This window comes from Euprymna scolopes, chromosome 18 (genome assembly GCF_053919585.1).
Source record: "Euprymna scolopes isolate OS-2025 chromosome 18, ASM5391958v1, whole genome shotgun sequence".
Classification (NCBI taxonomy): domain Eukaryota; kingdom Metazoa; phylum Mollusca; class Cephalopoda; order Sepiida; family Sepiolidae; genus Euprymna; species Euprymna scolopes.
Genome location: NC_136499.1, coordinates 52,592,767 through 52,664,855, shown reverse-complemented (window position 1 = coordinate 52,664,855; position 72,089 = coordinate 52,592,767).

Genomic DNA, 72,089 nt, shown 5'->3' with positions numbered 1-72,089 from the left:
CAGTGGGGGAAGACGTGGCTGGTTACCTTTAATGCATCTAAAACCAAACTCCTATATTTACATCATCAACGCTTTGATCCCCACGTGGCATCAATTGAAATGGATGGCGCTCGTCTAGGAGAAGCCCCATGTTTTGACAAGGATCTGGGTTTGCACTCCACTCCTGATCTGAAATGGAACACGTACATCAAGTCTGTTGCCAAGGTCGCTGGAAAGATAGCGGGATCTTTTTACCGCTCCAGAAGATATCCCACTACTGATGCAATTCTATATCTGTATAAAAGCCAAGTACGTCCAAGGATGGAATACTGCCGCCATATCTGGGCAGGAGCTGCTAAAAACAGCCTATCCTGACTTGACAGAGTACAAAATAGACTTCGTGGCTTAGTGGGGGTGCCCTTTTCTCCTCCCTTCAAGCTCTCTCCCACAGAAAAGACTTTGCCAGCCTATCTTTGTTTTATCGTTTTTTCCATGGCAGGTGCTTGTCTGAACTCCAATCTCTGGTCCCCCCTCGCCAATATTTTACAAAAAACACCCGTCTAGCTGAATCCACTGTAAAACACTTTCCCCGCTCTTTATCTATGCCTAAATAAAAACCTAGATTCCACGGACAAAGCTTCTTTCTTAGAACTGCACGCTTGTGGAACTCTGTTTCGTCTGCCTGCTTCCCTCCTGACTACAACTTGGATGTGTTCAAGTCCAACGTAAACAAATTCCTGATGAACCGCCCCCTTAAGTAGACACTTTAAATCTCCACACTAACGTACTATACTTATAATAACCCTTATCCCTGAGTGACTTCCGGGCCTTGATAAATCGTTACTACCTTGTAAAAAAAAGCAGAAAAATAGTAACTATAGGCGTTATAGACAAAGATACGAAACAACGAGCCTCATACTATGTGAATGCTGCAGTCATATTCTCCTAAGAACAAGATCAGGAGAGAATGGGTGAAGAAGGCAGTAGAAGTTCTACAAACCACTGAATTTCGAACAAATGGATAAATTATACATGCAAAACTCAAAAACAGTACTGGAAAACAAAAATAAAAAAAATCCTTTTATACAATCTAATAGACTCATTCAAGCAATGCGGTTGGACGTGATATTAGAATATTGTACCAAATTACTGAATTTGCTATCTCAGCCGAGCACAGAGACAATATCACTGAAGAACATAAACGAAATACACGAGAAAAAACTTGCCAGAAAACAGATTTAATATTGGACATGAAGAAGAGAACATGGATGGAAGACTGAAAGAAATGAAGATCCGAATATGGTAATTTTCAAAAAGAACTAAAACTTCATGGACAGTTTTTTAATGATGAAACGTACCCACATGAACAAAAAACGTTATCCGTCCATACGAAAATTAAAACAGAAATAAAACAAAAACGATAGCACAACTCCACCTTCAAACAATAAAACGTAAACCGCAAAAATGTAAGTTAATTCCTTGTTTTAAACAAAATGCAGAATCGGCATCAACAGGCGCCACATCGTATGGTCTTTGAGGATCATCAGGGATTGAAAGACTGAGAAGAGAAAGCATGAAAATAAACATCAATTGATAAGCGCTGAGAGCACTGGTACCTTTGAAGGGCTTGTTGAAAAAGGCATATGCAGGTAAATGTCAGCGAAAAATACATTATTTATCGAGTGTTGCCTTAACGCAAAGTTATTTACAAAGCTGGCTGAAAGCGATGGAATTTACTGGAGGTCTGGGTGTACTTGTATTCAACTAGAACATATGGAACACCACTGGTTATTGTCAGTGAGTAATCTCTGATAATGACATGTGTAAGAACTCCTAGTGACTATTACTACTACTTATAATAATAATAATAATAATAATAATAATAATAACAATAATAATAATAATAATAATAATAATAATAATAATAATAATAATGATAATAATAATAATATTGACTACCGCACCGCTGGGCATGATAACAATAAAAAGTGAAAGCAACTAAGCGTACGGAACTACGGAACCATGTGAACGCTAAACGAACATGATATCTGTAAATACTATAACGTTCTAAAAACGAAAGCTCATCAAATGGAATGATACCAAATATTGCTAAATTAGACTCCGAATAAACGAAGACACTTAAAAAAAGATAAATTACAAAAAAGAATTCCAATAAAAGGTGCAGAGACTTGGATATTATAAATAGTATGATAGGTTCGACAAAAAGAAGAGCTGGAACATTTTCCTAGAAAACTAAGGGGACTGCTGATCATACACAATGCAATGGAACTGTATGAATACATATATATATATATATATATATATAACTGTATCTCATTTAACACTGAGACAAATATACTAATAGTATTTAATAACTAACAAGAAACTTAATATACTATATAATAAGAAAAGTGTCATTAAAAATATAAAAAAATAATTCGTCTCCAACCATCCTGCGCACACATTTGTAAAAAAAAAACAACAACAACAAAAAAACTAGAAATATTCTAAGTCTCAATGGAAATTAGCAATGAAAAACGAAATAAATGCTTTGACAGAAAATAATACCTATTCGGTCGTACCGCTCTCAAAGGATAAACATGTCATTTCTACAAAAACGACTAAAGTGTGACCGAACAAGAACATTTGGGCTCCATTCCATACCACATGCAAGCCTATACAAAAAAGACCGCTCGGCAAATTGAAAGGTTATCCAGGAAAACTGGGAAAAAAAATAACTCAGCCATGTTCTATCATGCTTGCCTAAATAATGACTTGCTGCTAATATATATATATATATATAGGCGATCTAAATAAATACAATACATTTTTCTGTATTTAATATCGCTAGGAAATAAAATAAAATAAAACAAATTGAATTAGTTAAGATTGTAAATGGAACAAGTAATGTAAAAATAAAGCATCTAAGGAGATTTTTATCTTGGATATGAAAGATATATTGATTACATCTGGTAAGCTTTTCCACGAAGAGGAAAGACAATCAAAGACTATTATCTTTGTTTATATGCAGCATATGTTATATGCTGACAAAAACAATTGTACATGCCTATATCCTTTAATTCAGGATATTTATGCTTAAACATCATCACGTAATATAGCAGCATATAAGATAATCTTGATAGATTAGTATTATTCGATTGTTATAAAAAAATATTCATAGAGAATCGTTTAATAATAAGTGCATGTATCAAAACAAAATATGTCCGATAGGATTTTTTGCTGACATTTAATTTTTGGATAAACAAAATACAGACGAATTGCTTCAGGTTATTTTGATTATTTGAGTATGTTGGTAGATAGAAATGAGATAGAAAAAGAGTTTAGACGTGCAAGTAAATTAAATTTGAAAGTCAGAATTTGAGAAAGGCCGTCGCTGAAGTCAGGTACAGAGTTTCACCAATCGACCGTAATGATCGGAGTACACAGAGGATTGAAACAACGCAAGAAGATTAGACAGCTATCAAATGTAAGAAAAGTAAGACAGAATGCAGCTTTGCCATGAGGAAACATCCGGAATAAAGTTGCTTAATATACCAACAGGTTTGTTTGGAATGAGTTTTCTTTAAGCTTTTCTGAGACGGGCAATACAAGATAAAAAAAAGACCAGGTATATTCCATCCATCCATAACCCCTGAGCCTCTGGAGGGGCATAGGCCATCTACAACTTTTGTAGATGCTTTTGTAGCGACTGAGTTCTTTTTTACGGGGTAAGGGTGCTGGCCCCACGCCCAACCTTCCCAGAAGGTACATAAAGCGCCTAGCCTTCCCAAATGGTCACCCATCTGGTACCGACCAGTCTCAACGTTGCTTAACTTCGGTGATCTGGCGAGAACCAGTTGGTCAACGTGATTGTGCCGTAAATATTTCTATATTGGTCGATGTTAATTCGCAAAGAACTTTTATCCGTCTTTTTGTTGTAAATATGAAATTCCGTTGAAATTTTCCTATGAATATATCGACACGTGCAAATACGAGAACACACTCATGAATAGATACACGTTATATACTATCCTTAGAAACGTAAATGCATGAAAAATGTACATATAAACTGTTACATAATTCGTTATATAAAAGGTGAGCATGCTACACTACAATCAATAGCTGTTCAGATGAAGGGAAATCAACAAAGAGATTCAAGCTACGTCCAGCACTTAGTATAACTGATTGGTTTAAAATTTGGTGTTAGAGGCATGTACACATTTAAATACAATTTAAAACCTTCGAAATGTATAAGAATCTTAATAATACTCTTTTTGTCTTATCGAATATGAATATGAGGGGTGTAATAGTTTAAACAAAATGTTTAATTACAAAAGATTTTATCAACTTCTTTAGATTTCTCCCAAATGTTATCATTCAAATTGGATTATTTTTTCCAATTCCATGACTTTACTTAATTAAAGGAATATTTGCTTCTGGGTAGATAAAGAAGTAACAAATAAAAGAAATGCACGAGCATTGATTAAATGCGGACTTTCCCCTAATTAGAATCGTGTTAAAGTAATCTATACCCACGCTAATACATACACACAGACACACACACACACACACACACACACACACACACACATATATATATATATATATATATATATATATATATATATGGGGCGGGGTGTATGTGTGTGTGTATTTTGTTATCTGTGTTCACAGGGAATGTCATCGTCATGCAAGTGTTCAGGATCTAAATTCTGTTATGTCCATGCCATATCATCTAGGGGCTATTTCCAGGCATTGCCCGGAAGTTATTTCACGTCATTCATAAAATTGAAAACTATCTATATATTTTTACATCTCAAGTGTGAATTGCTGTGTCAGACAACAACTCGATGAATTGATAGTGAAAGTAAAACTTGGGATAGGAGAACCCGATGCAACTATATACAACTATATACAACTATATGCAACTATATACACCTATATAAAACTATATGTAATTATATATAACTATATACACCTATATGCAACAATATACAACTATATGCAACTATATACAACCATATACTACTATATGCAACTATATTCAACTATATACAACAATATGCAACTATATGCAATTATATGCAATTATGTAGAACTATATACAACTATATGCAACTATATGCTAGTATATACCACTATATGCAGCTATATGCAACTATATGCGACTATATGAAACTATATGCAACTATATACAACTATATGCAACTATGTGCAATTATATGCAATTATATACAACTATATACAACTATATGCAACTATATGCAATTATATACAACTATAAACAACTATATGCAACTATATGCAATTATATACAACTATATACAACTATATAAAATTATATACAACTATATACAACTATATGCAACTACATGCAATTATATGCAACTATATACAACTATATACAATTATATTCCACTATATACAACTATATGCAACTATATACAACTATATGCAACTATATTCAACTATATACAACTATATGCAAATGTATACAACTATATACAACTATATACAACTATCTGCAACTATATGCAACCATATGCAACTATATACAACTACATGCAACTATATACAATTATATGCAACTATATGCAACTATATACAGCAATATACAACTACATGCAACTATATGCAACTATATACAACTATATTAAACTATATACAACTATATACAACTATATGCAACTATATACAACAATATGAACTTATGTACAACAATATTCAATTATATGCAACTATATACAAGTATATGCAACTATATGCAACCATATACAACTATATACAACAATATGCAACTATACACAACTATATGCAACTATACACAACTATATACAACTATATACAGCTATATACAGCTATATTCGACTATATACAACTATATACAACAATATGCAACTATATACAACAATATGCAACTATTTGCAACTATATACAACTATATACAATTATATACAAGTATATACAACTATATGCAATTATATGCAACATATGCAACTATATACAACAATATGCAACTATATGTAACGATTTGCAACTATATGCAACTATATACAACTATATGTAACTATATATATAACTATATGCAATTATATACAACTATTTACAACTATATGCAACTATATACACCTATATACAACTTTATACAACTATATACAACTATATAGCTCTAAGCAATAGAATGCCTCTATTAAATGATACATTTATCCGCCCTTTAAACGAACGTAGTTTCTCTCTTCCTCTTTCTTTCGCTCTGTCTCTGTCTCTGTTTCCCTCTATCTATCTATTAATATATATAGATATATTTATATATATATATACATGTGTGTGTGTTGTAATTTCTACTTAAGCATTTCAGGTTAGGCAGTAATTATTTCGACATGAAACACCCGATTAGGTGTCCGCTGATTAATTAAAATGTGTATCAAACTAAAAAAGAGTCCTTCTGTCGATAAATATTGTCTGGCAATTGTTCGTTATTGTTAATTATTTATCTTTATGCCTAGAAGAACAAAGCTACTAAACATAATTTGTCCCTGTTCCTGGCGTCCTGGGTAAAATTGGGAAAACAATTTAAACGCGTTAGTAATATTTCGGCATTAATTTATCGCCACAATATAAGCCTTTCTTTTGCTAGTTCGCTCAACACATGGATCCCTCCCTGGTGGTCAGATACTTTCTGTAGTGGGTATCACAAAAATTGTCTTCATCTTCTCTTGGGGGTTGTTTTTGTAAGATACTCCAGTGTGCTGTCTATTGTATCTCAGGTTTTTCTCCATGCACATGGCACAGATGTCGTCAGAGGAAGTGCCAGGGTAAATTTCCAAGAAGTGGTTGCATCGCTCCAGGCGTCGAGCACGGGTTCATGTTGTTCTCTGTGAACGGTTGTAGAAAGGTAGTTTCCTACTAGTTCCAAACGGTTTGAATGTATCTTGTAAAGTGCAGAGGTTTTCCAGCAGTTCCATGTCGAGAAACGTACTGCACATATGATTTGTAGCAAGCCCACATAAAAAATTTGATGAATAGATGTCAGGGTCATGAACGGTGTCATTTGGTCGTTGTTGTCGCAACCGCCCATGTTTTTGTTGTAGTTGAAGACAAGGTGTCGAATGCTTAGTCCATTGAAAGTACCACCCTAATTGTTCCTGTTGACAGTTCACCGAATGAAGATCGATACACTTCCTTCTTCAGTGATATGACCTGGAATCTTCACTGGTCGTTTCCCATCCTCATCAAAATCCAGATCTGGAGCTAAAAAATTGCGCCCCATCCGTCATCAACCACCCTAGAATCCCACTATACCTGGTTGAGTGACGCGGCCCCTACTTTGGACACTCAATTTAGATCTAGGCCCACTTGCATTATCAGAATTATCACCACTTTCTCTTTCATCTATATATTCATTATCACTAGCGTTACTTGATTCAAAAACATATTTCGGATCAAATCCGCGTTTGTCTGAATCAGAATTTGTCACTTTATCCAACACTTATTGCACTGGGAAACTCCTTGGTCTGGCTCTGTTACCTGCTGAAGTACTCTGTATGTCACTAGCTCACTTCCTGGCTACTTTAGTCTACAAAACAACTCACAACTCCCCCAAAACAAAGACAGTCATTGTAAAATGTTAGGCTTGCGCTAAATCAAGGCTAAGCATAGATTAAGTAGCTAATTTTAGCTCACTGACAACACAAAAACACGTTGTCGGAAAATGCCAGTTTAGCGGTAACTTGGTTTATAGCATTTTCGAAAATTACCGGTATATCGGTAACTCGGTCTGGTAGGGTTAACAAAATATTGTAAATGCACTGAGCCTTCACCTTGGAATTTTAATTAAGTGGATTATTTATGAATCGATGTTTTTTATCTTTTGTAAGAAACAATATGGAAAGCACAGGTACTTGAATTTTCGCGAATTGTCCCGTTTCATGGAATTGAAATAGAATATGAATGGCATTGCAAAAATATATAATTATCTGGAAATTAGCTTTGAATTAAAACAATCTAATTTATTCAACTCTATTTGCCTGTATTTCTCTATTTTTCAAACTGCACCTCATTTAAAACTAAGTTTGAAGAGTTGCACGAGGCTGGTCAAATAGTCACATTTTCTATGGGACAACGTTTAGCTGTAAATAATCTAATCGCAGACCCAAGTAGATTAACCTGTTTTTGTACACATGCTACACTTTACATTTTTACGTTTAAGTCGGTTTATATTACTTATTTCTTCTCTGTCTGACGATAGCGGCAACAGTAACGAATAAGGGCGCTGAATGTTTGGTTTCAACTCATATATTCTGATAGCAATAAAGTCATATTTTTTTGTTAATTTTGAAAATCACTACCATATATTGAGTAGAATAACAATATATAATAGGTCCTATAATAATAAATACGAAATATACATGAATTGAAATATCATATTTAAACGTATTATTTGCGAAAGAACGTAAGGCAAGCGTGAGCAAAGTCAGACGTTCTTGTATTTTACAATCCTACATATTTATATAAGAACCAAGTACGTCAAAGGATTGAGTACTGTTGTCACATCTGGGCAGGAGCTGCTAGAAAGGACTTATCCTGCCCTGCATTGATAGAGTAAAATAGACTTCGTAGCCTCGTAGGGGGTGTTCTTTTCTTTTCCCTGCAACCTCTTTCTCATAGAAGAGATGTTGCGAGTTTGTTTCTTCTTTATCGTTATTTTCATGGCAAGTCCTCAGCTGAGCTCCAATCTATGATACCCTGTCGCCAGACTTTCACAAGAAAAACCCGTCTAGCAGAAAACACTATGACTAATTTCCCCCACTCTTTATCTGTGCATAAGATTCCATGAACAAAGCTTCTTTCTTAGAACTGCACACCTGTAGAATTATCTTCTGTTTTCCTGCTTTCAAGCTGACTACAATATTGTTGTCTTCAAATCTAACGCAAACAAGTTTTTGATGAAACGTCCATATAAGTTAAGAAATTTACCGAATTTCCATGATTAACGATTACTACATCGTCCAAGTTCTACTGTATATTCTTAACTCGTATCCTTGAGTGGCTTCTTAGCCTTGATAAGTGGTGATGCCTATGTAAATATAAATATATACATATATATATTTATATATATATATATATATATATATATATATAAAATTTGAAAGCCTGTATAAAGGATGAATAACTTGTTCTTCGAATAGAATCTGATTGCAGGAATTTATATTCCACCAAAAAACAATTCGGCGTTATCGGGTCTTTAAACATGACTAATATTATATTTTAATTAATGCATAATTCTTATTTATTATAAACAGAAATACCGTATTTATTAAACGTAACGTTAAACTTTTTAAAAAAGGATAAAGTAAAAAAAAAAAACGGGAAGAAACTGATACATGCGCATGCGAATATTATATATTTTTTCTAAACAGTTTACTTCTTATAAGTAAAAGAAATACTTGAGCCCTAATCGAAACCAAAACCCAGAGAGTGAATCAAGTACGATAAAAAGTGTACTCGGACCAACTCATACTTAATATAAGGAGGTTGTCATATTTGACGCCGGTTCATGCGCAGTTGGGAAATAGTTAAAAATAAAAAATCCCATCGGCCTGTACTTATTTTTTTTTAAATTTGACTTTATCGCATCCTTTTTCGTCAGATGAAAACGAATTAAAAAGTTATACACATGTCTGAATACCCTGTATACCAAAATTCTGTAGATCAATCTGTAAATGAAAGATTCGTTGGCTATATAGGTTGGGAGAAGTGTCCTCACATACACATTCTCACTTTTTAGGTTTATAGATAATGACAATGAAAATTGATATACAATGCTAATAAACATAATAACAATATATTTATTCAAATTGTGATCTTGCGATCAAAATATATTATATGATATATATTGTAAGAATTTCAAGGCTAATACGCAATCGTTCGAAGGAAGAAATTTTAAACGTAAATAACATGAAAATGTGCATATTGAGTTTTTGATTATATTCAGTGAAAATATGAAAATGTTAATTACAAAAAAATGAATTTTAAATAAAGAAGTTGTATATATAATGCGTCACAGAAAACACATTGTTAATAATCTATAGAAATTGCAATATTTACAAATATTAAATATTTGATGTCTTATAAATATATTTTTACAAATTTATATGTTGTGTAATTAAATATCTATAAAAATAAAACTTCGACGAACATTCCTCTGTAGGCTTGGTGCATATTAGAATAAATGCCTCTCTTGTTGAGGATGATCCTATTTTGATAATCATGTATAATTTTTTTTCACTCCAAATCTGAAATAGAACCTTGCATGAATGTTTTGTTAAAGTCGCGAGAAAAACAAAATTATTGTTATATTGTCCCAGAAAGGCTCTTACAACTGATGCAATACTCTACCTATATATAAGTCATATGCGCCCCAAGATGGAGTATTAATGCCGCATTATATTTGTTATTTGGTCGCCAAATAGTCAAAGTTATAAAAGTTAACTTTTGCGGTCTCTAGCAATCTATTCCGCCAAATTTGTCTCTAAATATTCGAAATTTTATATAAAGGGGATAAAGACATGAAGCAATTATTTTAATCTGTTTTGCAGCGAGAATTTGGCTAGGAAGGTGGCAGTTTGAAAGAGCTGGTCTTTACAGACTGTAATAAACTCCTCCGCAAATTTTGGGTCTAAACACTTGAAATATCAGATGTAGACTACCTGGACATGAGTCAAAATTTGTAATATATATATATATATATATATATATATATATATATATATGCACATAAACTTATGAACAGTATATAGGGCTCGAGCAAAGCCGAGCTGAACTGCTTGTACATATATTTACATAAACGCCTTTACATGGGAATTCCGTGATTGGTACTTGGAGGTTTAAAGGATATTCTCAATGGCAATATATTAGCATTCACAAAATCGAAGGGAAATATCTCAATATGAAAATTTACTGTCCAAATATTTTTATAGATCAGAATACTAATAAGACTTGTTTGAGCAACGGGTCATAAGTAACCAGATTGTTTTCAAATGATAGGATCACTCTTGAAGTACAACGATAGATAGGTTTAAAGAGCGAGTAAGTATATAATTTATACACAAATTCTATTGTTTGAGCATATATAGTTACAATAGATTTTCTTATCTTAAGGCATATTCTGACGACCAATACTTTTAATTTTTCACTGCCACAGCAATCTAACCTTAGCTGTAAAAATATATTAATATTTTTTCCATGATTTTAGATGACGTAAAATAGCTTCAATACAATGCCGTAAAAATAATTGTATGCTATAATCAGAGAACAGTGTATAGCAACGATTTTACCTGTTAATATAAATAAGAAAATATATGATTAGTCACTTTTCGAAACAATATTGTTAGAAGATGGTTTCTTTGGATGAGTGCCGAAAAGTGAAACGTCTCTAGCCAAACCGGTAAAAACTGTTTCTACAATGTTTCAAAATCAGACAGATAGTTGACCCGGGTTCGGTTTAGCCTGGCAAAAGTGTTGCTTTATTTCCGAACCACTCAATTGAACATATCGCATCTTGTTTATCAGACAAAAACTGTTGATATATTAACACATCAAGAAACCGGTAGACGGCTAAGAGATTTTTAATGGCGAATCTAATTCAATATAATATTTACGCGCAAGCCAAACGATTTGGACAACAGCCATGGAAGCCAGAAACCTTTTAAATATATGTTAGATGATCTGGCAGTCACGTCTTTCTTACTGAACTCGAATATTTTGCGTACAAATGTTAAAAGACTTCATATGTATAAAAATAAAACTAATACACATTTGCACCTATATATGTATAGCTTTTTTCTTTGCGTAAGAAATTAAATAGGATGGGTACTGGCGTTTTTTTTTTTTTAAACATTCGTAATGTATTGAATTTCATCATTAAGATATTTTATTAAAATTAATATTACGAAAGTATAGATTTATGCGTAAACTTTAAGTATTTACTTCAAAAGTGCTCACTACGTAGGTAGAGCTAGTTAGTAAGTTATAAAATGTACATGGCGATTAAGCTACACTGAATATTCGCATAAGCCTGAAGAGTCCTAGAGTGGATGAAACGCGGAATATCCAGTGTAGCTTAATCGCCATATACATTTTATACCTATACCTATATATATATATATATATATATATATATATATATATATATATATATATATATACATGTATATATATATATATATATATATATATATATATATATATTACAACATTGATAAAATTCGACGTCAACATTTTTATTCATTTTACAAATAATAGTTTTGCCAAACAAAATATTTGCAACATTTATATATCTGTTTTATATATATCTGTTTTATTAATTTTACAGCATCTGATATTTGTATTTCCATACTCGATAGTTCATGAGCAGACAGAAAATTAACTTTTAAAAGTTTTTTATATGTAAAATCACACATCAATGAGGCAGAAAAATCGAGAATAGAACCGAAACAAGTTATTCGAATTCATTTTAAATCTGGTAGTGTTATAATCGCTATTAATTAAAAACGAACATTGGTTCTCTCTCTCTCTCTCTCTCTCTCTCTCTCTCTCTCTCTCTCTCTCTCTCACACACACACATATTACTTTGTAACGGCTGTTGTAACCTAATATCCGGTTTACGATTTCCGGTTGCGCATGCGTACATAAACATAAACCCAGAACAATATAAGCAAATAAATACAAAATCGCTTGATCGGTTTCGTTCGAACAAACGTGCGTCCTTAGAAAAGTGAATATCTTAAATTTAGTGAATAAAAAACTTTTAGATATGGGAAGCAAACGCAAAACGTGATTACAAAGAATACGTATAATAATCGACCTGTTTGATGTATACGATATATATTATACACAATAATCAACGCGACAATAAAACGTATTGTTTTACTGTGTACCTATTCAGCGTACCAATTTATTTCGCGTTTAAATTATCAAAATAAACAATTTTTAATACTTTCTGCCATTTTTGCATCGTCTATTTCCGTATGACGTTTAAGTTATTTTAACGCAATTTTCTTACGAATAAATCTACTTTAACCCGTTGACAACCATAAGAACATTTTATAACGGCGATTTACCCACTGCCTTCCTTTTTTAAATTTATTCCCCATTTGTTAATACACCTCTGTTATAAACATTCATACATTTTCTTCTACACTAATAATTTTTTTATTTATTGCGGACTATTATTCTCATCTTTAGTAGTTGTTTCACGACGTTTCGGTTAACTATTCATCTGGCCTTCTTCAGGTGGTAACCGCGACGGATAGGAACTTCGAATCTCCTAAGTGCGTGCTCAGTAATCACTGTCATCCGTAGTTGTTGTCGTCCTACCACGTTTTGGCCAAGAAAGCCGCTGGCCGGCTTTGGGTAGGATTGAAACCGCTATCTTTAGATAGAAGGCCAGAGGAATAGTTGGGCGAAAAGTCGTGAAACAACTAATAAAGATAAGAATAATAGTCCGCAATAAATAAAAATTAATATAAATACTACTCATTTCAATAATCAATTCTAATTAAAATAATATATAATCATTTTCCTCCAAACAACCTATTTAAACTTTTGACGTATGGCGTGGGTCATTGTCTTATTGGGTTAGGGTTACATCACTTGGAAGATTATTATTTAATATCTTTGTCAAAGAGATTTGATAAACCTAATCCAGGATGTTTATATAAATTGGTGAATCCATTCTGCCCTCACATTTGTACAACATTCCAGTGCCTGAAAAGCCATCCAATCCCAATCCATTACGTTTCCTCCAGCAAATGTGACCATTATAACCACACAATCAGGACAAAATGGCTCTTCAAAACTCTACAACGAACACAACCCACTCCAGGGGTGCCAAAAATCTGATGAAAAAAATTATTACAATTTTGTAATAAACGTCATCGCTGCATATTCACATAAAAGTTCAATTGTTCTTTGCAATGTTTAGGAAATCGAAGCTGTTAGATATACTTTTTTCAGTTTCAACAATTTTGGCCTAATTATCAGGTTCCAATTTTCCTGTGTTTTTTTTTTTTTGTTTTTTTTCAAATCACAGTCGTTTTTGTTTTCTTGATGGCCTGAGATAATGATGGCATTATATCTTTTTATATCCTACTTTTAATAACCTTGTTTTCACTGTTCGTGCAGATATGTTTTTGTTTGTATATCCCTTAGTTCAGAAGAACTTTAGCGATACCCTTTTCAAAGATCTGTCTTTCCTGGCGGTTGCATACTATTTACGGTGTTTTCTGTTTTTGAATACTTCTGTTTTCTTGTATCATTTAATCGTGTTTTATGGAACAGCCCATTTTCCTGGCAATTTTTTCCCTAGACATATCCTTCAAAAGATAAAGCAACAATTTCTGCCCTGTTAATTTCTGAATGCAGCTTCTTTGAGGGACATTTACAAGTATATATCCTATTGTAGCATTGGTAAGAATAAACTATTACCCGAAAAAAAAGAAACAGCATTTAGTATGGCTGTAGTGGAGCTGGGAAGGGTGAAAGAAGGAACACGACGACATGGGGAGAATAAGAACATTTATATCCAGTAAGAGTTAGTCGTACAGAAAAGGTTATTAAGTCCGTGGGGAGTCCTCTCTGTACGACATCCGGGATAGCTCTTATTGAGCGGTCTAGACTTTCTGGTTATATGCCTTCTTAGGGGTTTATGTCTCCAAAACAATGACAATGACCCATTTTCTAATATCGGAAAGGATTTAGCATGAATCAACGCTAAGATGCTTGAGAGAGAGGCTTTAAAGCAAACAAAATTACAACCTTCTGTTAAATGATTCACCTTTGCATTTATTATTCGCTGTATGAAACTTTAACATTAAATAGCTAGATTTAAACTATTATCTAAATTTTTATATGCATCCCATTATTTTACGATGTCTGTATATGAGACACGGCTGTTGCTTAAGGCAGATAGCAATTAAACCATTCCCATAACTAAAAATAGATTCGATGTAAATTGTTATGATTCTTTTGGATTTTAACAACAACTTAGTTGTTCGGAAAACAAGGCTCATGATTGATTTACACAAGTTAATACTTTGTGCAAAACATGCCACACATGTTTGTTTCAACTGCGTAACTTAACCAGTTCAATGGTTGCCACGAGAGAAACCAGTTAATAGACAACAACATTTCACATAAGAGTATTAATTTTTATAGAGGCATGTCTTACTGAAGACTGAGGATGCGTTCCCCAACACTTTAATTACCCTATATATAATCGTAATTCCACGCCGAGGAGGGTGTTCTATTATGCTTTATTACATAAGCTTATCAATTGATCGATTATATCAAACAAATCATTTATACATAATTAGAGTTCATTTTCAATATACCGAAAATTATTACTTATTATGTTTCATTACGTTCGATTAGCATAAGATATGTCTCGACGCATTTAACGTTTCTGAATATGAATATTATACATGCCATAGGAATATAACAATATGAAAGAAATTATGGAAATATTATGAAGCCAAAGAAACTTTATATTATCTTAAGAATATATTTTGTAAACAGATTATAGTTTCCCCGAATTTTAAATAAATTTAGAGGAAGTGTGTATTCAAAAATGTAGGGTGTATTTTTAATAAATACATACGAAAATCTTACTGGTTTAAAATTTACTTTGAAATGGACAAGAAGTCAGATAAAAGAAAGAAAATATCCAGTTTTCTGAATGTCGTACTCTATAAATCTCTACTACAAATTTCAGCTGAGAAAATAGGTATTGATTTTGTTGTAGACACCGTCGATAATTCCCCATACATGTCGAACTACAATGCTCTACATGTCCAGATGTGACAACACTGATAAAATCTAAAGAAACGAGTAATCAAAAGATTAACTACCAAAACGCAAATACCTTTACATATAAAATCAAATTTTCAGATATGTATTTAATGTTGTTTTTTTTTACGTTTAGTAACAGATTATACTTTTGTTGTATTTTTTCTGCTTTTAAATTTGTGGTCACAGGTGTACGAGTAATGTTATTTATTTTTATATTCTGTGCGTGTGTGTGTGTTTTTGTTTTTTATTGCAAGCACGCACGATGTTAGAAATCCCAGACATGTTCTTTTACAAGAGTTTTTCGAAGATCTCTCCTTCAAGTACATCATTCACCTGCGATAAATTAGTGAATATCTTTTTTCTGAAAACGCTTTGCACTCTTGCACCGTATTAATTTGATAATATGTAACTTAAACTTAAACTTTTACTTTTTCAAGAATTTAGGATCCTGTATTTTTCTTAAGACACCACGATTATACTTTATACTTGGTGGAACGAAAAACAACACTTCAGTTTTATTTTTTAACTTTTATTGAAAAAACTAATTCAGGCCATTTGATTATGCATGTTCACATAAAATGGAAGGTCATCTAACTATGGTGAGGAATGCGCATTTAAAAGTAAATTATAAGACTGATTTGTCAAATCGAAATGATCCAATTAGTTCTTCGCAGATTACTCCAGCCCAAAATATGGCACTTCCACCTCCCTGTTGACAGAGTCGATGAGGGGGTAAGGATCCAAGAGGACTCCAAACTGTGGCCCGACCATCTGGTCCAGCAAGAGTTGCTCTAGCCTCCTCGAAAAAAAAAACAGTTTCAAAACTGGTTTTCATGTATATCTGAGCCCAAGTCAATAGTTTTTCCTTATAACTTTGGTTTAAAACAGGTCTTCGTATAGGCTTAATGCTTCTTGCAATTTCGTTTAAGACACTGCAGCATGACTTTCCTGACAAGTACGGTATTTCAGCCTTGTCAAATATAGCAGAACTATTTCTGCCCGGCTGCTTGATAAGTTGACGGCAAAATTTTCTGGCATCATAAACAGAAACTGACTTTCTTGTTGTTTTGTATTTTGTTTGTTTGATGTTTTGATTTTCAACGAATAAGACAATGTTCTTCGATATCATTTAAGCTCCTCGGGTAGATCTACGATAAATAAATCTTCTTTAAGCCCTACAACAACAAGTTAATTTCCACTAGTTGTCAATCGACTTTTTGTAGGTATTTTAGGAGATCTGCGAAAAAGTAATACATCCTTAAAATTACCAGAAAATAGAAGCATTAGGATACTTTTCAAAATATTTGTTCAGATTCAACAAAAATCAGATGAGACACTTTGTTATGTTCTCCAAGTGTACCAAAGTTTATATATATATCCGCGTTTCATAGCAATTACATTATTTAAAAATATTGACTTATAATAAAGCGATAGACAGCGTTTATATATATATATATATATATATATATATATATATATATATATATATATATATATATATATAGCTTAGTGCGGTAGAAGAAAAGAGTGAGCTCAATTCTATAAGGGGAGATTATCGGGACAGTATGAAGCTCAACATGTATTTATTTCCTTCCTAATGCATCCCACGCTAGACGCCGCATTCCCACTATGTTACCTAGCATCTTCTCTGCTCTTCTGATAAGAAGCATTAGGTTTCGAAATGCCTTGGCATAAAGAGTCCCTTCTATCCCCCAACTAATTGTTTGTATTCCCTTATTGAATAAATGAACCAATCTATAGTTACCAATATATAGTTTTTTTGTGAATTCATTTACCATTTCTATTGTTCTGCTATATATATATATATATATATATATATATATATATATATATATATATATACAAGACACATTTTATACTATAAATGTCAATATACTTATTTTACAATTTATTTTTGTTTTTATATATTGGTATATAGTTATATTTAATAATATGTAAAGTTGTAAACAACATTAAAGACTGGTGTTTTGCTTGAATTTAAAAAATTAAATCTGTTTTCTAAAAAACAAAATTTTTCTGATGATGTATATAATTAACCGTTATTGTTTTTTATTGGACTAAGGCGAATAAAAATTGCTATTTGAATTAAGAATTTTTTATGTATAGAGAACCATTGCTCTTGAAGGATCTTGGACAGTTGTTCAGTATCGACAACATACTGCGTAACTTTGAGACAATTCTCTGAATTATCTGTGATTTGGAACTATGCTTTGGATGTAGCACCGTGTTTATATAAGAGAAACATTGTTCACAGCAATAGGTTCATCAAAAATCTGAAAATAAGAGCAAAAGCAAATTTCTTCAAACAGATTAATTATTTTAGGTGGGATTTCCAACAGCTGTGAAGATTTTATGTTTGCCCCTGTTCTTGTAATTTCAGATTAAGGCCATTTAAATCTGTGCTCCTGTCAGTCAAAAAACACCAACTTCAACAACCAGTTTTCACCATTCAGTTCAGGAAAGCGTTTTTCCCCCCATATAGGAACTCTTTATTAGCATCAAGACAACTGAAAAAATCTAGTTAAAAATGTGTTTTTTAGAAGAACAGTTTCATATTCACATTCAATTTCTCATAGAAGAGACTTGAACTGCGTGTACACAGGTGAAGAATGATGAACAATAAAGTTGACTATTCCAACAGCAGTAGTAATTACAGAGGCTTAATTCACAGTTAATATACCTTAGTGTATAATACAATGAGAATTCAAAAGTGTGTGCTTAATATGATTTTTATGAATGTTGAAAAATTCCTTTTTTCTTTTCAATTACTGTAGCAGCAGTATCGGTTGTCAATTTCAAAGAATTTGTTTAAGTCGGCGAAATAACTAATAAATGTATTCAATATGTATTCTGCTATAAAGAGGAACATTAAATACCTGGGGTTGCTTAAATCAAGACATTTGTTTAGTTGCTGTATTTTACGTCAAATCATTTCTTTAACCGATCTTGTGGAAACAAGTATCTCTCTAATTCGACGGATTACAATCTACTTATTTGGTAAATCACAAAAATAAAGATTTATCACTGCTCAAAAACGTACCTTTGATATATTCTCGGTCTGTGAATGGTCTTCCTTTTAAAAACCGAACATTCAGCAATTTTATAGCTGCATTCAAATGTCTTTATTCTAGATGCCAGATGTTTGAATCAAAATAACAGTTCGTTTTTCGGAACAACAATAGTATTTTTTTTATTGCTTCACATTTCTATTTTGGCATTTATAACTTAGACTTGTGTTTTGTTTGAAACTACTTTTTGATACTAGATGTAATGCACACAATACTTTCACAACAGAAAGAGCACACAGTACATATTTTTCTGACACTTTAGTATATTTCGTCTAACTTTTCAAAGATAAAGTTCCATAATTAAAATAAATGATTTTATCGAGTAAAAATAAGCAAATGTCAATGCGTATATTTAAAGGAAATTAAACTAGATTTACATAAATTGCAATTTAGAATAATGCGAACAGACATCGGACTTCATTTCCAAAAAGAAAATGTATTATTTAGAAAAATTGTAAAATAAAAAATTAAAAAAATGTTGTGCATTTACAAAAGATTTTTCTCTTTACGATATGTGAGAGCATTTGAAACATATGTGTGCCATTAGAAATAGCTTAGCGTGTTTAGTGTGACACGCGTGTCATACGACCTCTGCATTAGGCTATCACAAATGAAATGATTTATAGGACAACCCATGCTATTCATTTTTAATGGGTTATATTCATACCTAATATTTATTATATACTGCTTTCCGAAGACCCACTTTAGAATAATTTTATCTTCTCTTCGCTACTCCATCAAAAACAGAGCCCATAAGTAGTATTGTTTTCTAATCGTGTATTTGTAGTCTAAACCCGTAATTAATATGCATGACTTCTCAACATTTGATGAGATTTGATCCATTTTTAAAACCTCAGCATTATCAACCCTTAATCGAAGAAATTACTATAATATTCAGTCAATTTAATATAGTCTCAAACAAGATAGCATTTTCATAGCAGATGCTCGTCTGAGCTCCAATCTATGATCTTGCCTTGCCAAGCTTTTTACGACAAAACCTCGTTTAGCTTAAATCATTATCAATAATTTTCCCCACTCTTCATTTGTGATTCAAACAAACGTGGATTCTATAAGCACGCCTGTTGACCTTTGTTCCACGTGCCTACTTTCCAACTGACTATAATATGGTCGTCTTCAAGTCCAACGTAAACTAGTTCTTGATCAGTCGTCTCCCTAGGTAATCCAATTTACCAAATTTCGACTACTAGTGATTAGTATGATATTATCCCTTTGATAACCGTACACTCATAAACCCTTTCCTCGAGTGACATCCAGCACATGATAAGTAGTGGCTTCTTTAAAAGCAAAAAAAACATACATATACATATTAAGATTAACGCAATTTTATATTAATTACTTTTTGTTCAGAATGTTATCTTTAGATGTCAATGCATAGTTACTTTCAAGGTAATGAACTCGTTTTTCTTCTTTTGTTAGGCGTGTACGTATTTGCTCAATGAATGTTATCCACCTTCACTCAAGCTGGCCGTTAATTTTAATTAACACTTATATTATATACTTAGTTAGTTTAAATTGAGGTGCTTTTTTCAGAATGTAAAAAAAAAAATAAGATTTTGTATAAATCAAATACTATATATATAAACTAACAGACACCTAACGAACATACTACGTTTTGTCCAAGTAAGCCACGGGCGCAGTTGTTAGAGACGCTGAATCTCTACGGTTCCAAGTAGGAATTGTCTGAAGATAGCGGTTTCAATCCTACTCAAAGCCGACCAGAGGCTTACTTGGCCAAAACGTGGTGAGACGACAACAACTACGGTAGGCAATAATTGCAGTGGATGCAGTCAGGAGATTCAGAGTTATTATCCCGCCGCGGTTACCATCTGGCAAAGGTCAGAGAAATAGTTGGGCAAGATGTCGTGAAACAACTAAGAACAAAATGAGGATAATAGTCCGCGATAAATAAATAAAATATATTAATTAGTCATCTCAATAATGAATCCCAATTAAATATTATGGACATAACAAACACATTAAAAATATGAGCAATACGCAAAACAGAGATGGTAACAACCCCCCCCAAAAAAAACAAAATCAACAATATCTTTGAAACCTAAATTCGTACACGATGAAATGTTCAATTTATTTTCTATACTATTTAAACTATCAGCTTTATTTATGCATTAAAACAATGTTGCTATCCGTATCTTAAGAAGTGAACGTTTGTTCCTTAATATTGTATCATACAGATCCTACATCAGCCCTACTGGGGGTGAATAAGACATGTAATTACTAGAAAATATACAAGAAAATTGTATATATTAAATAGAATTATTATTTATAATATTTAATGGCAAGTGTCGTACGTGATATTTAGTTTCAAGGTGCTTATATAATAATATTTTTACATGCGTATCGCGTGGTAACAATAATTTATGTAAAAAAAACTTTAAAGATTTTACAAATAATTGTTTATGAAACGTTAAATATATGACACACTATTATGAAGCTTCTTTTTTTACAAGGTGGTCACCACTTATCAAGGCCGGAAACCACTCAGGGATAATGGTTATTGTAAATACAGTACGTTAGTGTGGATATTTAAAATGTCTACTTAAGGGGGCGGTTCATCAGGAATTTGTTTACGTTGAACTGGAAGACATCCAAGTTGTAGTCAGGAGGGAAGCAGGAAGACGGAACAGAGTTCCACAGGCAGTTCTAAGAAAAAAGCTCTGTTCATGGAATCTACGTTTTGATTTAGGCATAGATAAAGAGTGTGGAAAGTTTTTGACAGTGGATTCAGCTAGATGGGGTTTTTTTTTGTAAAAGATTGGCGAGGGGGGACCAGAGATTGGAGATAAGACGAGCACCTGCCATGGAAATAACGATAAAACAAAGATAGGCTTGCAACGTCTCTTGTGTCGGAGAGAGGATGCAGGGAAGATAAAATGGCATCCCCCACTAAGCCACGAAGTCTATTTTGTACTCTATCAATGCAGGATAGACTGTTTTTAGCAGCCCCTGCTCAGATATGGCAGCGGTATTCCATCCTTGGACGTACTTGGCTTTTATATAGATGCACCTTTGTGTTTCATTGGGTGACTAATTAATATTTTTAGAATAATCTGATTTAGAATGCATTTAGTAAGAGTTTGCACAAATTTAGAATAACACTGTTTACAAAATTATAAGACTAATGGGTATCTCCGATTTAAATCGGTAATTGAAAGAGAGATAAAGTGCGATAAAATAACAAAAAAAAACTCTGGGATATTATTAGTTTAATTAATATGTTTACAATTTATTTGTTTCACAATCAATAGATATTTGTGTAATGCGTTTTTAAAAAAGCTACGAAAAATGTAAGATGAACTCGATGGGCAATGCATTTTGTCACAAGAACCGAAAAACTTGTTTTCCAACAATACCCGATAAGCGAATGACACGAAATAATAAAAAAAATATATAGAATGTGCTTTCCGATCTATTTTCTGTGAAGGAAACAAATTACATATTCTAACACTTCGCTGGATTAGCTTGTTCGATGCGAAAATAAATTACTGGTGTGTGCAGCTGCTCGAGTAAAAATGGAAAGCCAATACAGATATATGATTATAAACTTTTCTCGGAGTGAAAGTAATAGTTTCTCTATATTCTTAGATGACGTAGAGGAAGTTCGTAGCTTTGTTTCTTTTCTGGCATTGCTATCCCAAACAAAATATAACAATTAAAAAAAAAACACTTACTTGTATTAATTTATACGTATTCGGTAATGTTGATTAACATATGTTTAGCTAATTTTCTGACGTTTGTTGCTTTGGTTCTGCTTTTTCTGACTTTTACACATAACGTATTTCTTCGCAGCAATCACTTCATAAGAAGACAAAACGATTTGAAATAATTGCCCAAAACTATAAAACGATGATACTTCTAGGTTTAACCTAGTCAATGATCGGTGTAAGATTGATGGATAAAAAGTATATTTCTCGTTTCTTTGAAATATCGCTCATAAAATATACAGAGGAAAGTAGAAAGTAAGGAGGCGAAAGTTAGTAAAAAAAAACGATGCCGCTGTTAGTAATAGAATCCGCATAAGGATATGCAAATGACTAAGCAAGCTTTGCGAAGTGACGTCACACCAAAGATAAAAAGCCACGCGTAGACGGAGAAGCTATGTTCGAAGAAGTAGTGTTCGCGAGGTGACAAGAGAAGCTCGTGTTCAAGACGTAGCCGGTGTTTGGAAAAGCATGTTTTCGAGGCACGTAGATGACACACACACACTTTATATATATATATATATATATATATATATATATATATATATATATATATATATATATATATGTGTGTGTGTGTGTGTGTGTCTTATTTGTAGTATTCGAATTTTACTGGGTTTATATTATTGAAAATTCAGTAATCGTTCATTTACTAAAAAAGTTTTAAGCCAAAAAGGGATGACTTTAACTGTAAGATACAGAATTATCATATTTCATAATTGATCATCCATATATTGTTTTAACAAAATCTAAGTGTTGTGAAGACGCCCACCAATTAACATAGGTGAGTGAGAGATATATATAAAAGTATCAATCACCAATATCGGGGGAGTTATGCAACGACCGCCAAATAGGCAAAACGCCTATGTTACCTCCAGTAAGACATGCAACCGCCACCTGCCGGAATATGTCCAACTGAAGTATATCTGAAGACATGTAAATAGGTATATAAGTTTTCTGCCTACTATATTATTGTTATACCTTTGCTTTCCGTATTAGTTTTCATTATTTGTGCAGACACAACAGTGGGCAACGGGAATTCGAAAAAAGACTTACGCGGGATAAAATCCACTATTAAACACAACAATGGCGTCGAGAATTAGAAAAAAGACTTACGCAGGATAACATACACTATTAAACACAACAGTGGCCTCGAGAATTCGGAAAAAGACTTACGCGGGAAAATACACTACTAAACTCAACATTGGTGTACGAAAAATACTTACTCGAGAAAGATTGAAAAATAAACGTACTCGAGGAAAAAATCTACTGTTGAACACAACAGTAACATCGAAGACTTACTCGGGAATTCACTGTTAGACATAGCAACAGTATTCGAAAAATAATTTACGCGGAAAGTTATCACTATTGAAAAAAACAAAAAAAAAATAAAAACAAACGAAAGTAACTACAAAATTGTCGAACGACATATTCGAACATTGGATACTTGAAAGCAAAATAATAGTAACTATTTCAAAGTGATTACAAAAGTCAAAGAAAAAATGATGTTTTCGCTAGTATACCGTGAACTAATTTATGCAAATTGTTTAGAAGAAAAAAAGTGATATTTTTCAGCTGTTCCAAGAAAGAATTAAAAAATAATAATTCTTGTCCGAAATCAAAACTTAACTGATTAAGAGAAAAAAATAAAATACATTTTTTATCCCTCAATATAAAAAAGGAAAAAGAAAGATCAACGCAAAAAATAATATATCGATAGACGGTTGACACAAAAAAGAAGTGAACCTAAAAACGGTTGTTCGCAGTTTTGTAAAAAGTGAATTAGTAAAATAGACTGATTTTTCTAATCTTTGAAAAAAAACAAGATGGAGGAATTTGCTAAAATAATAATAATGTTTTAACAAAATCTAAGTGTTGTGAAGACGCCCACCAATTAACATAGGTGAGTGAGAGATATATATAAAAGTATCAATCACCAATATCGGGGGAGTTATGCAACGACCGCCAAATAGGCAAAACGCCTATGTTACCTCCAGTAAGACATGCAACCGCCACCTGCCGGAATATGTCCAACTGAAGTATATCTGAAGACATGTAAATAGGTATATAAGTTTTCTGCCTACTATATTATTGTTATACCTTTGCTTTCCGTATTATTTTTCATTATTTGTGCAGACACAACAGTGGGCAACGGGAATTCGAAAAAAGACTTACGCGGGATAAAATCCACTATTAAACACAACAATGGCGTCGAGAATTAGAAAAAAGACTTACGCAGGATAACATACACTATTAAACACAACAGTGGCCTCGAGAATTCGGAAAAAGACTTACGCGGGAAAATACACTACTAAACTCAACATTGGTGTACGAAAAATACTTACTCGAGAAAGATTGAAAAAAAAACGTACTCGAGGAAAAAATCTACTGTTGAACACAACAGTAACATCGAAGACTTACTCGGGAATTCACTGTTAGACATAGCAACAGTATTCGAAAAATAATTTACGCGGAAAGTTATCACTATTGAAAAAAACAAAAAAAAAATAAAAACAAACGAAAGTAACTACAAAATTGTCGAACGACATATTCGAACATTGGATACTTGAAAGCAAAATAATAGTAACTATTTCAAAGTGATTACAAAAGTCAAAGAAAAAATGGTGTTTTCGCTAGTATACCGTGAACTAATTCATGCAAATTGTTTAGAAGAAAAAAAGTGATATTTTTCAGCTGTTCCAAGAAAGAATTAAAAAATAATAATTCTTGTCCGAAATCAAAACTTAACTGATTAAGAGAAAAAAATAAAATACATTTTTTATCCCTCAATATAAAAAAGGAAAAAGAAAGATCAACGCAAAAAATAATATATCGATAGACGGTTGACACAAAAAAGAAGTGAACCTAAAAACGGTTGTTCGCAGTTTTGTAAAAAGTGAATTAGTAAAATAGACTGATTTTTCTAATCTTTGAAAAAAAACAAGATGGAGGAATTTGCTAAAATAATGACAGAGTTCATGCAGAATCAGAAGATCCTACAAAAAGAACAGCAAGCGCTACACGCAGAAAGAGACGAAAGACAAAATGAACGACTCATAAAATGCCTAGAAAGGCAGGAAGAAAGGTTCTCGCAGATGCAACTTGAACAGAAAGAACTGTTAAAAAGATTAACAGCTTATTCCATACAAGAAAGTAATACAACCTTCTCCAACACAATAATTGTTAACAGCATAGATGTGTTCACATACCTACCGGAAGAGGATAAAACTTTTGATGCATACTTCAAGAGGTATAAAGATATTTTCGAAACAGACTGCGAAAACTGGCCAAATGGAAAGAAAGTAAGTTTATTACTTCTAAAGCTTGGTATAAGTGAACATTGCAAATTTGTTGATTTCATATTGCCAAGGAGAACGAATCAGTTAGATTTCACTGAGACAGTAAAGCTTCTGAAGGAGTTATTCGGACCGAACATGTCTCTTTTCCACAACAATGGTCATGTATGAATCATAAGAAAACTGATGAGCAGGACTACATGACATATGCGTCAGTAGTAAACAAAAAGTGCGATAACTTAGAATTATCGGAACTCACAGTGGACCATTTCATAAACTTAATCCTTGCACAGGGTCTAGTATACACAAAAAATTATAGATATGAAGACCCGTTCTCTCCAAATTAGAGACAAAACAAGGCCTGACATTGCAGAAATTAGCAGAAGATTACCAAAGGGCAGTATCACTAAAAAATGATTCCAGGGATATAGAAGAAGCCGGAGTGGCGTACATTAGGAAGATTTTAAAAAAACTTTCAGAAACTAAGGACAAAGAAATTTTAGTACTAGTCAAAATTCAAAATAATACTCAACTTATAAATACTCAAATTATAGTAACTACATAAAACGAAATTTACGATAATAATCAAAGGAATTATAAAAATACAGTATCAGGTTATATTGCAGAAGATGTGATGAAAAACATTTGGAAAAGGAGTGCCCTTAAAAAATATCAGGTGCTACATTTGCGATAAAGTTTGACATAAGAGTGTTTGCTGCAGAACAAAAAATAGAATACACCAAATGATAACAAATGACAAAGGGAAAAATAATTTACGAAAATATGTATCAGTAAATATTTTCGACAAACAAGTGAAATTTCAGCTTGAGTCTGGATCGGATTGTCGTTAATAAACGTCAACGCTTGGAAAAAGCTGGGTAAACAGATTCTTCAAAAGTCAAGTAAAGGTGCACGAACAGTGACAGGAGACGAGATAAAATTCGAAGGAGAAGTCATCCTGCCCATTAGTTTAAATGGCACGATGAAGAAATTGAAAATCTTCGTAATTAAAAAAGAGTGAGGACATATTAGGAATTGACTAGATTGAAAAATTCAATCTTTGGGATAAACCAATAAACGCTTTTTGTAGAAAAATAACCGGTTGCACCCCAACATCAGAAATTATTTAAAACGATCTAAAAAAAGAAATTCCTAGAAATATTTACTACTGGACTGGGAAGATGCAATACATTTAAGGCTTCGTTCGAGCTAAAAAAGGAGGCAACACCGGTGTTTAAGAAAAAACGGAACGTACCGTTCATCGGTTTAGACAAAATAAATAGCGAGCTAGATAGATTCGATAAAGCAGGCATCTTATCGAAAATCGAAATTAATTCGAGTCCGTGCATACTTTTCTACGGGCCTAAACGATGAATTAAAAGACCACCACTACCCTTTACCAAGCCCTGAGGAGATATTTGCCAGACTAAATTGTGGCAACATTTTTTCAAAAATAGATCTGTCCGACGCCGATTTACACATTCCGATGGAATGAAGAATGCTCAAATATATTATGCATTAACACACACAAAGGGTTGTTCAAATACAACCGTCTACCCTTTGGGATCAAAGTTGCGCCGGCGATTTTCCAACAAACAATGGATACAATGCTTAACGGAATAGATTATGGTTGTGCATACCTCGATGAACACCAAGAGAATCTAAAAGAAGTATTCACAAAAATAAATGAATTGGGATTCAAGGTGAGATAAAACAAATGCGAATTTTGTTTAGACGAAATCAAATATTTAGGCCAAATAATAAATAAAGACGGTCGACACCCAGACCCGGAAAGATCGACAGCGATTAAAAACTTGCCGGCACCATATAACGTGCTGACTCTACAGAGTTTCTTGGGTCTCGCAAACTACTACCAAGTATTTATCAAAGGAAGGCACGATCTAAGAGCTCCGATTAACGAGTTATTAAAGAATGAAACACCATGGATATGGACAAAAGAATGTCAAGAGGCATTTGAGATGATTAAATAGACGCTGACGTCCGATCTATTTTTAACCTATTACGACCCAAAATTAGAAATAAGTGTTGCGAGCGACGCGGGCTCGTATGGTATAGGAGCATGTATACAGCATATCCTGCCAGATGGATCGAAGAAACCTATAGCTCGCACCTCAAGGTCATTACTTCCGACAGAAAAGGCTTACTCTCAAATAGAAAAACAGGGATTAAGCATTATTTTCGCGGTGACGAAATTCCACCGTTACCGGGAGACACTTTATACTGGAAACAGATCACAAGCTCCTTGTGACAATCTTCGGCTCAAAAAAGGGCTTGCCAGTATACACGGCAAATCGCTGACTGCGTTGGGGTACGATCTTGCTAAATTATGACTTTCAAATAAAACATCTGGGTTCGGAAAAATAGGTCATGCGGATAGCCTGTCAAGGCTTATAGCGAAAATGGAGGAAACTCTTGAAGAGTCAGTAATTGCAGATATACGTTCCAATTATCAGGAAAACATGGTGGCGAATATAATAAAACAATTAGCAGTCACGTTAACCGATATAAAAAGGGAGACTGAAAATTACGATATCATCACAGAAATAAAGAAAAAATAAGGGAAAATGATGAAAAAGCTCAAAGCATATTTTCCGTATTCAATGATGTTTTATTATATAGTGAAAGAGCTGTTATCCCGAAAATCTTGCAGAAAAAGATCTTACGTGATTTTTATACAGGACACCCGGGTATAAATAGGATGAAGGCACTTATGCGGAGTAACGTTTACTGGCGTAACATGGATGTGGATATTGCACTAACAGTAAACAAGTGTAAATGTTGTGCGTTAGCCGAAAAGGTACCACAGATAGTCCGTAAACCTTGGAAAAAAACTGACCATCCATGGTCACGCATTCATATAGACTTTGCTGGACCGACCGAAGGACAATACTACCTAATCGTAGTAGATAGTTTTTTCCAGATGGTCTGAAGTAAAGCTTTTCAAAAACCTGACGACAAATAACGCAATAAGTTTTCTGCATGACATTATAGCCACGGATAACGGAACACAATTTACATCAAGTGATTTCAAGGACTTTTGTGACACTAGTTCAGTAAAATATATAACTACACCACCGTTCCATCCTAGATCAAATGGATTAGCGGAAAGGTTCGTAGACACGATAAAGTGTGCACTTAGAAAATCAATAGGGACCCCGACAGATAAAGCATTACAACAATTCCTGCAAATATACAGGATAACTAAAAACCCAAATACAATTATCTCCAGCAGAATTAATGTTTGCTAGAAAAATAAAATCACCATTCGATAAACTAATACCAAAGCAAGGAATAGTCCATCAAACTATGAACACATCATGTAAAAGGTTGTTGTGATTGTGTATATTTTAAATGTATGAAAAATAATATTTCATATTGGGAGGTTGGTACGGTAGATAAACGCATCGGCAACTTGGTCTACATAGTGAAAGGTCCAAAATGGATACACAAAAGGCATCAAAATTTGAACAAACGTCATATAAAAGACAACGAACATGACAATCCTGATGAAAAGGAAGATCCAATTGATATACTATATGAAGCGTTGGATATCGAACCACGACAAGCCATGCCCGAACCGAGAAGATTGGGAAGGAAAAGAAATTTACAGAACCAATTATAATGAACCCAAGAGAAAAAGATGTTGAAATCTACACGACTTCAAATCTTGGGAGGGGGTGTTGTGGAGACGCCCACTAATTAATATAGGTGAGTGAGTGAGATATATAAAGGTATCAATCACCAACACCAGAGGAGTGCTTCAACGACCACCAAATAGGCAAGACGCCTATGTTGCCTCCAGTAAGACATGTAAAACGCCACCTGCTGGAATATCTCCAACTGAAGTATATCTGAAAACATGTAAATATGCATATAAGTTTTCCCCTTAATATATTTTACTTTTCGTGTTCTTGTTAATTATTTGTGCAGACACAACACTAAAACATCAAAGAATGGATTGATAGCAACAAATAGTGTATTTCAACGTTAGTAACAATTGTTTCAAGACTATGCGAACAAATTCGAGCATTATGCATGAAAATTTTCCAAAGAAAAGCTTTCGTCAGCCTTGTTGAATAAAACCACTTTAACAATGAAATATTTAACCTTTCCCTTATAAGGAAAAGAAAACATGCGAAAATATTTTACCTATATCTCATCCTTGCAAAGTTTTTTTTTAATTATAAATATGCTTTTAACACAAATGTCAGAGAGAAAATTACTCAACTTCGTAGATGTGTAAATATATATATATATATATATATATATATATATATATATATACATGTATACATATATATGAAGTTTAGTATATATATATATATATATATATATATATATATATATATATATATACATATATGAAGTTGAGTAATTTTCTCGCTCTGACATTTATGTTAAAAGCCTATTTATAATTTAACGTATTAAAACGAGTTTTTTTTTAATATGATCAGCCATGGATTAGCGAGCAACTACATAAAGCGAAACTATTCTGCATATTCCTTTGAAAAAATGTATTAATTGCCATGATATCTTATAAAGTAATTGGTTTCATTACGCATAATTATATGTATGCATGATTTTTAAATCTTACATAATTGTGAAATATATAAGATAAAAATGTACTAGAGAATATATATATATATATATATATACTAGCAAAAGTACCCTTCGTTGACTGGGTTCAAAAACGGCCTACAGAAAATGAACTCTAATTAATAAAAAATATGATAGGTTATGAACAGGAAGGGTTGTAAAGAGATAGCTTCGAATTTGGGGGTATCAAAACCAAAGCAAAATATGATGAAAGTAAAAATAAAATAGATAAACCCCTATAATTTATTTTACCATACCTGTTCACACTGAAACACTTATCACAATATTCTGTGAGTCTATATTAAAAAACCTTGTTAAACTTCGTGAAATATTTCCTGTCTATGGGGGTCAGACGCGAACGAACACCCCATAATTTTATTATACCATATTTCTTCAAACTAAAACATAATTATCAAAGTATACTTATGCAGATGAATATGAAAAGTCTTTATGAAAGTGTGTGCCTATTTCCATTCTATTGGGGCCAGGCGCGAACTCAGACCCCACAATTTTATTATACCATCCTTATTAAAGTTAAAACATATATATCAAAGTATCATTATGCACATCTATATAAAACACACTTGTAAACTTTTTTTTAATTTGAAATTTTTTTATTTCTATACTTTGTGGACCAGGCGCGTATGCAGACCCCACAATTTTAATGACTCATCTTTATGCCAGATAACACATGCCCTTTCCTGTGTCTCGATACATCTTCTATCATTATATGTGATCAGTTTTCTATAATAGTCAACTATATAGGAGCCTATTAGTGACCAGACACACACACAGACATTCAGATGTATATTATACTAGCGAGGGGTACCCGGCGTTTCCATGGTATTTGGAGGTGTGTGGGGGGTTAAAAAAAGTAAGTATTAGGATCGAACCCGAACCGTGGAGGCAAAGTTGTTAAAAAACGCGTGCGATGTAAACCATTGCCCCACCGCGACATGCTTACGGAAACACGTTTGAATTTATTTAACTACTTGGATTTAGCAGGTGCTCGTTTTAATGAGTTAATGAGGGCAAGTTTGACAGCGGGATTTCATTTACTGCTGAACGCCTTTCCCCCCCAAAGATGTTATAGGAAAAAGGCTAATTCACATGCGGCGAGCGACAAATATTGAATATTTATCTTCCCGAAATCGAGCAACTTAAATAGACAGGCGAGCGTCGTTGTTAATTGTGAAATATTACGATTTATATATTATATAAAAAGTTTTAAAAAGTTGTGAACCGACCGACCGCTTCTCTGAAAGAAGCCTTTTGTAGACACACAGAAAAAGCGAACACACATACATACATTTTCGATTTTGTATATATATATATATATATATATATATATATATATATATATATATATATATATATAGTAATTTATAAAATATATATGGCGATTAAGCTACACTGAATATTCGGCGTTTCATCCACTATAGGATTCGTCAGGCTTATGCGCGAATTCTGTGGTTGTTTCTTGCTTTTATATATATTGAGGATTTTAGCCAATCAGCTATATATAAATATATATATAAAGTTTCCTTGTCCCTGTGTTTTTGAAAAGTCTCTACCAAACTCATCTTAATATTCCTTTACTGAGGTTAACTTTGATATATATGGTATATGTTACTGTAGCACAGTTTTAATTTTTTTATATAGTACAGTAGCTGATAATGGATAAAACTTATAAAAAGAGAAACATTTACCTTGGCCTGCATTCTTGTAATTATTGAAGGAAACAAGCTTAATCTTGGCAGCATTGAATGTGACCATCCATTTTTGTCCACATTCTACTACATATTTGACGTCATGCTCTAGTGTTTCTACCATTTCCTTACATATGTGTTCACTTGTTTTCCCTTCGTGCTTGTTATAGAGAGTGGTGTCATCAGCAAATATACCCATCTTCGAAACAATTTTATCAAGGAGGTCATTTATAAATATGAGGAATAATAACGGTCCAACCGTAATCGCTTCATTACCTACAGATAGTGAGATAAATATCTTTCACGTCACTTTAAATTAACTGTGAAGCAAAAAAAAAAGGTTACAAAACAGAAAATCAGAAATAAAAACCAGCAAACAAAGGACGGTTTTTTATGTGTCATAACGTCCTAATTACGTTTTCAAGTTATAATAATCTTCTATAAGCAGATGGGCATGTGGGCGAACCTCAATATTTGGTCTCAACAACGCTTTAAGATTCCGTAATCCTTTCATTACCTACCGATAGTGAAATAAATATCCTTTATGTCACTTTAAATGAAATTAAACGTGAAGCACAAACAAATTTATTAGTGCTAAAAAACAGAATATCAGAAATAAAGACCAGCAATTTTTTCTATGTGTGATGACGTCCTATTATACAGTTAAAGAGTCGCATGAAAATAATTAATAACATTATGCTCAGTTTTGTATACTTACCGATGGTGGCCAAAGAGATCTAAACCATGGTCAACTCAGGCGACGGCTGTTTTTTTGACGACAACGGCATCTGCAAGCAGTTTTTAGTTCATGCACAAACAAAAATCACTCATGTTTAGAATGTATGTAGATATCGCAGCGCCACTAGATAGATTTGTATAAATTAAGTGTGGAGAGCCAAATACACAATAGAGCCAAAATTGCTCAAACGCAAGAGACCAAGTTAAGGAGTAGGTAGTAATTTTCTCAATAAATTATTTTCCCGAGTTCGAGTAGGTGACTGCAACAGTTTCTAAAGCTCTATAGTACCACACATCTTCCTGACACAATATCAGCATTATTCTCCACAGATACCAGGTTACAGCTGAAGATAATACCCTTATTTACAAGAAAATCGTTGTCAAGACAAAGAAAATTAAGAATCCCCATTGTACCTAAGACACGCTATGACCCAGAATTAATTTTTTCTACAAAGCTTACAATAGCTGCGTGCCTTTCTGGGAAGTGAACATAATAGATAAAAAAATCGGAACTATGATGAACATTATTCAAGGCCCTATATTCAAGGCAAAGAAAAATGTTAATTGAATAAGAAAGAGTTTGTTAGATTTATTAAATATGCGCCAACGACGAAGAGGTCAAAGAGACGATATGTGACGCTTTCAACATGGAATGATCCCAAACAGCTACATAATGCCCCGATTAGAAAAAAGGGAACTTTTACAGATCCTTAACGTATCGTTCCAAAAAGTAAAAGGTACTAGTACCCTTTGCAGCGTAAATGCTTAGAAGGGCAATTGTAAAGAATATTTCTTGACGCACTCGACTCAAATATCTAACACTCTTCACTATACTAGTTTTCCAAATTTTTAGCCGTGAACATTAATTGCATATTTCTTTTGTTCTATCATCACAAATAAAAAGAAAAAAACTACATCATGCGTCCCATGACAAAACATATAACGTAAAAAAAAATAAATATTAAATTAAAAAATTAAAACATCAAGACCGGATATATATATAGTAATTTATAAAATATATATGGCGATTAAGCTACACTGAATATTCGGCGTTTCATCCCCTCTAAGACTCCTCAGGCTTATGCGCGAATTCTGTGGTTGTTTAGCGTTTTTATATGCTCCTCTTCTATTGAGATTTTAGTTAGCCAATCAGCTTTCTAGTATCCACCGCGCCCCTTCCTATATATATATATATATATATATATATATATATATATATATATATATATATATATAGTCTAGCTGTGTTTTCTTAAGCATCATATCCCTACTCCAGTAAGTATTTTTCAAAAACATAAACAGTAGTAGATAGGAAAATGAAAGTAATCGGTGTTTTTAATATCTATAATATCTATTTCAAATGCGCATTCTTTACTTTGTTGTATCATATACAGATTAAAATCCTGGTCACGGCATTATTTCAAATTTGTTGTATTTTCCATGTGTTGAAGAGTATTAGGACATGCACATATACATAAATATAAGAATATATCTTTATAGATAATGCTATGCATGGTTGGTTTTTAAATAGGAATTCGGTCGGGAGATTCTTATCGACATTATAAAGAAACCAACAAATATATCATTTTCTGTTGTCATTATAAAATCATTTGTAACCACCAAAAATTCAAATTGGTATTAGATTGTATTTTAGTAGAAGAAGAGCCTCCCATTTGAAAATTAACACATAAGACCTGTACTTGATTTCACCTATGATTATTAGGAACCGGTATCGCAGGATTAGCTGAATTTCAATTTTGTCTGAAGATCTCTAAGCTAAGCTAAATGATTGGAACCATTTAAGAAGACAGATAAAAATCTGTGATATAAACACACACACACACACACACACACACACACATATATATATATATATATATATATATATATATATATATATATATATATATATGGGGATGTAGGGGGTGTATATATGCATCATTTTTCTCTTGGACATATTTTATTAAATAAAATAATTCCCTTTGAAGAAATATCAAACGGATGTAATGCACTTGTCGTATCTATTCAATATTGTAAACATTTTAGTGTGCATGTATTTTAGTTTTGTAGTCGGATCGTATTAATAAAAATATACATTAAAAAAGCATAGACTTTTACTCGATTAGATAGTATTGCTTCTGTATTCACCGTTTTCTAGTATTAGTTTGTGAAATGTGCAAAACACTTTTATTTACTAAGAATAAATCGGCTTTCTGTATATGTGATATGTGTGTTGAAGTGAAACAATTAAACTCCAATGCACACATTTGAAAACTTAATGTTCTCTTTTAGCATTATCATGTGCAAATTATAACAGGACATATTGCAATATTATTTTTTAGACTTATAGTATAATGTAAATGTCCAGAGTTTCAGAAGATAATTGTTTTTTTACTAATAAACTTTCGACTGCGAATTATTGTTTTTATATTTATGATATGGAAGCAATTGCAAAACGAGAGAAAGAAAGAGACATTCAAAGAAAAAACATGTTTAAAATATATGAAGGTAATAGTTTAAATAAACACTGTATACACACTTTTGAAGCTGTTTAATTTGACTAGGCCATGAATCTTTACTATGTCTAAGATTTGGTGTGAAATGATTGCAAATAAAAGCTACATTTCACCGGGATTATCACATATTTACAATTTACCTTTAGAATTGTTAAGCTTACTCTTATATATGAATGGAAATTTACTTTTTCTTCCATCATATTCTATATTAAAACTTCTCAACAGAGAGCAGCACACGCGCATAAACGCGTCTGGCATATCACTAATGTGAGTTTCAACGATATACGTTTCTTTCTTTGAATTTAAAACATTTAATTTTTTTTTCGACTTAATGGGTTCTCCGTAAAAAAGTTAATCATGAAATGATCGTCGAAATATATTTCACGCTTACTGTCATTTATATATATTATTATCTATTTGACAGGTAATTTATCTTGATAGCTTATATATTTTTTACATAGGCATCACAACTTACCAAGGCCAAGAGGTCACTCGAGGATAATTGGTAAAGAGTGTACAGTAGAAATTGGACAATATAGTAATCGTTAGTAATGGGAATTCAGTAAATTTGTTAACAAGTGGAACGGCTCATCAAGAACTTGTTTACGTTAGACCTGAAGACAATTATATTTTAGTCAGCTGGAAAGCAGGAAAACGGAAATTTAATCGTAATTAAATTTCTCCTCTCGGATTAAATGCACTCCTAACTTTTTTCCGAAATTTTATAGGCTAAACCTAATACATTAATTACATTCAAGATTAACCTGATAATTTTTGTAGTTTACGTTAAGCATTTGAATGCAGCAGTACCTTTTTCTTCATTTTAATTGTAAATGTTCAGTTTCTTCTGATACATTTTAAATTGCCGTATTCTCAATCGTAAACGCGTCTTCAAAACTACCCTGGTGAAGTCGGTTACATTCAATTTACTTTTCTCCTTTTATATTTATGAAGATATTATAGCGAAAAAAAAAGGAAATAACGCTAAATAAAGCAAGTAAGAATTTTTGCCTCTTATAGATCTTTTAAAAGAGTGCAAAGTTCTTGAGAGATTGACATATAAAATGGCGGCCTCGCTTGAGGCATTTGGTTCTGTAAACAATTGAAGGTTTTTGCCGTGAATAAATTGCGTTTAAATTATGAGCTTGTCTGCCTGATTCTAGACTACTTAATGATCTGTACATCACCGATGCTCTGAACACAACAGGAGGGATATAAATACATTACTAAAAATAACGAATTAATTTTTTGTTGGGTCACCACATTATTTTGATGTAAAGGAAATGAATAAATCCTACTTCTAATGTGATGTCGATGCAATGGTTTAATAGCTGTAGCATGCAGAGAAAAATAGAGGTCAGTGCAAGCTGGTTAGAGTCACGCAGTGTAAGAAGAAGAAAAATTAGACGAAAGGTAAAAGTAAGAAGAAGAAGAAAAAGAAGAAGAAAAAAATGAAATAGAATAAAAAATTCCGAACAGTACTCAGCGAATATACATTTAATCCCCGCTGCCCTCGATTAATCAAGGAGGTAATTTTCTACATTACGACAATGTTTTAGTTCAAAGTTCTTCTTTTTAGGAACTTATTAATCAATATGTTTACGACTCTCCGTTTGCAGAACACTAGTGCACTTATTGTTAGTCAGTAAAAATCGTTATTCCTTATTAATTTTCTGCTATGTTGTAAACAATTATTAATTTTATTTAACCATAAACGGTATGAGGTATTTTGTTTTCTACTGGTCTACTCTCTACTACTTTGGCTCTATTCTAATGTATTTTGCCTATATTCTCTAAGAAATAAATGAAAATACGAACATAATTATTTTTACCATGCTTGTTAAGAAGCAAATGTGGTTGATAATTAGGGCTTTTACAAGAGAATATTCTTATCGTTATTTTGAACATTGAGTATATATCCGACACAGGTAGACACAGTTAATCAACTGAGAACAACAAACCTCGTTCTAAAAACATATAAGTCAGTAACTGATATATACTAGGGAGTCAAAATATTTAAAAGCATATTCTCTTGTCATAGCGCTATTGATAATATAGTATTTCATGGAAGCCATTAGCGATTGTGCTAAATTAATAACATTAAGATTCAAAATAAGAGACATTATTATGGTGAATATTAGCCTATCTATATTTTTATAAAGTACTAGGGTTCGTGTGTTTCTGTCTGTGTGTACAGCTCTCCATCATCAACGAAATATAAAGGAGGTAAGAGGGTAGATCTCTCCTGGTAGAGAAACATTAGAACCCATTTTAGGATGTTTCTGTTATAGGAGACATAAGAATCTTTGCCTAATTTCTTTATATACTATTCTACAAACCACCCCCATATCGAATGACTTATGCTCATTTGCATATCACATTATATTAAATCTCTTTAACTAATTACCTCGACCTTATTACATATTGGAAATATTCTAATCATTTCAACTGTACTATTTACAAAATCTATTTAACATTTACTCTATCTATCTATATATCACATTATATTAAATCTCTTTAACTAATTACCTCGACCTATATATATATATCTATAAAAACAGAGATGTGTGTGCCACAGACGATTTCTGATTGGTTAATCCAATAATCACATCTAAAAAACAATCGTTTCTACGCTCTTACCTTTACCATAAAATATTATGGCTTTATTTATTGTCCATCTTGGAAGGGTTTAATTTTTTAATAACTTGTTATTTACAAATTAAAAAAATACGAAACTATTATACGAAACTAAACTACATGAAACGCGCACACACGCACACACACACGTTCACTACCGTCACGTTGTTATGGCAACCAAACCCGCTGACTAACACACACAGTAAATGTGATTTTCTTCATTTTCTCATTTCACTCGTGGTCTTAAATTCATTTCGGGTTTGTATTACTGTACACATAGATTCGAATAAGTTGCCAAAAAACGAATATATAACAAATAAATGTTATCAAAGGCAAGATAAATTACTTTTCTGCCAAACTGGATATATTTTTCGTGTTTTTATTCAATTCAACATGTTTATTCAGCTCGAAAAGCATACAGTGTTTACCGATGTATTGGAAAATTCAAGATGGCGGCCGATTCTCTCTTTAACACGGTAAGTTTGGAAAAAGGTGTAATAAATAAAAAACCGGTTAAAATACTGTTAAAAACTCGCTCAATATATGTTACCGTGACATAGGTTGACATATATTCGGCGGGTTTTTAATAGTATTTTGTATAGTTTTTATTTATAACACCTTTTCCCAAACTTACGGTGTTAAAGAATGTGTGAGACGCCATCTTGAATTTTCCAACACATCGGTAAACACTGTATTCTTTTCGAGCTGAATAAACATGTTAAATTGAATAAAAACGCGAAAAATATATCCAGTTTTTATCGGTTTTTTACCTTCTCTGCAGAAGTACAAAAAAAAAAAAAAAACGGAAGGTACTTTTACAGAATGTTAAACTAACCCTAACCGATGTTTTATGTTTAGTTTAGGAAAAGTCAGAAGAAACAAAAGTCATTATTGCATGAAATATACGTATTTAGTTTATGTCAATTCTTTCGAAGAAATTTAGCAAGAATACCTGTAAACCAGGAAATCGGTAAAATGTCATCATGGATGAATACTTGTCTATTATAATTTCTACCCTTGACAAAAACTTAGCCATAACAAAAGAGATTTATTGTTCAGATTGTTTTTGAGATTGATTTCTAAAAAGATATTTTATAAATAAAATCGACTTTAAAATTAAAGACTTAAATTACAATAATTGAATTTAAACATTCTTATTTCAATATTTGGAACATAACACCTGCAAAAATGATCACAATGTCAGGATTTCATTTTATTTCAAAATCGATGGCAAATTGTGTAGATTGATATCTCATTATATTAAATACTAATATTTAACATTAGTTTATCATTTAAGCCGATAAAAAGCCCTTTTTTTCGAGTCATAAAAGGATTTGGAGTTTCCTAATAAACCTTTCGGGTGCAGTTGCACGCTCTCAAAATAACTAAAGTGTTGGCTTTAAAAAAATTGGTTCATTAAAACTAAACAGGTTTAGTTTTAATAAAAAAAAATTTTTAAAAAAATCGCTTTGGTATTTAGATATGTCGTATGGTTATCCCTAATCGCTGAATAAAACCGCTAACGAGTTGAATGATTACGACATAAAATTAAACTCGGGTTCCTGAAACGGAAACTTCGTTTGTTTTTGTTTTTTTCTTATCAATATATTTACATTGTTATTTTGTTTTCATTTTCAATCATTCGAACAGTTTTCTTTTTCAAGTAATCCAAGTTACAAAATTCCCACTGTTTACTATGCTAAAATCACAATGACTAATGTATACCTATTAACGCTTATCCTTGAGTGGCCTCTGGGCCTTGATAAGTGGTGACACCCATGTAAAAAAAAATCACTCGAACAGTTTTCTTTTTATAATGTACAGTTTTAAAAGTTTAAAAACTATATAGTTTTTACTTCAGGAAAATTAATGGGTCAGTTTTTACGATGTGCCCTGTTAAAATACTGTTAAAAACTCTCTCAATATATGTTACCGTGACATAGGTTGACATATATTCGGCGGGTTTTTAATAGTATTTTGTATAGTTTTTTTATTTATAACACCTTTTCCCAAACTTACGGTGTTAAAGAGGGTGTGAGACGCCATCTTGAATTTTCCAACACATCGGTAAACACTGTATGTTTTTCGAGCTGAATAAATATATTACATTGAATAAAAACACAAAAAATATATCCAGTAAGGTAGAAAAGTAACTTATCTTGCCTTTGATAACATTTATTTATATATTTGTTTTTGACTATTTTTTCGAATCTATGTGTACAGTAATACAAACCCACGATATGAATACTCACGTTGTTATATATATATATATATATATATATATATATATATATAAATGAGATTATAGCAGTTAAAAAACATTTTTAAAACACACACACACCTTTTTCAAAGTGATCAGAAATCGTATAAAAGTAAAAAGGGTAAATTTTTACTTACTTTCCAACTTAATCACCTTTAACGTGACTTTTACAGTTTTTTTTTTAAATGGAATTCATTTACCGATACAAAAGAAATGATAAGTAAATAAATCCATAAATAAATATTATAAATGGTTTATTTTAATACTTGCCAGGATGCGGAGGAAAATGAATGAAGGGGGAGGGGAATAAAATAAAAACATTTTGGAAACAGAGTAAGTTTGAAAGGATTGATTTGCACAGAAAGAAATTAATGAAAAAATAAAATTTAATTTCTTTTCTTTCTTGATTTTTTTTTAGCTTTTTATGAAAAAGGAAGTCAAAATTAAGACTATAAAAAACAATTTTTATTAAGAGCGAACCTCAGTCGTCAGGTCTATAAAAAAAGACGTGGAATAATAAATGTTTTCTAATACAAATTGTTTTTACTTATGTGTTCATTTGTCTCTTTGAAGTTCGTTTGTTTAATATATCGGTTTGCAATATAATTTTGTCATTCTGTCAGACTCAAATTTTAAATCTATATATCTATAAAAGTGAAAGTGTGTGTGTGTGTGTCTGTGTACATTTCCCTACGAAATAACTCTGTCAATTTTTAGTCTACAGACTCGAAATTTGATATACAGGGTACTGAGATTTGGAAAAATCTATGTGATCGGTTTTTAGCCAGAAATTTGGCGATTAAGGGGTCAAAGTTCAACGATTTGAGCTTTGAGAACTCTACCAAACTTCTCCGACAATTTTGGGTCTACACACTTTAAATTTTAGATATAGCTTCCGTGGACATGGATCTAACTTAATAACTTGATTTGAGCCCAAAACAATAAATTTTCAGGGGTCATAATAGGGGTCAAAGTTTAAAAAATAACCCCTTTTTTTTGCTCAGCATACACCTCCAAACACCCGGGCAACGCCGGGCACCCATGCTAGTGTATTATATTGTCAAACCATATTACTTAGAAAATTGCGTTGTACTAAAGATGAATTCTTTATGCAGCCTTATACGATAGCCCGCAGATTATTCTTTTTGAAAGTGTTATTCGGATTTTTAACTTTTATTTTTGTAGACTGGATGTATTTGCTTCACCCCTGAGGACAGTAAGCACAAGGCCGTTTTTTAATGTGGAGAGTGAAGGTTAAATGTGGACCAGCTCGCCAGGGATTAGGGGAGCTGGATAGTGACAATGGGTATGAAGGGTTTCCTTTACATTGACAATAACTGATTGCCACGAGGACAATGGTCTTATATGTGGGGTTGCCTCCACATATGGTCTTTGCTTGAACTTTGGTGCCCAGACCCCGTAGGGTCCGAGCCGGGCGAGTTGGGATTTTTTTTAGTAGACGAAGAAAGTTCATCGAAATCAGATGACCAACTAGAAATGAAATGCAATCAGCTTTTATACTTGACAGGTATGCCACTGTCCAACTTTCTCTCTCACCCGTAGTTGAACAAGCCGCTAAGGCACCAATAGTACAAATGCCTACTCACAATGATGCCCTTTTATTCTACTTTTACGAGATGTGTAAATATATATATATATCATCACACTGTTCTCCATATATAATCATCAACGCTCTGATCCCCATCTGGCATAAATTGTGATGGATGGCTCTCGTCTGGGACAGTCCCCGTGTTTTGACAAGCTTCTGATTTTGACCTTTACTCCTGATCTGAAATGGAACACGTACATCAAGTCTGTTGCCAAGGTCGCTGGAAAGATGGTGGGATCCTCCTACCGCTCCAGAAGATATCTCACTACTGATGCAATTCTCTATCTATATAAAAGCCAAGTACGTCCAAGGATGGAATACTGCTGCCATATATGGGCAGGAGCTGCTAAAAACAGCCTATCCTGCCTTGACATAGTACAAAATAGACTTCGTGGCTTAGTGGGGGGATGCCATTTTCTCTACCCAGCAACCACTCTCTCCCACAGAAGAGACGTTGCGAGCCTATCTTTGTTTTTCGATATTTCCATGACAGGTGCTCGTCTGAACTCCAATCTCTGGTCCCCCTCGCCAATCTCTCACGAAAAACACCCGACTAGCTGAATACACTGTGAAAAATTTCCCCCACTCTTTATCTGTGCCTAAATCAAAACTTGGATTCCATGAACAAAGCTTCTTTCTTAGAACTGCACGCCTGTGTTCCGTCTGCCTGCTTTCCACCTGACTACAACTTGGATGTGTTCAAGTCCAACGTTAACAAATTCCTAATGAACCGCCCCCTCAAACACTTCATCAAATCTCCACACTAACGTAATGTACTTGCAATAACCCTTATCTCTGAGTGGCTTCCGGGCCTCGAAAAGTGGTGACCACTGTGTAAAAAAAAAAATCATAGATAAAAGTAAATAAGTTAAACATGTTAGATAGTCAATGCGTAGGTTGTCCACAGACAGGTAAATTAATAATGGAGCTTTGCTTACTCTAAATGACTACACAAAAAATAAAATACTGAAATATATGAAAAAATCGAATAAATAGGAAAAACATAACTACATATTTAAATCTAATTGATTTTGATTTGCTGTCTTAATTTTCTTAAATATGAATCTATTGTGAATAAATTACTTAATATTATTCACGGTTACTCGTAAAAGATTAGTTAGATATAATTTGAGATATTACGTATTGATTACGGAGAATGTCATATGTATCACGCGACATACGTAAATATAGTGGCAGGCCCTTGCACTGAAAGATGAAGCCCTAGCAGACAGTGTCTATTGAACGGTCGCACGGTTAATAGCAAAAAGACCTTTGAAAAAATATTGAAAAAATTTTAACACCTACTAACAGGATTACATTTTGTCCGTCTTTTAATGTTTTCTTTGTATAAATGTCGATCTTTTCTTTAAAGATTAATTTATTGAATATAATTTACAAAATGCATTTCGGGTTTTAATCATTTGCCTCAATATTAAAACCATGACGTTGGCGTTATAAAAAAAAAACTACTAAAGCAGGAGTATGGTATTTACTAATAAAATAAACATTAATTAAAAAAATACAGTTTTACGTTTAATAACAAAGCATATTATGCATAGTATAATATAAGCAGTTGTATAATAGTGCCAAACGCATACGTTTGCTTTTTTCTACTAATGAAACACATATGTGTTTATTATATACTACTGAACACTATTGCAGTATTAAGTAGTTATACGGTATAATCACGTTTGACAGACCGGTTCCCGTCACATCATGGAAGTTAAGCAACGATGAGCCTGGCCAATACCAGATGGGTAACCATTTGGGACCTTCAGGTGCTGTATGTGCTCTCCGCTTATCTCGGCATTGTTTCCAGTCGTTCTGGACTTCTCCTTGCTACTGAACTCAAGCAGTGCCATTTCAGGAGAGATGTGGTTGAGGTGTGCGCAACCCTTGTCACACAATTACACGCGCAGCTGCCCTTACCAGGGGTATCCTTTGTCGTTCGAGACTGAACGAAGGCATCTGATCCAATTGAGTAGCTACACGCAGACATGAGAGCAACGAATAGACACTAGGATCAATACTTTCCTAAGATTGGTATGTCCTCATTCAGATTTACAGATAAAATACTGCTAAATAACTTAAAGTATCTCATTAAGATTGCATTAAACAACATTGAAGAACGCCACACATTAACCGAGCATAGAACCTTACAGAATTTCTGCGAAGACGAATCATGGATCAACATAAAGTTGTTTTTAGTTGACGCAAAATATCTGGAAATCTTTCAATACCCCATTTCTAATGTTCAGAGAGTAATCGGACAATTGACAGAAGTGGACCAAAAGTGCACAAATCCTCATCCAGATCGTTCCAGGCTTTCTGAAAGAATATTGCATCTTGTGGAAAGAAATGTTTTATAGGATCTTCAGGAGAAAAGCCTCTGATATTGCAGCATGAGCTGCTGTCAGTCTTAAAAAAGCTAGCAGATATCTTCACAAGTTATGCTGCTATGGTCGAGCTGGGAAAAAATGAAACGTAACCTTCGTCTTGCCAACATAAAGCGCATAAAAAATTATGCTCGTGAGATGGTGAAGAAACCCATGACATTTTTCATCAATGTCATTTTCTCTGATGGGCCACGATTTGCATTATTTCCTGATATAGTAAACGCGTTGGTATGGAGGCTTTTTCAGCAAAACTTGACTTAAAAAGACTGAAGTCAACGCTTTAATATACGGTTATCTGCTGCAATTTGGAATGATGGTCGCTCAGACTTGGTGGGCTGCGAAGGAAACATCAATTCTGCTAAATATATTTCAATATAATATTGAAGCACTCCTACCAATTTCTCATATGGTATAATGAACCAAGTTAAGCCCCTATTTATGAAAGGCGGGACTCCTCGTCACTCTGCTTGGACGACACAATATTGGTTGAGCTAAAATTGGATCAATACACTTCCATTGTCAAGAGAGTCCCCGGATATGAACCAAATTGAAAATCCGTGGGGCATATTGGACCATAACTTTTAGAAAAAGATACGGAAGCCATCATCTAAGCTTGGTCTTTTAACATTATTGCATTAGACATAGACAAAACATCATCAAGATGGTATTCGTTTGATCATTGTTCTAGTCTTAGAAAAGTAAAGGAAATGTTGCCTAAGTAATAGTAATAAAATTTGTGGACATTTATGTTTTATTTTGTTCAGTAAAGTATATGTTTATTGCCATAAACTGTTACTACGAGGGTCTATTCTATACTATTACGTCCGCGTATATGTGTATCTCTCTCCTTATATATATATATATATATATATATATATATATATATATATATATATATATATTAGCATAGGCGCCCGGCGTTGCCCGGGTGTTCGGAGGTGTATGCTAAGCTAAAATAAACGGAAATTTTTTTTTTAATTTGACCCCTATTATGAACCCTTAACTTTTATTGTTTTTGGATTAAATCACGTTATTAAGTTAGATCGAGGTTCAAGGAATCTCTATCTAAAATTTCAAGTGTTAGACCCAAAATTGTCGGAGGAATTTGGTAGAGTTCTGAAAGGTCAAATCGTTGAACTTTTCCCCCTGAACAGCCAAATTTCTGGCCGAAAACTGAGCACATAGATTTTTCAAAATCTCACTACCCTGTATATCAAATTTCAATTCGGTAGACTAAAAATTGACAGAGTTATAGCGTATGGAAATGTACACAGAAACACAGACTGACAGATACTTTCACTTTTATGGATGTAACAAAAATATATACGTATACATGAATATATATGGAAGCAATTTTGTGTTTGCTGCAACACTTTTACGCAAATATTATGCAAGTATAAATCATGTATGAATATAATTACACGTAATAGTTAACTAAAAATGATTATCCCATAAGAAAACCGAAAAAAACTAATATGAAATTAATTAAAATGAATGTTTAAAAAAATATGCAAATTAGCTAGATCTTTTGCTAGTGACTGCAATTTCACAACCAATATATAAGAAGATTGTATTCTCTTTTTAAATAAATAGAGAAGAAGGTTTTTAATATGAATATAAATACACTCGAAGAAATACGAATTTACAGGAGTATATATATATATATATATATATATATATATATATATACTAGCATGGGGGCCCGGCGTTGCCCGGGTGTTTGGATGTGTATGTTGAGCAAAAAAAAAAGTGGTAGTAGGAAGGCAGGCTCGAACCGGTACCACGAAGGAGGAAAAGAACTGGATAAAAACTAACGTTTGTTCTGTTACGACCACCGCCAAACCGGAACCGACATTTTTTTTTTTTTAATTAAGGAATGAAAATCTAAAGGAGAGGATAACTTTAAAAAAATATCGGCGAAAATTGAACCCCCTGTAGAAAAGTGCCTAGTTGAAGGGGAAGGTATTAATGTTTTTAGCCATTTTTTCGATATTTGTCGTATGAAATGTCGAACTTCAAAACGATACTGATATTGCTAAAATCCGTCGCTTCTATTGAAAGTTTAAGGCAGACTTGCAAACAGACATACATACATATATTTATATATTGGTAACTAAAAATTTCCGACCCAAAATGATAAAAAAAAACTCGCCCTATCTCTGAATACACTTTATGTAAAATTTCACATATTTAGACCAGAAATTGTCTGAGTGATTTGGAAGAGACCGTAGACGTCCAATTTTTTTTAAGTTGGCCCCTATGATTACCCCTTAAAATTTATTATTTTTGGCTCAAATCAGGTTATTAAGTTAGATCCATGTCCAAGGCACCTATATCTAAAATTTCAAGTGCGTAGACGCAAAAATGTCGGAGGAGTTATGTAGAGTTCTCAAAGGTCAAATCGTTGAACTTTGACCCCCAAATTTCTGGCCAAAAACCGATCACATCGATTTTCCCAAATCTCAGTAACCTGTATAAATAAATTTCGTGTCTGTAATCTAAAAATTGACAGAATTGTTGCGTGGGGAAATGTACACAGACACACAGACACACAGATAGACGGGCACTTTCACTTATATATATATACTAGCATTTCCGCCCGGCGTTGCCCGGGTGTTTGGAGGTGTATGTTGAGCAGAATTTTATTTTTTTCTTAAAATTTGACCCCTATTATGACCCCTTAACATTTATTGTCTGGGGCTCACATAAAGTTATTAAGTTAGATCCATGTCCAAGGAACCTATATCTAAAATTTTAAGTTGTTAGACCCAAAATTGGCGGAGGAGTTTGGTAGAGTTCTCAACGGTAAAATCGTTGAACTGTGACCCGTAAACAGTCAAATTTTCTGGCCGAAAACGGATCACCTAGATTGTCCAAAATCTCAATTCCCTGTATATCAAATTTCGAGTCTGTACACTTAAAATCAACAGAGTTATTGCGTAGGGACATATACACAGACACACACACAAGTTCACTTTTATATATATACTAGAATGGGTGCCCGGCGTTGCCCGGGTGTTTGGAGTTGTATGCTGATCAAAAAAAAACGTCTTTTTTTTTTAAACTTTGTCCTCTATTATGACCCCTTAACATTTATTGTTTGGGGCTCAAATCCAGTTATTAAGTTAGATCCATGTCCACGGAACCTATATATAAAATTTCACGTGTTTAGACTCCAAATTGTAGGAGGAGTTTGGTAGAGATCTCAAAGGTCAAATCGTAGAACTTTGACCTCTTAATCGGCGGTGTATGCTGTGCAAAAAAAGCAAAAAAACAAAAAAATGGTTAATTTTTTTAAACTTTGACCCCTATTATGACCCCTTAAAATTTATAGTTTCGGGCTCAAATCACTTTATTAATTAGATCCAGGTTCAAGAAACCTATATCTAAAATTTCAAGTGTCTAGACCCAAAATTGTCGGAGGAGTTTTGTAGAGTTCTTAAAGGTCAAATCGTTGAACTTTGACCCCTTAACAGCCAAATTTCTGGCTGACACCCGTCACATAGATTTTCCCAAATATCAGTACCCGGTATTTCAAATTTCGGGTCTATAGACTAAAAATTGACAGAGTTATTGCGTAGGGAAATGTACACAGACAGACAGACATACAGACACACAGACAGACAGACACGTTCACTATTATAAAGATATATATATATATATATATATATATATATATATATATATATATATATATATATATATAGTGTTATAATGGAATAAATCCAGAGGAAATCCGGGTATGAGAGCTCAATGTGGTAAACAGAGCAATAAGATAAAAATTATAACACGGAAATTACATAATTGTCGATGCAATAATTTATTTCAACCTTATGGTATTTTCAAGCATCTAAATCAGACAATTACATTTTTGATACTGAAAAAAAGAAAAGAAAAGATCGGGCTTCGACCCTCAAAAAACCAAAGGTGGTGGTAGTAGTAATCCACTTAATACATTTTATAGAGAGGGTGGTAGGGATTTAAAAAAATAAAAATTAAAAATTAAAAATAACAAATAAAAATATTAGATTAGACACTTATAAGCGGCAGCTCGATGTAACCATAGATACACACACACACACTCACACACACACACACGCAACACCTACACATACACCCACATACACACACACACACGCCTCTAAGATGTACGTTCTGACATGTAAATGCCTTGACACGCGTTTACTAACCTAGGAAGAAAGGGGCGAAAGTATACGGATATATAGTGAAAGAAATAGAACAGCGCGTAATGGAAAAAAGAAGAAAAAAAGAGGAGACAGTGATCTAATGTAAACTGTCATATTAGTCTAGAAACTCTGAGAAAAGTAAGGGAAATAAACTGGATGTTTGTACACGCGTCCTATAGTTAATTGAGTCATGGAAAGTAGGTCTATTAAAAATTAAATAAATCATTAAAAAAAATTAATAAAAAAAAAATAAAAAAAATAAAAAATAAATAAATAAATAAAAGTAAGAAAATAAAAATAAAAAGAATATTATATATAAAGTTTTAACACTATCTGTATGTTATTATGTAAAAATTAGTTAGAAATAAATATTATCTTATAATTCATTTAAATATTGTATTTGTAATATAATACTATGAATTTAAAAAATTGAGTCTTATGTATTTAATATTTTATATATTTTCATGTAAATAATTTTATTGGTGATTATAGCGGTCGTTGTAATTAATATTTCAATTATTAATTGATTAAGAAGTGGGAAATTGTAATATTGGCCGCCCCCAATTCGATAAGACGTATCTAGTTTCGGTTAATATATACTTTTATTCATTCCGTACAACAAAATTATTCTCATGCACGCATAAAGAAATAAGTAAAATAATTATATTTTTGTTGATTTGTATCAAATCTAATAATATCTAGTTTTAGTATTTGATCTTTTTGACTTAACTCAGTTTAATAACTAATGTATTATCTGCAGAGAAAAATTATTATCTTAAGGCTATCTCATTTATTTATAAGTAATTTGGATAAACCAGGTACTTCGAGAAAAAAAAAATTATATGCCTAACTTAGATTTCGGACAACAAATCGTAAAGTAGTTATTATCGAGTATATACCGGACAACACTATAATTGCCAGTGGGGGGGGTAGGATGGTTTATCGTAACTAATCTAGTGGTGTTAGATTCGGTGTCTTTACCATTATAGAATTCTCTGTTCGTCGGATCTAGAGTTATTGGTTATTTTAAATTTACATTTATGTCTACATCTGGCCATCAGTTCATCTCGTTTGTTTAGGAGATTACTGTGTTGGTACTTCAGGATTCTTATTTTTCCCTCGAGGCATAAACTGCATCTCTGCCTAAAGCCGTTTGACACGTCCGAATGACATAGGATTGACCATGAAATCACTGGGGATCGATTCTCATTTTTTAATAACCACCATTGTTTAGCTAACTCGGTTTTATTCTTAAGTTCTGGGTTATTGAAAGAATGTTTGTGGTCATAAAAACGTTGTTTCCAGCTTCCGGCGGAGATACCGAAGTAAACTTTTTTGTCCCTGTTATTATCTTCTGGGTGGATCGTGGCCTTATAAATGAATTGAAATATTAATTACAACGACCGCTATAATCACCAATAAAATTATTTACATGAAAATATATAAAATATTAAATACATAAGACTCAATTTTTTAAATTCATAGTATTATATTACAAATACAATATTTAAATGAATTATAAGATAATATTTATTTCTAACTAATTTTTACATAATAACATACAGATAGTTTTAAAACTTTATATATAATATTCTTTTTATTTTTATTTTCTTACTTTTATTTATTTATTTATTTATTTTTTTATTTATTTTTTATTGATTTATTTATCTTTTAATAGACCTACTTTCCATGACTCAATTAACTATAGGACGCGTGTACAAACATCCAGTTTATTTCCCTTACTTTTCTCAGAGTTTCTAGACTAATATGACAGTTTACATTAGATCACTGTCTCCTCTTTTTTTCTTCTTTTTTTCCATTACGCGCTGTTCTATTTCTTTCACTATATATCCGTATACTTTCGCCCCTTTCTTCCTAGGTTAGTAAACGCGTGTCAAGGCATTTACATGTCAGAACGTACATCTTAGAGGCGTGTGTGTGTGTATGTGGGTGTATGTGTATGTGTTGCGTGTGTGTGTGTGAGTGTGTGTGTGTGTATCTATGGTTACATCGAGCTGCCGCTTATAAGTGTCTAATCTAATATTTTTATTTGTTATTTTTAATTTTTAATTTTTATTTTTTTAAATCCCTACCACCCTCTCTATAAAATGTATTAAGTGGATTGCTACTACCACCACCTTTGTTTTTTTGAGGGTCGAAGCCCGATCTTTTCTTTTCTTTTTTTCAGTATCAAAAATGTTATTGTCTGATTTAGATGCTTGAAAATACCATAAGGTTGAAATAAATTATTGCATCGACAATTATGTAATTTCCGTGTTATAATTTTTATTTTATATATATATATATATATATATATATATATATATATATATATATATATATATATATATATATATATATATATTAACCGTATTATTGTGCAAATTCTTATTGGGGAAGTGAAATTATCAACTGGATATATTCTATATTTAACAGCTGCCCTGTTTTTAAATCTCCGAAACAACTTCATGTTAAGCAGTTGAGAACCCCGTTTTCTATTTAGAAAATTTTAGTTAAGTGTTTCTCTTTTCATCCTCATATATTTAATTTCTCTTTTATAATTTAACACTTGAGAAATCGGCTTATTCAAGTACTAGGTCTATTTCTATTCAACAATTATAGTGAAGGGTTTTTTCTCCTCTCTTTATATAAACGAAATCTGTTATGTAATTATAAACAATTGTAGAAGTCCGATTATGTAGGTGCTAAGTATGCGTTAGGTTAAAGGGTTCTTTTTCCTCAGGAATTTAAACTGAATTATTCGTGTTTATTTTTACATTTTTTTTATTCAAAGCTTCGTTAGACTATATATATATATATATATATATATATATATATATATATATATATATATATGCATATATATTTATATATACATATATATATGTGCGTGTATATATATGTATATATAAATATATATGTATATATATAAATATATATGTATATACATGTATATCTGTATACATATATGTATATATATGTAGATATATACATATATATTTATAAAAACTAGCTCTACCTACGTATTGAGCACTTTTGAAGTAAATACTTAAAGTTTACGCATAAATCTATACTTTCGTATATTAATTTTATGTGAGTAAATTAAGTAGTTATATATATATATACTATTATATATATATATATATATATATATATATATATATATATATATACTATAGGAGTTTAAAGCATGGAGTGAGAACTAAAAGAAGAAAAAAGCAGTAACACATCTTATTTACGCAAATAAATATAAATAAAATAAATTCTTATTCAAGTCCTATAATTTTGTTAGTGAAATTAATGACTAAATTGTTCACTATTATTTTATTTATTACAACTACTTGTTCTTTTGAATGACGTTATTTAGGCCGAGAAGATACTGGGTTGCATTTTTAATAGTATTTTAAGTTAAAGCTTTACGGTATCTTTTCGTTTTAAAAATGTTAAGTAAATGTATGGAATAGTTACAAGCACTATGACACCCCATTATAAGAGCAAAATTCTACATAATAACTTTATTATTTCAGACAGGTATTTTTTTATGCTTGAATAACGAACTTAGAAAAAAAAACAATTAAAAACCAGTCTAACTATCCACGTGGAAGGTGGAATTGAAATGGAAAAAACATGATCGGCATCTTTATAAACTTGAACTCTATTTTGTTTTATGTTATTTATTTATTTATGTATTTATTCATAGCACTTACATGTTTATAAATACGGATGCTTTATTCTTTCTGGCACAGCTTTTATTTACACATGTTTTCCACATGTTCGTCCATGGCATGTGTTTCTTTAAGGCTGCGGTAATTGAGCTGACTTATCCAACCCTGTTTGCATGACCGCAGAGTCTCGGTGTGGTGTTAATGCTAAAAAGATCATAAAGCCGTGGATTACTTTTTTCATTCATAAGGTATTCATTTTGAAATATTCGATGTTTAAATGCAAGTAAGTTCAACTCCAAAGATGAGTATTTGCTGCGAGCCTAAAATATAGTAGACTAAAGGTAGCCTGGCATTTTTACTCCTTCAGAGTGAATAATGTGTTTTTGTACGTGCATGCTTACTGCCTCAACGGCATACGAACACATACACAACTACACACACACACACACACACACACACACACATATATATATATATATATATATATATATATATATATAAATCTCTCTCTCTCTCTATATATATATATATATATATATATATAATTACGGTGAATGAGACTCAACGGCATACGCACACACACACACAACTACACACACACACACACACACATATATATATATATATATATAAATCTCTCTCTCTCTCTCTCTCTCTCTATATATATATATATATATATATATATATATATATATATATATATATATATAATTACGGTGAATGAGACTCTAATAAAGAATAAGCGAAGTAAGAATGTAATTATTCTATGCACAAACGTCATCTCTCATTAAATTCTGAAATAATCAGCTTTCATTCTCTACTATTAATTTGTCAATTATTCATGGAGTGTGCATTTAACCGCCTAAAAGCAAATATCTTATTTCATTTTCGCGCGTAAGCGCTATTGAAATAAGCGAATACTCATAATCTACAATTATAACTAAGTATATATATTCCTCATAAGTTTGACAAAACAGCGTTATTAAACTTTTGTTTTTATTGTTACACAACAGTCGTTAAAATGTGTATGCAGAATGCGTGTTAAGGTATTCAAAGTTTATCTTAATTTTATATATCATGTTTCATATTACTTTTAGTTACAATTTAATTCGTCAATTCTTGAAAAGTTTTCCTTTCAGCTAAATAAATTGCAAGGAGGAAAATAGGTTTAGCTCAATGGTTAGAGTTGCTTATCTACTTAGGAACGCCCTTATGTGTGACATATTAAATCAGAGAATAAGTAAATGAAGCAATGAAGTTTTATCTGAAAAACAGACTTGATGAAATATAATTTTCAATGATTGATGGGAAAGTAGTTGATTGAGATTGTCGGACTGACTTCCTCATCTTGGTTGTTATAGTCACAACGCTTCGGCCGATTTGCCCTCCGGCATTCATCAGGTGTTTTGTATCGAACTGGGGAACCGTTTGTTAGGAGTCGCGAACACAACCCTTTATTATTATTACGAGGGTACCGTGTTCGGACTCCAGCTAGGCTCTGGGACATAGTTGCTGATTCTCTGTTTTGAAAACGGCCGAAACGTTGTGACTATAACAACCAAGATGAGGAAGTTAGTCCGACAATCTCAATCAATGAAAACACCTCATCTCAAAAATACAGGGATAGTAGTTGATTTACTAAGTCAGAAAATAATCCTAACTCGTATAAGTTTGTTTTAAGTCCGAGTCCGTTCGGTCGAATTCCATATAAGATATAAAATTAAACTTATTTCTGGTAGCAGTGACCAGGCAGTTAGAATACATCACTAACTTAGAATTATGTGTGTAGGTATGTGCTTATAGTTTGAAAATGAGTTTTGTTACATGAGAAATGTAAATTTTATTTTCTTTACTATATAAGTGTTATGGCTCGCAAATAGCCACACATAAGAACAGGTTAACATATGTATTATATGAAAATAACGGAAAGGTTACAAACAGAAATTCACCGAGCATGCGAGGGGCGCTCTGGAATTAGATCCATGCTCTGAATCGCCATGAGTTAAGTTTATATAGACGATCGATTAGTCTATTTGGAGCCCCCCCCCCAACAATAAGACAAATGTTTGTAGAAAAATTGCACATATTTAATAATATGTAATTCGTGTATGATTGGATGATTTTCGAAAGTTCTAATGATAAATTTAGTACAATGCTGACGATTTGTGATTTAATTTACTCCTAAAAAGTATGTTACAAATAATTTTACACAATGAATAGGTTAGCAAAATTACAGTAATCATGTATATATTAATATACATATTTCTAATATCTTTCACTTTCTAAAATATGATACATTTACCATCAAACCGAAAAGAAAAAAAAAAGTCTAGTAAAAGAATCATTTTAGTCGCGTGGAAGCGCCTTTATAAATCACTCCGTGGGTCGATCGGTCGGTCTGTTGGTCGATCCGTTACACTTTTGTACTTGGCCTATTTAGTTAAGATCAAAGGTGTGTTGTTAATAGATGCTGTTCTTAGCTTTTTAAGCTTTTCTTGGCCTTTTGACCAAGATGAAAGTGTAGTATCTGTTCCGGCAGATACTGCAGGCTATGAATAGCTATGACTAGCAAAGACCAGATGTGGGGGCAACCCCACATGCCTGACCTTTAACCAGCTCCCATTTCCCACCTCTCGGGAGCTGGTCCCCTTTTCCCTTCCCCCTCCCTTCACTCCTCACATTAAAAATTGGCCTTGTGCCTAATTTGCTCGGTGGGGGAGCAAATAAATACCATCTGTTCCGGCAGATACTACACTTAAGATAATTTGTACCAGTCAATGGAGGGGAAACCCTCTATACTGGGACAATTATTATTTTTGGTAACCAGAGTGACCCCTTTTAGGGGAGCTGGTTTTTACCTCACATTAAAAACGGCCTTCTGCCTAATTTGCTCAGTGGGGGAGCAAATAAATACCATCTGTTCCGGCAGATGCTGCACTTGAGATAGTTTGTACCAGTCAATGGAGGGGAAGCCCTCTATACTGGGACAATTATTATTTTTGGTAACCAGAGTGCCCCCTTTTTGCCTACTTTTAGGGGAGCTGGTTTTTACCTCACATTAAAAACGGCCTTGTGCCTAATTTGCTCAGTGGGGGAGCAAATAAATACCATCTGTTCCGGCAGATACTACACTTAAGATAATTTGTACCAGTCAATGGAGGGGAAACCCTCTATACTGGGACAATTATTATTTTTGGTAACCAGAGTGACCCCTTTTAGGGGAGCTGGTTTTTACCTCACATTAAAAACGGCCTTCTGCCTAATTTGCTCAGTGGGGGAGCAAATAAATACCATCTGTTCCGGCAGATGCTGCACTTGAGATAGTTTGTACCAGTCAATGGAGGGGAAGCCCTCTATACTGGGACAATTATTATTTTTGGTAACCAGAGTGCCCCCTTTTTGCCTACTTTTAGGGGAGCTGGTTTTTACCTCACATTAAAAACGGCCTTGTGCCTAATTTGCTCAGTGGGGGAGCAAATAAATACCATCTGTTCCGGCAGATACTACACTTAAGATAATTTGTACCAGTCAATGGAGGGGAAACCCTCTATACTGGGACAATTATTATTTTTGGTAACCAGAGTGACCCCTTTTAGGGGAGCTGGTTTTTACCTCACATTAAAAACGGCCTTGTGCCTAATTTGCTCAGTGGGGGAGCAAATAAATACCATCTGTTCCGGCAGATGCTGCACTTGAGATAGTTTGTACCAGTCAATGGAGGGGAAGCCCTCTATACTGGGACAATTATTATTTTTGGTAACCAGAGTGCCCCCTTTTTGCCTACTTTTAGGGGAGCTGGTTTTTACCTCACATTAAAAACGGCCTTGTGCCTAATTTGCTCAGTGGGGGAGCAAATAAATACCATCTGTTCCGACAGATACTGCACTTAAGATAATTTGTACCAGTCAATGGAGGGGAAACCCTCTATACTGGGACAATTATTATTTTTGGTAACCAGAGTGACCCCTTTTAGGGGAGCTGGTTTTTACCTCACATTAAAAACGGCCTTGTGCCTAATTTGCTCAGTGGGGGAGCAAATAAATACCATCTGTTCCGGGAGATACTGCAAGCAATGACTAGCTAGGACTAGCTATGACTAGCAAAGACCAGATGTGGGGACAACCCCACATGCCTGACCTTTAACCAGCTCCCATTTCCCACCTCTCGGGAGCTGGTCCCCTTTTTCCCTTCCCCCTCCCTTCACTCCTCACATTAAAAATCGGCCTGGTTCCTAATTTGCTCGGTGGGGGAGCAAATAAATACCATCTGTTCCGGGAGATATGCAGGCAAATACCATATGTGAGGGGCAACCCCACATATATGACCGTGGTCAATGTAGGGGACACTCTTCATACCAATGTTCACTATCCAGCACTCCTACTCCCCGGGGAATTGGTCCCCATCTCCCCTTCACTCCTCACATTAAAAATCGGCCTTGTGCCTAATTTGCTCGGTGGGGGAGCAAAACAATACCCTTTTCTTTGCCCTTTTGCCATGATCAAAGTGTACTATCTGTTCTTACTACATGCTGTACTTATGTTTATAACTTTGTGATGTAAAGTGGGGGATCACTTTTCTGTATTAATTTAATTTAAAATGATCACCCACTTTACAACCAGTCAGTCTTAATACAATTCAAGTTATTCTCCGCATCATTCAAGTTGTTTTTGAAGGATTCCCGTTTTTTTTTAAGCATTCAAGTCATTCTTAATGCCATTCAATTCATCCTTAAGTCATTAAAGTAATTCTAAGTCATTTACTTTTTATTTATTTAAGTCATTTCAGCCCATTTTTCTGTCATTTTATTTTATCTTTAAGAATTTCATGTCAATCCTACATTCACGCATTAATTCATTACAGGAGGCACGCGACTAATGGCTATCGGCCTTGTTTTTATTAAGCTCATCACTATACAGAATAAATAATAAGGACAAACACGGAAGCTTCACTAAATCAGCAGTTTATACTGAATTCAATATTGCAATATATCCCTTTATATATCACGCTAGTAAATTATTGATTTGTGTATAGCTAAAGTACTTACCTTTCAGTAAATAATAATTGAATTAATTCACTCATCTTAGTATAGGTAATAGAATAAAAATATGATATGGAAATATTTCTAATTCGACACATCACATCGCCTGTACTGCTAGTTGATTTTGTTTAGTTTGCGACTCCGTCTCCGTAACTATGATCTCTATTTTAACATAATTTGTATCATGTGTGATGAAGCGATACTGGTGTGTAAAGAAGGTAAAATAAGCGTCCGTGAATTAGTCTTGATAAGAAAAAAATGGATTTCCTCACCAGTCTATGTCTTACGATGAAAGCTAAATAAAATATATATTCTCCATTTGTTGATTTAAGAATCGCTTAGGGACACTTAATATATATATTTATGCAAAATGTCAACATTATAAAAATAAATACAGACGATTTAGCATATTATTATATTATTCGAAGTATAGTATATAACCATAAGGTGATACACCGTGAACAGTTTTTTCTCAAATTTAATTAATAAACAGCTTTTATATTAAAAATACGTTCCAAGATTTTGATAAATTGATTACCCTTGGTAAATTAAATCTATCTATCTATCTATCTCCTCTCTCTCTCTTTCTCTCTCTCTCTCTCTCTCTCTCTCTCTCTCTATATATATATATATATATATATATATATATATATATATATATATATATATGTTTATGTATATAATTAGTTTTTTTTTGGGGGGGGAGACATAAAGCAGAGTGCTCAATTTAAGGAAAATCCGAAAATAAGAGCGTATTTATATTTTTATATTTTGTTTACAGAAAAGAATTTAGATTAGACAAGTCATTGGAACCGTCAGTTTTAAACCCGATAATTAGGGCCGTTTTAGATACACATATCAAGCTCTCTTCAGCCATTAATATTATCTAATATGTTATGAGTATTGGCTGAAGAAAGCTTGATATGGATATGTAAAACGGTCCGAAATATCGGGTTTTAAACCGACGGTACCAATGACTGGCCTCATCTAAAAACTTTCTGTAATATATATACACACACACACACACACACACACACACACACATTCGTTTATATATGTTTCGTTGGATGATTTCTTTTTCTTTTATCCTTTTTACGATTAAAGATTTAAATATTTATATTCCGGTTATCACATTACAAAATGTCAACTGTCAAAGTTTCACGTAAAGTGATTACGAACAGATCAATCTCGATTAGTAACAAATCAATTCACGAGTGCTTTAAAATATTTACCCACTCGGATCGAAGAATACTATATTAAAAATGTAAACAATGCATTTCTAGATGTATTTCTAAAAACGTCAGTTCCGGTTTACTGCGTTTCGTATGTTTTCGTTTCGTTTCTTCCATATTCCCATTTTTTCCAATTTCATTGCGATTGTAAACACCGTTACGATATAACTCAAAGCAATATGAATTTCAATACCGATTCTGTTTTTATCACAAACAAGGTGTTTCCTTTTTTGCAATATTTACTTCAATGTCTTAGGACTTTACTGTATTAATTATCTTTGAATTATACACAGACAACTAATATTTATCTCTAAATGCATTTTCACATTGGGTTTATTGAACTTCAACATTTTACTGAATTGGTTAGCTCGGCGGGAAAAAATTCTCATAACTTTTTTTCCTCACGTGTACAAACACTTTCTTCCCTTGGGGAAATTAATTTTTGTCCTTAATCTTCAAATTCGTGTTTCATTCACTAAATTACTTAGTGTGAAAAGAGCTTAGGAATTTCTGCATAGAATGATACGCTGGTACACTCTTACATTACGGCAAAATCATCGTTCACATTCCACATGTAAACTTCTATAGGTTTCCGGGTATGCTGACACGGTTAACGGGTTGTCTATTCAGAAAGCCGTTCTTAACATGTGGAGGTTTGGGGTGTCTATTCCGAGACCCGTTTATTTGGAAATGTTTCCATTTGATTAATATGAACGGGTCTGTTTTTTATCGAACATGTTGGGTTATTACAAATAAAAAATCACGTGACATATTCATCAGTGGTTAAACTAGGCGGGCACCATTTGAATATCGAAACAAAACCAAAATATTCTCTTATAATAATTTATCAAAATATAATTGGACAAACATTTAGCGAAAAATTTGCGTAAAAAAACTTATAATTTTAATACAACAATTTCGTCATGAGAGCAACATTGAACTTTTATAAATTATTTTTTTAATATATTTTTTTATTGTTAACTTGGAAAGGTCAACAACAAAAATGTTTAAAGGTCAACAACAAATCACTTGAAATGATGGATTTTTTTTCCTTTTTATAACAGGGAAGTAGGTTGTTTTATTTATTTACTTATTTTATTTTTGGTTTTAACTGCAATCGTTCTCCAGAGAATATTTTCTGTTATTTATTTTATGCTTCGGCCGTATATTTTTTTTTTACACGTGTACAAACACTTTTTTCCTTTGAGGAAATTCCGTTTTGTACTTAAACTTTAAATTCCTATTTCAGTCACCTAAATTACTTAGTGTTATAGGAGTTGAGAAATTTATTGCCAAACCTAAATATTATTTATAATAAAATATTATGTATTTTAATAAAACAATTTGTTAATGAAAGCAACATTTTGTTTCTTTTTTTTTCGAACTAATAAATGATTGGAAACGTTATTTTGAATTAAAGCAACTTTGAAAGGTCAACAACAAATCGATTTAAATGGTTGTTTTTCCTTATTTTTACGGGGAACTGGGTTGTTTATTTGTTTATTTATTTATTTATTTTTAACGGCAATTAAATTAAAACAGAGCGAAATCTAAGTTTCCCTTCCATTTTTACAACGACCGAACATATAAGCATGATTGATTTACTAGGTTATTTATTATAAGCTGAGCACTTATTAAAATTATTTTATTGTTGAATTTTTCGCATTTTCGTTACATTTCTTAGTTGGCAATCGCTGAAAGCCCACTGTAAGAATAAGAATGGTACTCATGAAGAATTTTATACCACCCCCTGCTTCCATTTATGGTTAGGTTTCCACCGGCAATCACCGGACTCAACCGCGCTTGTTTAAATGTTGAAACACTAAATCAACATTTTATTTATTTTTTGCATAATTATTTAATGAATGAATTAATTAATTTATGATGGAAGTATTTTCTGTTTATGTTCTTAACATCTGTTGACAAAAACATAATTTGTACATTCTCTTCAAAAAACAAAAAAAATTCTCTATCACCTAACTATTTACAGTGTTCATCTAAAACATTCATCTTTTCTTTTTATAGTAAAAATTCCGTTTCCAAAAAGAAACGTTTGCTACCAATTTTCATAAAAAAAAACATAAGTGCAAGTTTTCGTGAAAGAAAACAAAAAAAAAACGTTCCCCTAATAATTTATGGTAAAAAAGGAATCTTTTTTGAGGAAACAAAATTACAGAAAATATTAAAATTAAATACACAATACAAAATGCAGTTTTTCTTGAGGAATGGGTTCCATGTTAACAAACTGAGCCACAGCAACGCGTGGCCGGGTACAGCTTAATATATATATATATATATATATATATATATATATATATATATATATCGATTTATAACGAGAATTTAATCGGGTAGTGGCTTTTTGAACAATAATAGCATTCTATATTAATTTACGTAGAAGTCTGTTTTACACACATATTATAATTTTAAAATATTAAACACAACATTAACATTAGTAGCATCCTCTGTTGTTCAAGTATTTCAGGCCTTGGTGCAACATTGCGAAAGAGAATTATACCATCTGCAAGGTTGCCTTAACGAACACTATATTGTAATACAAGGTTTTCTCAATATTACCACTACCTCTATTCAGCATACATTGCTGGTGTCCAGTGTCAAAAAATTTTTCTATGCAACCACAAAGGACGCTGTGCTAAGGTTACACCCTCCGATATGCAATATTTGATTTTTCTTAAATGGTGGTGAATTTGACATTTTCCAATAAACCCTTGCGTAACTTCGGTGATATAAAAATTCCGGATGTATAAGCGTGTCTGTACAATATGTGTAATGTTTAATAAATATTGAAATTAGTATACAGTATGTAATTTGTTCTATGTTTAATGTACGGCATAATCACATCGACACACATCACATCACCTATGTTAAGCAACGTTGAGCCTTGCTAGTACCAGATGGGTGATCATTTGAGAAATTCAAGGCGCTGTATGTGCTTTCCGATTATTTCGGCATTGTTTCCATTCGTCCTGAACCTTTACTTCTCACTGGTATTCAACAATGTCAACTAAGGAGAGGTGTGGTTTGAAATTGCGCAACTCTTGACACAAAAGATCTCACGAGCAGGTACCCTTACCGTGGGTATCAATAGTCTGCCAAGACTGAGGGAAGCCTAAAATTTGTTCTATTTGTATTGTATTCAGTTTAGTATTTACACTTCAATAACACGTTACATGCCTACAAATACTCTACATTCATTAAATAAAGAATACCGCATATTGCGCTTAACGCACAACGGGCAGAAAACTTATCATCGCGCTCTATTAAAAAATCGGCTGATCTAGGTATAGCCATTTTCGTGTTACACCTTCAACAGAAAATACAGCTATAAACGTATTGATTATCTTTTCCCTGACGTAAGATTAATGCCCTGGCATAATTAAAATAACGACAAGCATATATATCCACGTTTATAAAAATATTCTTAATCCATTTTCGTTTTATTGCTAAATTAATTATACTTTTTTAAAGCGATCGGATTTGTGTATTTGCCACATATCGGAGACCATAAAAAGGGAATTAAACTCGATTATTGATAACGACACACGCGGTAAGATTTGTGCGTTAGAGAAATAAGAATACGGGTATATATATATATATATATATATATATATATATATATATATATATATATATGTGTGTGTGTGTGTGTGTGTGTGTGTGTGTATGTGTGTGAGTGTATAGATATATAATTTTGCTGAATCAGTTTTTGAGAATATTGTATGAATTTTATATTTTCAGATTTTCTTTTTCAAGTTAAATATTCTCATCTGTTTGCCTTTTTTTTGGTACAGAAGTTGCGAACATAAAACTTCAGATCTATCGATAAAAAGCGGAAATAATTTCAGGAAACAAGCGACACGCTGTGCATCGTTTCTATTTGTAATCGACAGAGATCACGAAGCTTAATGTTCTTAAGCTATCGTTGTATCAGATTGTAAAGAAATTTATTGGTGTTTTTAACTTTTTAACTTCATATGAACATATTTGTTCTCAAGCCAAGATTTATAAGCACCGTCAAAAGTAATACACTCTTACCAACGTAAAACAAGTGTATTTATGCCAGTAACGTGAAAGTCTTGCGTTTTGATGGCGATGAACTCGCTGAAGGCGTTTGATATCGCTTAGGTGGTAAGTCGTAGTCAGTAGGTCAAAATATGGAAAATATGGCGGATGTTTCGTAGCCTTATTAGTTCAACCTTTGTAGGTTCGGTATAGCAACGTGCGGTCTGACATTACTAACGAGAATTAGTCCTCTTCTCTTCACTAAATCTGATGGGGGCTATTATCGAATATTCTGCTGCATTTCATCCATTTGTTGACGGTACTTCTTCGCTGTAATGGTTTGGCTTGCATTCAGAAATCTGTAATGGATGAAGAACAGTTAGGATGATCTTTTTCGTGCAACATTGGCTTCGAATTGTGTCGCGGAGCTACGTCGACGTATAACCAATGAGATGAGCTAAGTCGTCGCAAGTCATAACCGAGTCGGAAAACAGGTCGTTCTTGTTGCGTAAAAGAAGGGAAGATGACACTCCCTCACAGCATTCTCTTTAGTTGTCGTTCAATTCGTAAGGCACCAATTTATCAAGCATTTTTGTCGTTCCACTCTATCTCAAACGTTTGAAAATCGTCGTATAGGTTACGTCTATGTCCAAAGCAAGTTCTCGAACAGGTTTGCGTAGGTTTAACTGCGACTAATTCTCTTAACTGATCGTTGTCAACATCCGATGGCCAATCACTGCGCCGATCATCAAGAAGACTCGTGGCCGTCATGAGATTTCTTAAACCAACATTGACGTGTGCATTTAGTAGTGGTTCCTAGGCCAAACGCATCGTTGATGTCGCGGGCTGTTCCGACGTAGGCTGAATTAAAATTAGAAAGCTTTGCGAATTTGCTTATTTTTCGCCTCGTATTAAGCATTCCGAAAGACAATTGTTTAAAAACGACTGCCATCTAAACTATAATAAATAGCAAAAAAACGCCTTTTAAAATAATATATGAAGTAACGGTATTATACTTATTTGGAAATACATTATTTAAAATCAAATAAATTACGCATAAATGCTTTTTTCTACCTAACAATATACACGCCTTATGCGAACAGATATACACCTATTTATACGTGAGTTTATACTCATGTGTACGTATGCTTATATATACGTATATAAAAAAATTGCTGCAAAATGTCACTCGGCAACCTGATACACAACTAACCCATTGAAACGAAAATAATGCGCAGCAGATTTAGAAAATCAACCGAAAACAAAAAAATATCAATATATATATATATATATATATATATATATATATATATATATATATATATATATAGAAAGAGAGAGAGAGAGAAAGAGAGAGTAAGTTATGAAATTATATACGGCAATTAAGCTACACAGAACATTCCGCGTTTAATTCTCATGCGATTTCGTCAGATAAGCCTGACTAATTTTCACGAGAATTAAACGCGGAATATTCTGTTTAGCTTATTAGCTATATATATTCATAACATACCACCTAGCTCTACCTATGTATTGAACACGGTTGGAATAAATACTGAAAATGTACGCACAAAAGTATATCTTTTTATATTAATTTATGTGATTAAATGAAGTATTCATATATATCTATATATATATAAATGTAATTTTTGGTTCGTTCAAAGTCAATAACACCATATTTCTACATTACCAATTTATTTGAAGTTTTCAGACAACCCATATTTAGTGTCGGGGGATATTTCTATGTTATTAAAATAAATTAACATCGCCAATTATAAAAATATTAAATAAAATAAAAATATTTTTCGTAAGCCGTTAATGCGAACCTGTTTTGTTGATAGAACTGAACTTCCGTTTCAATTCATTTCATACACCATGATTAAACGAAACGAATTAGAAGATTTCATTTTCTGTTTACTCGATAAGTAAAAAAAACATAATTCATCTGTTTATCTTCCAAATTTTTTAATTACATTTTTTTTCTTTATTATATCAGGCAAAAAAGTTGCTCGCTTGCTTTTTTGAATCGAAGTCGTTTTTTGTATTTGTTTTTGTTTTTTTGTTTTTTTTTGTTTTTGTTTTTTATTTTTCGATATAAGAAAATATTAACTTTTTTATTATGAATACTATAAATTGTTAGGTGAAAGTACAGTTTTTTTTTCGAAGAAAATTTACGGATTGGTAACATGCTTAAATAATATTTGGTGCTAATGCAGAGAGTTATCCGCGTTATTTTTTAAATCGTATTTCAACGTTTAATTAAAGTTTTATTATATGTTTTTATCCGATTGTAAGGTTAAAATACAGATTAGGTACAAAACGCCCTCCCCTCCCCATGTTAAGAATGGCTTTTTAAATAATAACGTTATTATTTCAGCACGTATCACTCTCTGCATGAGTACCGTACTTTCACCTAACAACGTAATAAACAAAACATGGTACTTATGCAGAAAAAGTACGTGCTAAATTAATAACATTATTTAGGAAGCCATTGTTTACATGGGGAGGGCTTTTTGTAACTATTCTATACTTTCACTTAACAATTTAATAAACAAAAGATGGTACTTATGCAGAGAAGGTACCGTGCTGAAATAATGTTATTAAGAAAGCCATTCTTAACATGGAAAGGGTGTTCTGTAACTATTTTATACTTTCACCTAACAATTTAATAAACTAAAGATGATACTTATGCAGAGGAGGTACCGTGCTGAAATATTACCGTTATTTAGAAAGCAACCCTTAACATGGGGAGGGAGTTTTGCATCTATTCTATACTTTCACCTAACAATTTAATAAACAAAAATAGATAGTACTTATGCACAGAAAATACCGTGCTAAAATAATGTTATTTAGAAAGACATTCTTAACATGGGACGGTATTTTGTAACTATTCTGTTCGTTCACCTAACAAATAAACAAAACATGGTACTTATGCAGAGAAGCTATCCTGCTGAAATAGCGACGTTATTATTTAGAAAGCCATTCTTAATATGGGAATAGGGGTATTTTCTTAATATTATGTACTTTCACCTAACAATTTAATACACAAAAGTTAAACTTTAGCGGACAAGGAACAGTACTGAAGCATTAACATTATTAATTAGAAAGCCATTCTTAACATGGGGAGGGAGGATGTTTTCTAACTATTCTGTACTGTCGGTGCTAATGCAGAGAGTGATCCGCGCTATTTTTAAATCGTATTTCCACGTTTAATTAAAGTTTTATGATATGTTTTTTTTATTCAATTGTCCAATTGTATGATATGTTTTTTTATTCAATTATACAGGATAGGTACAAAACACCCCCTCCCCATGTAAAGAATGGCTTTTTTAAATAATAACGTTATTATTTCAGGACGAATCACTCTCTGCATGAGTACCGATTAATGTTTTGTTTTGTGTTTTTTTTTTACCGTAGTTTCTTTGGGTTTTTTTTAAAGAAAACATTTTTTAACAAAAATTGAAAGTACGCGTTTTTTTCTCTTTTTTTTACAGAAGTTGTTTTTATATTAGAATATATGAATGCTTTTTCTTTATTAAAGAAATTGAGTACTCATGCACGTATTGATCCGTTCTGAAATAATAACGTTATTATTGAAAAAGCCATTGTTAACACGGAGACAAGAGGGTGTTATGTGCCTAGTCTGTACTTTAACCTTACAAATGAATAAAAAAACGGTAATTTTTTAGATTAAGTCCACCTCCACAATTTTCTTTTAAATGATGACTTTTATAGTTTTTCGACTATGCAGAATACGGAAATCGCATTGAATGTTCGCAGAAATTAGTAGTTATCGAGAGATAAAATGTTGTATAATGCAGTGTAATCTCTGGCGGCCATCATTTTACGCGCGTGCGCGCACGCCATAAACAAATCTACGCGTATAACAAAGATGGCCGACACAGAATACAATGCATAAAAAACTATTTATATCTCGATAACTACTTATTTCTGCAAAATTTCAATGCGATTTCCGTAGTCAGCATAGTCGGAAACCTATACAAGTCATCATTTCAAAGAAAATTCTGGAGATGGACCTAATCTAAAAAAAAAACCCCAAAAAACATCTAAAACTTTAATTAAACTTGGAAATACGATTAAACACTTGCGCGGATCAGTAAGTGCATTAGCACCCATTAAACGACTAACGTGACCGCGCCGTTCACGTTGTTTTTTTTTTTTTTCAAGTTAAATTCAACTTTCAAAATGTATTTTTTTTTTTTTTTATAATTTCACGATATCTTTTTTTAATAATAAATTTTTAGTTGAAAGCACAGAAGAGCTACAAAACACCATCCCCTCACTTTGGTAAGAATGGCTGAAAAAGAATATTAGGTACTCATCCAGAAAGTGATCCGTTCTAAAATAATAACGTTTTTTAAAAAGTCATTCTTAACATGGGAAGGGGAGGGTGTTTTGTACCTATTCTGTACTTTAACCTTACAATTGAATAAAACATTTTCTTACAGTTATATCTCATAGGATTAGCAAATCTCTCGACAGAGGCAAACTTTCTAGGGAAATTGCTCTTGACATATCTAAGGCATTTAATAGGGCATGGCATAAAGGTTTACTTCACAAGATCTCTAGCTATGGTATAGCTGGAAATGTCTTCTCAATTATTAAATCATTTCTTTCTGATAGGTTCATAAGAGTAGTAGTTTAGGGGCAAAAATCAGAAGCTCACAGTATTAATGCTGGTGTCCCTCAGGGGTCCATCCTGGGCCCAACTCTATTCCTGATCTACACTAATGATCTTCCAAATCACATTCTTACATCGTTTGTAGACATTTATGCTGATGACACTACCATTTATGGAAGCACATTTAAGACAGTTAAAGACCAAGCGCTCTCTGATTCTCTCTCCTCTGATTTTGAGCACGTGGTACAATGGGGAAAGGAGCGGCTGGTTACTTTTAATGCATCTGAAAGCAAACTTCTCTCTTTACATCATCAACATTCTGATCCACATCTGGCAACAATTGAAATGAATGTCTTTCGTTTTCAGTAGGCAACAAGTTTTGACAAGCTTCTGGGCTTGACAATTACTCCTGATCTTAAGTAGAATACGTACATCAAAACTGTTGCCAACGCCGCTGGAAAAATGGTAGGATCTTTCTATCGATCCTGTAGATATCTCACTGATGATGCAATTATCTATCTATATAAGAGCCAGATACATCCAAGGATGGAATACTGTTGTCACATCTGGACAGGGGCTGTTAGAAAGAACTTGTCTTGCCTTGATAGAGTTCAAAATAGACTTCGTAGCCTCGGAGGAGATGTCCTTTTCTCTTCCCTGCAACCTCTATCTCACAGAAGAGATGTTGCGAGATTGTCTCTGATGTATCGTTATTTTCATGGAAAGTGTTCGAAAGTTCGCCAACATTTCACAAGAAACACTCGTCTAGCTGTAAACACTATCAATAATTCCCCCACTCTTTATCTGTGCCTAAACCTAAACGTAGATACCATGAACAAAGCTTCTTTCTTAGAACTGCACGCCTGTGGAATTGTCTTCCGTTTTCCTGCTTTCCAGCTGACTACAATATGATTGTCTTCAAGTCTAACGTAAATAATTTATTGATTAGCCGTTCCATATAAGTTAACAAATTTACCGAATTTTCATTACAAATGATTATTATATTTTCCAATTTCTACTGTACACTCTTTAACCCTTATCATCGATAATTTGGTGATGCCTGTGTAAAAGAAAACATATCATAAAACTTTAATAAAACTTGGAATTACGATTTAAAAAATTGCGTTGTTCAGTAAGTTCATTAGCACCAGAAATTGTTAGGTGAAATGCAAAAAAGTTTTTATCATTCTTACCAAAGGGAGGGGATGGTGTTTGTCATTATTCTATGCTTTCAACTAACAATTTATTAAAAAACAAAAGGTAAATTTTCACATGAGGTCAACCTCCACAATTCTTAACATGGATAGGTTGGGGGGTGTTTATTCCGAAAGTCGTTCTTAACATGGGGAGAATGGTGGTATTTATTCCAAAAGCCGTTTATTAACAGATGAAAGACAGCTAAAGGGTAAAAACACGTGGTTAGGCATGAGTGTTGTTTATTCAAAAAACCGTTCTTAATATGGGGAGCTTGGGAGTGTTTATTTATGGCCGCAAGTAAAGTATCGTGCATAGTACAGGTCTTTATATCTCGAAAACTGATTGCCTCTGCAAATTTTAAATGAGATTTTCTTATTCAGTCGAAAATTGTGGAGCTCGACCTAATGTAAAAAAACACCCTCCCCCCAAAAGATATCGTGAAATTTAAATTTAAGCGCGGTACCAAAAATAAAATTAGATAGAAAAATACCCCCTTTGCGTTTGCACTAGCATAAAGTCTTGAAAAAGTTGTCAACAAAAACAAATATATAACAAGTAAATATTTTCAAAGGCAAAATAAGTTACTTTTCTTCCTAATTGGATAATGTTTAGTGTTTTTATTGGGTTTGTACTACTGTACATATACATTCGAAAAAGTTGTCAAGAAATAAATGTATAACAAATATTATCAAAAGTAAGATATGTTACTTTATTACAAAAATTGGTAATTTTTTAGTTTTCTTATGTAAAATGTTTATTCGGCTCGAAAAACACAGCGTTTACTGCTATATTTGAACATTACAAATGACGACAGACTGTGTTAAAAAGGTTAAGTTTAGAAAAATGAGTTAAAACTAAAAGACTATACACAATACTGTTAAACCCCACCGAATACATGTCTGTTTATGTCACGGTACGGTAACATATATTGAGTGAGTTCCTGACAATATTTTGTATAGTTTTTTTAGTTTTAACTCATTTTCCCAAACTTAACGTGTTCAACACAGTCCGCCGCCATTTGTATTTTTCAAATATGCAGATAAACACTACATGTTTTCGAACCGATTAAACATTTTACACTAAATATAAATACTCAAATCTTATCCACTTAGGTAGAAAACTAACTTATCTTGCCTTTGATAACATTTATTTGTAATATTCATTTTTCAACAACTTTTTTTATTTCTCTGTTTAGTAATACAACCCCGTTTTATTTACTGTAACGTTTAGTCGGCTCGAAAAACAGTTGATGATGTTAAGTTTGTGAAAATGATTTAAAACTAAAGAACTATACAAAATATTGTCAGAAACCGACCGAATATGTCAGGCTATGTCACGATAACCTATAATCAGTAGGTGTCTTACACTGTTTTGTATAGTCTTTAAATGATTTTCCCAAACTTAACGTATGCAACAGAGTCTGCGACACTTCGTCTTTTTCAAATACATCGATAAACACTTAGTTTAGAACCGATTAAACATTTTACATTAAATAAAAAATACTAAAAAAGTATCCAGTTAAGTAGAAACGTTATTTACCTTACCTTTTCTTTCATTTATTCGTTTTTGGACAACTTTTTCGAACCTGTGTATAGTAACCCCCCCCCCTCGCACAAATATTAATTAAAACCTCACATTTTTTAATACAATATAAAAAAAACCCTCTATTTAGCAACTTTCGGCTTAATTCACTAAATGTTGGTCGAACCCAAGCCATGATTGACGGTAACTCCCGAGGATCCGGATCCAATTCTGCAGCAGTATCATTTTTTCATTTTCGCTTTTTTTTAATTTACTTTTTGGTGTGGATTGCGGTACTAAGAATATAAGAAACATGCATAAAATCTTTTTATTAGAATTTTCCATTACACCAAATTGAGCCACAGCAACGCCTGGCAGGGCACAGCTAGTATATATATATATATATATATATATATATATATATATATATATATATATATATATATATATTATTTATTTATTATTTTTAAAACAAAAAAAACCTACGTACACGCGTGTTTCAAGGTCATTACCTATCGTCAGCGTAGTTCAACTGTTTCTAGGGATCGAACCTCAGACCATGTTTACCACAGTCCGGTGCCTTAACCGTTAGGCCATAATCCCTAGATTAATTATACTGTTTATTTTTATCGCTTATAAATTTAGATTTTTGTTATTGTTGTTTTTTCAAGCGATACATACGGTTAATATTGGCTATATATATATATCCCTTCTTAACCCGTTAAAACGGGGGAAAGTTATAACGAGTTTATTAAAATCAGTGCTATATACAAACTTACTCGTTGAATATGAATAACTTTGTTTTAGAATAAAATACTAATCCCTATTTTTCCCTCATAATCCCTTTCAATGCATGAAACTGGTAATATACTTTTACATTATTACTGCACATAATCATAACATGGACACATACAAAAGGCAGATTGCATGAAAAATTGTATTGCAGTGACACATCTCTATTAATCACTAAAACTGTTTCTAATGAAAACTATAATACTTAGTTCGATGTTCGCTTTCATAATAACATGTCATAAAAAACAGCGAGATCGGCCCAATACTTTGCGAGAAACAGGGAAACGGACCGACAAAGTCAAAGGAATGAAACTTTTTCGAGTTAATTTTATCTCGCCTTCTTTCTCCCTGTGTGTATGTCTCCCTCTTTCTCTCTTTCTATATATGTGCACTTGTATGTGTGTATGTATGAATGTGTGTGTTAATTTATTAAAAATGGACGTAAATGAATACTTTAATATGCCGTACATTTCTCTTTATATAGTAACTAGCATGGGTGTCCGGCGTTGCCTGGGTGTTTGGAGCAAAAAAAAGTGGTAGTAGGTAGGCGGGCTCGAAATCGTACCGCGAAGAGGAAAAGAATGTCCAAAAATAAAAATGACATCTTTGCCCTTGCGTCCATCGCCAAACTGAGAGTGGCTAAGGTTTTAATTAAGGCTAGTCAGTCGAAAAGAGGGTATGACTTTCGAAAACATCGGCGAAAAAGCGATCCATCCTTGTAGAAATGTGCCTAGTTGAGGGGAAGGAATTTGGCCAATTTCTCGATATATGTCGTCCGAAGTGTAGCGCTTCAAAATAATACAGATCTCGTGAAAATACGTCGCCTGTGTTTAAAGTTTTTTGCATACATACATACATACATACATATATACAGACAGACAGGTGAGATTTATATTATAGATTATATATTTGTTATTTCCAATGAAACAAAATTATTTATAAAATAGTGACAAATAATCGGAGTCCTGGATATGACCTAAAACTATATCCGATGGTGAGGCCCCAGCTTGCTGGATATCCGATGGTGAGGCCCCAGCTTGCTGGATTTGTGGCATTGCTCCCAGCTCCACTCTGACCCGGAGTGGTAGTACCTATTAGGATCCCAAGTATGGGTTTAATAGAAACTGACTTGAAAATAAAAACAAATATATTCTATTAAAAACTGTTTCTTAAAAATCACTGGATTCGGCATTAAATAGCATAAAAAATGGTTTGATATGCCGTAAAACAAAAACAACTGACCACCAACCAAATAATCGGTAAGGGTATATAGATTCTGGATTCATACAAACATTTTTTCTATAATATGTGCTTACATGTTTAGGTTGCGATCCCGTTCGAATATAAAATAGTGTAAATT